Source organism: Ylistrum balloti, unplaced genomic scaffold (assembly GCF_031769215.1).
Source record: "Ylistrum balloti isolate Yb309-2 unplaced genomic scaffold, AGI_CSIRO_Ybal_v1 Utg370578, whole genome shotgun sequence".
NCBI classification, from domain to species: Eukaryota; Metazoa; Mollusca; class Bivalvia; order Pectinida; family Pectinidae; genus Ylistrum; species Ylistrum balloti.
Genome location: NW_026782360.1, coordinates 460493 through 532581, shown reverse-complemented (window position 1 = coordinate 532581; position 72089 = coordinate 460493). Strand labels below are relative to the sequence as shown.

The 72089-nt window shown below is 35.9% G+C and overlaps 3 protein-coding genes across 3 annotated transcripts; 2 read left to right on the top strand and 1 right to left on the bottom strand.

Moving 5' to 3' along the window:
• Positions 1 to 25129: 25129 nt before the first annotated feature.
• On the top strand, positions 25130 to 29782 carry LOC132556556 (uncharacterized). The gene is made up of 5 exons (XM_060220968.1): positions 25130 to 25373; positions 25851 to 26012; positions 27093 to 27168; positions 27790 to 27840; positions 29749 to 29782. Exons 1-5 carry the CDS (start codon positions 25130 to 25132, stop codon positions 29780 to 29782), a joined length of 567 nt encoding a protein of 188 aa, XP_060076951.1.
• Positions 29783 to 32551: 2769 nt separating this feature from the next.
• LOC132556555 (cytochrome P450 26B1-like) lies at positions 32552 to 35174 on the bottom strand. Its single transcript, XM_060220966.1, has 5 exons — positions 35143 to 35174; positions 34868 to 34952; positions 33845 to 34339; positions 33117 to 33506; positions 32552 to 32893 (listed from the first exon to the last, which is right to left on the bottom strand). The coding sequence occupies exons 1-5, from the start codon at positions 35172 to 35174 to the stop codon at positions 32552 to 32554; spliced, it is 1344 nt and encodes a 447-aa protein (XP_060076949.1).
• Positions 35175 to 44235: 9061 nt separating this feature from the next.
• LOC132556554 (uncharacterized) lies at positions 44236 to 59132 on the top strand. Its single transcript, XM_060220965.1, has 19 exons — positions 44236 to 44329; positions 44930 to 45143; positions 46222 to 46310; positions 46702 to 46808; positions 47179 to 47405; positions 48172 to 48346; positions 48998 to 49123; positions 49427 to 49562; positions 49846 to 49985; positions 50132 to 50248; positions 50440 to 50542; positions 50729 to 50874; positions 51667 to 51774; positions 54260 to 54376; positions 55950 to 56041; positions 56124 to 56265; positions 56373 to 56487; positions 56731 to 56837; positions 58860 to 59132. Exons 1-19 carry the CDS (start codon positions 44236 to 44238, stop codon positions 59130 to 59132), a joined length of 2628 nt encoding a protein of 875 aa, XP_060076948.1.
• Positions 59133 to 72089: the final 12957 nt, after the last annotated feature.

Sequence of the window (72089 nt, the reverse complement as noted above, 5' to 3'; positions counted from 1 at the left end):
TGCGTCGCTCCATGAATATTCCTTGAATTATACATTTTAACACACTGAACACAAGGGTGAGTAAAGCGGCCTTGACAGTCCCCTGAGATAAGCAACATTGAATATAAAGTTTATAGCGTAAACATAGCTTTCAAGTGTCGTGACAAAAAAAATATGTGAAATTGATGGTAGTGAGACTTTTAATTTAATTCTTTATTTATTTAAAGAGGATTGCAAACAGCCCTGGGGCTACTAGTTGCTCTCCTCGACATGAAACACATTACATAGTACAATACAAGAAAACATTTTCGAAACTGACAAAACTTACTTACATTTACTCACTCCTTTCATTCGTTAAATTGATACTCGCACACTCATCCACGCACACAGCACACACCTGCTCGCACACCAGACAGAGAGAGAGGGAGAGAGAGAGGGGGGAGAGAGAGAGAGGGGGGGGGAGAGAGGGGGGGAGAGGGAGAGAGAGAGAGAGATGATTAGAATCGGTTTTAATTGATTATGAAATCGAAAACTTGATCAAATATAACTTTGTTTGATTGACAGTCTAAAGTTTCACATCTATGTAGTAATATATTTACTAGAACATCAGGTATTAGCTCAACAACAAGAATCGGATTGAGATTTGGAGCAATTTCATAACATACCAGACGCAACATCTTAATACGGGATCCGTTATATATTGGGCAATATAAAAAGAAATGTTTCTCGTCTTCAGGAGAATGTATACACAAGTCACAAAATTTATTTACAGTTAAAGTATAAGAAAATCTATGTTTGTTAAGGGCACTAAGTCTCATTCGTATTCTACAATGATTCACTTTGCCCTTTCCATGTCCATATGTATACAGAGATTTAGACAGAGGAGTCGTACTATTACACAAAGATTTTGAGAAAGATGCTAATGTAGAACTACAGCGAAAATGTACAGGCAGATTATTCCAGTCTCTTATTGACTTGGGAAAGAAAGATTGGTGGAAGAAGGATTTCCTAGATGTTATGGGAAGAATAGTATCAGAATTTCGAAAGCCATAATTTTGAGTGCGATGGTTAAGTAGGGGACATACAGATTTAAGATATGAAGGACAAAGATCATGCTTAATTTTATACAACATTTTTAGTCTACAATTTCTTCTTCGGTCACTAAGAGATTCCCATCCTAATTCATTTAACAGTTTAGTATATTTAGTTACCTTGTAACCACCAGTGCATATCAAAGCTGCTCTTCTCTGTACGCTTTCAATGAGGTGGGATTCAAATTGACTACAATTATCAAATAATACATTACCATATTCTAAGATAGATCTAACCATTGATTTATAGAGAGTTTCAAGACAGGCTCGTGGGATTATATACGATAGTGACTGAAGTATGTTTAAAATTTTATTAGCTTTACCGACAATTTCTGACACATGAGAATGCCAGCTCAGATTCCCAGACAAGAAAAACACCGAGATGTTTATGTGTATTAACAAGTTTTATAACAACATTATCAAGAATTAAGTTAGGTATAACCAATGCTCGTTTTTTAGTAAAAAGAACAAGTTCGGTCTTCAAAGCATTAAAAGAAACTAGCCATCGTTTCGCCCACTGAGACAATATAGATAAATCATTGTTCAGTCTTTCTACAGAGGCCTGACCAGATATTGCCGAAGAAAGTGACGTATCGTCAGCGAATAAGTTGATATCCGACGAAATACCCTCGCTGATGTCGTTAACGTAAACTAAGAATAATAGAGGCCCTAATATAGATCCTTGAGGAACCCCAGAGTTAATCGAACGTTTTTCAGAAGCTTGGCCATTCAAGGCAACAAATTGATTTCGTTCAGATAAGTAACCTTTAAGCCAACAAAGTAGATTACCTTTGATTCCAACATTTTCTAGTTTATAAAGGAGACCGGCGTACCACACTTTATCAAAAGCCTTGGAAACGTCTAAAAAAAACTGTACATACATCTTTACCATCATCTATACATTGATATATATTATGAATTATTTTCAACAATTGATTTACAGTAGAATCATTTTCCTTAAACCCGGAATTCTCCTTCATAAGAATGTCATTTTCTGTAAGGAATTTATACATTCTCTTGTATACAATTTTTTCAAGACATTCAAAAACAGTAGAAAGGAGAGAAATGGGTTGATAGTTACTGACAATATCTTTATTACCTTTTTTGTGAATAGGACAAACTTGAGCTGTTTTCCACATAGATGGAAAAATGCCTGAGCTGAGAGAGAGATTAAAAATATGGGACCAAATGAAGCATAAAGATTGACAGCAGTTTTTAAGGATAAAATTAGATATACCGTCGGGACCTGATGCCTTGCTAGTGTTCAACGCCTTGAATATATTACGTACTTCTTCTGGATTTGTGTATATATCAGAAAGTGTAGGTCTACTATCATCCACGGTAATAGTAGGTAATTCTGGTTTCTCAACACACTCAAGGATAGTACACTGCTCAGAGAAAAAAATATTGAAATTGTTGGCCTTATCCAGGTCATCATGTATGAGATGGTTATTATCAACGAGTGGGGGAATAAGTTGTACATTGTTTTTGCCTAACAAAGATTTAGAAATAGCCCAAAATTGTTTTGGATTTGTATTTTTATGACTTAGTTTTCTAATTGTAGAATCTTGGTAGCGTTTTAAGGCATCACGCTTGACCCTATTTGCTTCTCGACGTGCTACTTGGAACCTTAAGTTATCAAAATCATTTTTGGTACGCTGAAATAGCTTGTAGTACCTGTCCCTTTTCCTAAAAGCTCTGCGTACTTCATTTGTAATCCACGGTTTGTCACGGGGACGAATAGTAACAATTTACAGGTATCTAAAATAAAAGTATTTACAGTAGTAATTATATCACTTAGAGAATCAAAAACGTTAACAAATATGTCAATATGAGCAGTTGAGAAAGTATTAATCAAACCTTCGATATCTGCTGTTTTATAATCCCATACAGTTCTCTTATATGACTTCTGTTTTGGTACGTGATACCTCAGATTACAGGTAATAGTACTATGGTCAAAATTACAGAGAGGGGTAGTTACCTGACTATCAACGACCCAATGGGCTTTGTCGATAAAAATAAAATCAAGGATGTGAGCTGAGTTATGAGTAATATGTGTCGGTTCATGAATCAATTGATGTAAATTATTTTGGGTAGCAGCATCAAGAGGCGACGTCCGAGTTCACTTAAGGAATGCTGATCATTCCACGAAGAACACCTGTCGTTTAAATCTCCGGTGATTATAATATCAAGTGGGATTTCAGACTGCATGGATTGGACTGTGTCCGTGAAATAGTTTAAAAACAAGGATCTAGTGTGCACATCCTGATTAGGAGGGCGATACAAGGTACTAAATAAAATACTTCCTAAATGGTGAGATAATTCTAAAACGATACTCTCCACAGTTGGGGATTCGAGATCAGCCCGACGTTTACACTTAATGGACTCACGTGTGTAAATAGCTACACCGCGAAAGCTGATAGTTTGGAAGTAACAATACAGAATCTTCTAATTGTGGACATATCCATGTTTCAGAAATAGCAATAATATCATACATTAGGTGATTACAAAGAATGCTTTCAATTTCATCTAATTTATAATAATGACTATTACTTTCATTCGAGGTGGCCTGAATACTTCGGGCGTTAATGTGACAGAACGATAGGTGGTCAAGTTTGTTAGGGCCGGGATTCGGGTGAACGTCACCATAAGTAAGAAGTGCGATAACAAAATTATAAAATACACACAGAAAAAGGCAAAGCGGGATTGAATGGGTACTTGTATGTACAACTTTTGGACGTGCATTACAAGCATATTGTTTACTTAACTTGTTTTTCCGGATATGAAAGCTCCAAGTGCCAATCGAGTATCGATATTGTTCAAGACTAATCATTCTGACAAGTATATAAGACAGAAAAGACAGAAAGAAAAGAGATAGATAGATAGAAAGATCTCTAGCAATAGAGACAATACAATATACAATGGCGGTACAGGAAAATTGATTTTCACCAGTAAAGTTATTGAAAGCAAACGGCAAAAAGATAAGCTATTATGAGAAAAACAAAATGCAGCAAAAATATAAACACCTATCACGCTCGTGTACATGTACACTCAGGAACTATGTGAAACGTATAACGAAAAAGAATGAAATTACTGAATATGCATGTATATATTAAATGGTTAGAGTCAAGTAAGAACAGTATGTTTTAGTTAACTCAGTGAGACCTAACCCGTGGGGACAGAACCATATGCGGTTCTGTGTCCAAGGGTAGGACGCCTCCATACCACAACCGACTAGCTCATACAAGGGACATAACTCCCGCAGCCAACCATGCCTCTTTGACAGAGTAGAGTAAGTACGAGTCAATAATCGTCAAGACTCAATACGGCTTTAAATTTTCGCAAAAGTATTAGCTTCATGCAGCATGATCAACTGCTAGAGTCAATGTCTCTCTATGAGGGGTTCTAAAATGACACATTGAAAGCGTAGTGTAGCACTAGGGATTAAGTAGAATAAAAAGCCATTGGAACAAAAATATAAAGTCAATCTGGATTACAGAAAAAGAAAAGACATATTAGCTGATTAATATTACTGTACAGGTAATCCACAATATAGCATTTAAACAGGACAAACTGTCCATTTGATCTATTATGAATGAGTGAATATGAAAACTTGTATGAGATCTCGTTTGACACTTTGACAATTAGACACTATGTATCCAAATTAAAAAAATTACGTTTATGGTAGCGGAAATTGTGCACCTATATAAGGTGATCTGCAACACATTCAATTATACTGTTTTATTAATTGACCATCTCCACACTGCACCCGCATCAATCCTACGGTCCGTACAATACAATGGCAAGCCAAGCCATACATTCATACAGTCGGCCAATATCACAAAAGGCCGAGCCCTCCCGTATGAGGCCGCGGCCCCACATGAAAAACGCGCCAACCGAATGCACCCGCGAACCAGATCGACAAACGTCCCCGCGACCCGGACCAACCCCCAACAGCAGACGACGAAAACCCAGTGCTGTGATGGACAGAATGACTGACAGACATGTAAAAACGGGCGATGACACGCAGGAGGCATGAGACCCACACAAATGCAATTATAGAGAAAGTGAATCAACAAAAGTCTCACTTAATCGGCCAACTTGTCATACGGGCCCAGTCATTGGGCCTTGGTCTGTAACATCTAGCCTCGGCCTTAGGCCTAGGCCAAACATGACAGACCTCGGCCCAACAGCTAGGCCAGCACGAAATCAGCCAATCAATAACACTATAGTATAAAACGCACCACAAATCATTATGATATGAAAATAATATGCTAAGCATTAAGGATTAGGGACATACACTGTACTGTAGAGTGAACAATTATTAAATTGTAACACAAGCCCATCTAAAGTAACAGCATAGATTTGTTAATTAAATACATACCCTAAGGTACAGATCGAGGATGGCCGCGGCCTGTCGTAGGGAGGAAGAGCTCAGTGATGATTTTCCAAATATTGTGAGTTCTAATGGACACTCTTACACGGTACTTGGTAATGCTGACGCACAAAGTTCAGGGAGTATACATATAGACTCAAATTCTGGATTGTTGGTATATAATACAAGAAAAGAAGACAACAACATGTATTCGATGGACAGTGTGAACTCTACTCAACAGGTAAATACCAACCCTGATAGTTCAGACCCTATGTATCACTCACCTATACCAAACCAGCAAACCATAGCTCGCCTGGATGATGAATTATTTAACCTTCCAAGAGACCAATATGTTGATCAACTCCTGACGATTGCGGGAGAAAATGCTAAAACAATAGCATGGTACAGACATATACTCCATCAACGAGCTGAACAAAGTGGGGCTAATTATCCAAAAGGTAAACTCGCTGAAAGAAAAACGACCAATGTGTCCTCAGATGCGTACAAATATGCAAGAGACTGTCACATCATAGTATCATGCATAGCTGGTGATGATGACGAAATACACAAAGTTTTCAGCAGATCATCTATGAAAAATTATTCCGATGAAAATACTCTCCCAAAAGAAGTATTGCGACAACAAGAAACGCAGAGAGAACAGGATTCGAACACAAGAGGTAACGCCAACATCCAAGATAAGGTAAATATTCACATGTTAATGGAACGGTTGGGTGAAGTGGAACTGAACCTCAAAGACAGAATTAAATCTGAAAACAAAATGATCAAAGAATTAGAAGAAATGAAAGCCGAAAACAGTCGGTTAGGCAATGTGATTGTTAGTATAAAAAATGACATTGCAAAGATATTTAAAGAACAAACTTTGCCTTCCCCAACGTTTGCAGAGATTGTAGCTAAAACTCCTCCATCTGTAAGCGCGAAATCGCCGGCAGCAAATTGTGTACAGCACGTGATCACTCAACCGGACACACCGGTACCGTTACTCGACCAGGTATCAGGTACTGGTACGAACAACTCACCTGCACGTGACCCATTCATACCAACACAGGTGTCCGGAACACCTGAGGCTCGAGTAAATAATAGCCCAGTCGTGATCGTGAACAGTCCTGTTAAACGTCAGGCACGGAATTCAAACTACATGCATAAACGCAAAAACCACGGCGGTCCTCCAACTGATGTGTTCGTTGGTGTTAAAAGGGAACGCACCGTTCGGTATTTCGTAACGGGAATTGGTAAAGAGTCCACAAAATCTGGAATACTAAATTATATTACAAAGAAAGGCGTCCGGGTGACGGACTTAGTTTTATTTGACAGTAAGGACAATACATATTCAGCCAAGGTGAATGTATATGAGCAAGACGCGCAACTATTGCTAGATGTCAAATTTTGGCCAACAAACGTCTTTTGTCAGCCATGGCTTACACGCAAGGAACGTTTGCAGCGTAATAGTCGACGACGGCCACAGCGATTTGATCGCGGTCCTTCAAAGTGGCACAGGAACAATAGGTTCTACCGCAAAAGGAATGACTTCGCGGACAGCGAGGAAGCACACACTTCGGGCTGGAATGAAAGTAGTTACAAGCGTGACTATTACACTAATACAAACGAAAACTATGACTATAGGGATAACGGAAACTATTCCGAGAATCTCGACACAGACTCTGGTAGATGGAGAGAGTATCCCGAGACTCTCGACAATGACTCCAGTAGTTGGAGAGAATACAGTTATTAGATTAAGTTATGGACTATTGTAACACAATCTGCTATATACTTGTAATGTCAGCTATAAACCTAACTCTACTTACCTGGAATATTAGAGGATTCGGAACGTCAGCAACATCTATCGGTAACTTAATCCGATCCGGTGAGTTCCGTAAAGACATCCTAGTATTTACAGAGACTAACATCGCCATTCACAATTTAGAACTATTCGAAAATTTACACAAAGACTACTTCTGCGTACCAGAATGTACCGAAATTAACAATGAAAAGTGTGAACATATTAGACAAAACGTGACAATGTTAATTAACAAATCTCTATATCACTCCGTGTCCACTCTTTGGGTAAGTGATAGAATCGTAACCATACAACTGGACACTGGTCAGTCTAGGGTTATAACAATAATAGGCGTGTATCTCCCAAGTAACAATAACATTGATGAGTACACAGTTCTTACACAACAAATAAGAGATTTGTGTGAATACCATTGTCTCACGGGAAATGTGATCATTGCTGGAGATTTTAATGCCAAATTAGGTCCACTTCCGGGAAATGCAACGGCGCGTATAAAATCTCTCTCTCTTCGACACTTGATGTGTGATCTTGAACTGACAGCAGCTAACACTAAACCTGTATGTAAAGGGTATCGGTACACATTTGTTCCCAGTAAATCCATGTTGGACTACATACTCGTAGATAATTCTTTAAACGATTGTATATCCACGTGTTCTATTATCACAAATTCGGAAGTGGACTTAGCTTCGGATCACCTTCCGGTTTTGTGTGAGATCAAAGTTCCAGTAAATCATGTCTACTCAACTCAAGATTATACTAATCTAGCCAGTGACTGTCGGGCTTGGCATAAAGCTTCAGTTGAAGACTTAATTAATTATCAACTAGACCTCAACGAAAGACTGAGAGTGTTAGATAATTTCCCACTATCCTCGCAGTACCAGGTCGACGCGTTTACGGAAATATTAACATTATCTATGATACTTGCAGCCAACAAAAATATCCCAGCTGTCAACAGAAATCCGTTACTTAAACCGTACTGGACCAGTGAAGTTAAAATGGCACATAAAAAGGCCTTACAGAAACGGAAGGAATGGATAAAATATGGTCGACCGCGGGGATTCGAATACTCATCGTATTCTCAGTATAAAAAGGCAAAGCAAAACTTCAGATCAATTCATCAAAAAGCATATAATAATTATATACAGAAATGTATACTAGAGATCGAAGAGGCAGCAGAGTGCGACTTAAGACTTTTCTGGAAAATTATTAGAAATCGGAAATGCCCAAAAACTGCACAAAGTAAAGAAATATCGTATAACGGGAAAACGTATGGAACTCCAAAGGATATATGTGAAGCCTTTGCATGCTACTTTGAAGGCATTTACAACGGAGTACGTATGGAAGCGGAAACGGAAGTACCTAAGCGACATTGTGTAAAATCAGAAAATCTTGAAGTACTCAATGCGAATTATACCTTCACAGAAGTAGAAAACGCGATTAGAGACACGAAACTGAGAAAAGCTCCGGGTCCAGATAATATCTGTTATGAGCACTTCCGGTATGGTGGACGGAACTTGATACTTTGTATATTAAAACTATTCAATTCAGTTCACAACTTAGGATTTATACCAAAATCCTGGAAACACGGAATCATTATTCCACTGTATAAAAATAACCACAAGACACGGTCTAATCCCGATAATTACCGGCCGATCTCTCTACTTCCGGTACTGTATAAATTGATGGAGAAGGTTGTTAGTAATCGGATACAGCAGTGGCTCCCATGTACAAGCATCCGGCTAAATAGACAACAGCAGGGATTCCAAAAACGACTTGGATGCGAAACTGTGTCTTTCAACATAAGAGAATGTGTTTATTGGAATATTGAAAATAACAGTAAAATTTATGCAGCCTTCCTGGATACCCAGAAGGCATTCGATACAGTCTGGCACGCTGGGCTGATGAGAAAAATATATGAATTTGGTATTAGAGGGAATATACTGACTTTTTTTGTCAATGCGTACAATAATATATCAAGCGCTATAATGACCCACGGGACTAGATCACGGACGCTACCTGTTCGTTCTGGTATTAGGCAAGGTGGGATCGCTTCCACGTTTTTATATCTCATATACATAAATGATTTGTTGAATGATTTGGAAAACTCTAATGAGGGAGCAAAGATTATGGACATAAAATGTGGAAACCCCGCGCTTGCAGATGACTTAGTTCTGCTTACCATTTCTCCGTCGTCCCTTCAAAATATGCTGGACATCTGTACCGGATATGCAAAGACCATGCACTTCCGGTACAATACAGAAAAGAGTACAATACTTGTATTTGGGAAAAGACGAAACGAAAACGTTAAAGCAACATGGACACTTATGGACAAGAGTTTGAAAACGTCAAAATCTTGTAAGCATGTTGGTATGATCTTATCAGAAGATTTGAAGTGTTCCGGAGCAATGCAGAACGCATGCATAAAGGGAAGAAATTCATTCAATCTGATCACCAAATTTGGATCGGATTGCAAAAGGACGAATCCATTAATAACTGTAAATTTGTACAAAAAGGTGGTTCTTCCAAGCGTATTGTACGGATCGGAGTTTTGGTGTAACCCGAACAAAAAGGACATACAACAAATCCGGGTATTTCAACATCAGATAGCTAAGAGAACACAGTGTCTTCCAAAACATACCCGATCAGACATAGCAGAGTCCTTGTTAGGTCTCAAAAGGATAGAAACTGCAATAGAACGGCGGAAACTGAATTTTCTGTGTTCTCTCATCAACTTACCATCATATACGCTAACTAAAGACATTTTAGTTCGTAGACTGTATCAGTATCGCGATAACAATGGGGAAAGACAGATGGGATTTATTCCAGACGTTAACAAACTCTTACTGAAATATAAATTGAACAGTAATTTAGATATCTATTTGGACACTGTTAAATTTCCGTCTAAAACAAGCTGGAAACAGAGCGTTAAAAATGTGACGTTGTATTTAGAAAACGAACTACTGGCAGACCGTATGCAGAAAGACAACGATTTCCTACGTTTCAAGGAAGTACATGGAAATTATGAACCATGGATAATGTGGACATTTCCGGTTAAATCTCAACGTGATAGTTCCGTGGTACGATATTCAAACAAAATCTTGGCGACTATTCCAAACTGGATAGAAGGTCGATGTCAACTATGTGGATCTTCATACATTGACATCATACTACATATTGTGACGACTTGTGACGTCACACAATTTCTAAGAATTGAGTATATGATATCGATCATAGAAAGATGTGGCAACGAGTTTGGTGATTATCTAAATAATTTACCACATGAAGAATTCTTAAGGCATCTTTTAGGTAAAGATTCCAAAGCTTTCAAACATTTAATAGACACAAGAACATTTTATCTGGAAAGCACAAAATATATAGCAAATGCCGCCACACTTTACTTTGACAAAACCAGAAATAATCTTATGGCCATCGCATAGAATTGTGTACATTAGATAATTGTGTGTTACATTTAAAAACAAAAGGACTGTTGATATTATCAGCTTTATTGTAACATGCATTATAACAACGGACAATTAGATATATAACTTTGTATAATATTGTATCTCTTATTAAGAGGAATAAAAGATTTGATTGATTGATGTATAAAACGCACCACAAATCATTATGATATGAAAATAATATGCTAAGCATTAAGGATTAGGGACATACACTGTACTGTAGAGTGAACAATTATTAAATTGTAACACAAGCCCATCTAAAGTAACAGCATAGATTTGTTAATTAAATACATACCCTAAGGTATCATCATCAGTACACCATTTGTATGCATAATGTAAAAAAAAAAGGGGGGGGGGGGGGCTATATAAGCAATACGTCTTGATTTTATATTTGCGTCTCAAGAACTTGGCATTTGGTTGATCGACCAATTCAAATTGTCAAGTATGCATGGACACACCTGTACAATACATTTACAGTAATATACTATATAGTACGTGGCAATAACTGCATGGGAAAAATATTTGATATATACAAATTATACAAAGTAAACATTTATACAGAACAATTGTTGGCTAAGACCTGCTTGTTTCTGTCTGCATTTTAAACGACACACTAAAAGCATCCCATCCGCGACGAAATCGCCACCCCGCGCAAACGCCGGCACTTCCCGCATCATCCAAACGACGACATCGTCACGATTATTACGTAACATTAGGACACCTATGTCACTAAGAGAATGTGGCAATGTGTCATCGCCGGAGCTGCTGACGGAAAGCATCGACAGCACACGGAAAAGCACCGACCCCGCAACGGATGTGACGTACAAAGAGTTAGGACATAATAATTCGTACAATTATTACGTCATGCAAGTTACTTATCATGGATTACAGATAAGGAACGATCGAAAATGACCATCGGCTATCAATAGATATTCGAGTGTAAAAGTAGACAAATTTAAGCAGGATTATACAGTGTACTTTAATGGAGGAATGGTTTTTGTAATGGGGGAGGCCGGATGGATAGAAAAGAAAACATTTAAGTTGACCGGAAGTTATCGGAGTTTAAGCCGATAATCATTTCCTTATAGACAAAGCTTCATACTAAGAATAGTTTGAACCAAAGTTTTTGTTCAGCACGTCGGATCCAGCCCGTCGATCTCCTCATGGGATGTTATAAGAATTTTGCGGCTCGTCTCGGTTTCTTTGGTGAAGATACGACCGTCCGACGTCCAGAAAGAATTAATGTACTTATCCCTTTTCAGCTGTAGTAAATGGGATACTAGACCTTGCCGATACTTCGTGAGGTCTTCCGTAACGAATGTTTTGTCAGGGTTTCGCGCTAATTTCGATTTCGACATGTATATTTTGTTTTTTATTTTCCAGTTTCTCAAACGACAGATGAGCTGGGCTTTGTCATTGTTAATTTTACCGATAATATGGGATCTGTCAATGTCATTTTCTGTTATCTGAACACCCAGTTTCTCACGCACCATTTTGACGATCACAGCATCAGTTTCCGGAATCTCGACAGGTTTGAGAGGAACATTGTGAAAACGGAGGGAATTGCGCCTCCCATATTGCTCAAGCTCTTCTAGACCACACTGATTTTCCGTAACTTGACTAGAGAGAAGGGCGTTTACTTCAGTAAGTTTTTTTATTTTCTTCCTCAAGGAACTCAATCCTTTCGGCCTGTGCAGTGAGCCGGTCTATCAGGGGACTTACAGCCTGCGTTACGGCGTTTTGGATTACAGAGTCAAGGCTTGGGGTAATTGCTTCAGTAACCAGAACACACAGTTGATTCATAAATTTATTGTCATTTAGTTTCGAGGTAATGATTTGGTTCAAGTTCACAGTTCTACCCTTAGATAGTTGAAGTGAAAGTCCAGTAGCCGTATCTCTCTGAGGAGTGGTGTACAGATCAGACTGGGAAAGATCAGGAAGCGAACCAACGGTACCATGCTTCATAGTCTTAGCAGCGGAGTCAACAGGACTCGAGGCTTGCTCCTTGCGTTTAACCGGACTAGTTGGCATACCGAGGATAGGGTTAACAATAGGCCAAAAATAGTCAGCACGGGCAAAGTTACGTGAACACCTGGACTCACCTGTGGACAGGTAAAAAACGTCTCTCCTTATATATATATAATATAGCGATAATGAGTTCGGTTACATTATGTTCCAAATATCGCAAAATAAAACAAGTTCACCACAAAGTTCACCGAGACACCAATAGAGCGTGACGTTATATAGATGTAGTACAATATTCAGCATCAATACTTATCTGGATATGGTGTAATATCTGTATTAGCTCACTGCCGATCGGTGACACGTCAGGTCAGGTTGACCGCCATATTTGTATTTGAGTGAGACTTAAGGGATATGTTATAAGCCCTCTGGGGTCTGAGCCAGTGTAAATACATGCTTATCATAAGAACTGTCATTCTATACTAATAATATTTAGAGAGTTATTTCTAGTGGGAAATAGACAATGTTATGCTCAAATTTGCAATTTTGCTGAGTAAAACTTCATCCCCCCTCCCCGGGGGGAATGTAAGACCTCGGTGTCATGAAATTCACAATTTTGGTAAAGCACCTAAAGACCAAGCACCAAAGAGCATTTAATTCTACCATATCTTTGTGTTGAGAGGAAGAATTTTAAAATTTGACACAATTTGACCATTTTTGACCCTATCTATCACATCCTGGGGGTCAGCCAGATTGAATTTGTGCATACCATCAAGCCGTCATCCTCTGCTCATAATCTAATCAAATCTGAAATATTTTTGATGGAAATTGAATGAATTATGCTCAAAAATGTACTTTCCTTTATAAACTATAGTAAACTTTACCCCGTCCCCACGTGGATATGGGAGATCCTAGGGCCATGAAATACACAATTTTGGTAAAGCACCTTAAGATGCTCCCATTCAAGAAGAGTATGTGATTCTATCATATCTGGTCCTGAGAAGAAGGTTTTTTTCAAATCTGAGTCAATTTGACCCATTTTGGTCCCGCCCCTTAGGCCCCTGGGGGTCTGTCGAGATCAAAATGGGCATACCATCAAGCACCCATCCTTCGCTCATTATTCTTACCAAGTTTGAAATATTTCCAATGGAAATTAAACAAATTATGCTCAAAAATCTGTTTCTCTATTTTTAAAATATAGTAAACTTTACCCCCATCTCGGGGGGCAAATGTGAGACTCTACAGCCGTGAAATTAACAATTTTGATGAAGCAATTTATGACGCTTCGCTTCCATCCATGAAGAGCATTTACTTCTAGAAAATCTGAATTTGTGTCGATTTCATCCCTTTTGGCCCGCCCCTCAGGCCCAGGTAACAGTACACAGTTTCTCGGTGTGGCCATGGGTGATTGTTTTGCTCATTAGATTACCCCATTATAAAGGTTTTAATTAAAAATGAAAAAAAAATCCTTGCTAAAATTGGTCCTGTCATGTTAAAGTGGACAATGTGGGGTTTCATTTTTTTCAGGATATTATTTTAGCTTTGTGTTGGAGATTACTATTTGGGCAGTCTCGAATCTGTGTCTACGCACCAAAAACTAGCTTTACAGGAAGTGAAATTTTCATAGTGTTCACATGTGGTCAGTGTTATGAAGAATTTCCGAGTTGGAATTTGCTGAAATGTAAGTACTTTGTTACCATGACAGTGTTGTTGATTGTAAGATAGGTGTTTAGAATTAAATTTCTCCTAGAAAGTTGTAGTGTTGGGTTGGAATTAGCAGTATTTTTGCATTTTTAGCATTTTTTCAGTAGGTAACCATGACAATCAAATGTCAGAAATCAGAGGACATTTTTTTTACACAAATTTCATCTCTCTACTGTTAATGTAATTGTTATATAGTCTATAAATATATATACATGTAATGATGTATTTTTCATAACCAATCTGCTATACCTGTATATCTCAAACATGACAAATAATTTCAGGAAAAATGCAAATTAACTGTTTACTGCTACCCCAGGAAAGGGGACCTATGATTCACTAATTTTCTTCATCTTTGGACAGGAAAGCTCCTACATAATTTCATCGAAATCGGCTCAGATGTTTTGAGAAGTCGAAAATGTAAGAGTTTACGGACAATCAACAAACAGAGCACGTAGCATGACGCCAGACAAAAGGCTATCGCAATAGGTCATCACCACTGATGAAACTCAAGTGACCTAAAAACCTATTCAATTGATGTTACCTCCAAGGCGTTACATGTTAAAATCAAAATAATGCCTACGATTGAAATTAAAGATTCTAAACAAGAGTCAGTGATTTTTCAAGGTAATATGATGAATTTCTTGTGTGAGCAACTCAAAATTATCCCAGAAAAACTTTAAAAAGAAATCCAAGGTAAAACCAAATGCAAAACTTGATGGTTTTTATAATTACTTTAGGAAATTGTGAAAGTGGTGATATTGATGGAGATTTTGTCTGTAACGATGAAGTTATATTCGATGAGCTTGATTATGATATCTCACTTTCTGAAATCGAATCGACAATAAAAAAAACTTGAAAGAGAGAAAAGTCACGATGTAACGTCGGTGAGCGAGGTTAGTCTCAACAAATGGAAAAGAATACGCAATAGCAAAGTTGTCCAACAAATGACAATTCAGTGACGAAAACAACATCTGATATTTAGTAATGAATATTTACACACATAGCATTCACTCAACTTTCCCACAAAATATAAGATCTATTTTTGGGGCCCATCCCAGTTACAGCATCGGCTGGGTCCAACACGTTGTACATCCCTGAATGTAACTGTCTGTAGTCAAGAATGTGATAATGTAGATTAAATAACATAACGCTTATAATTAGCTTAAACATGAAAAATAAATCACGTAATGACAAATATTACTTACCATTGACTGTATGGGTTCCCTGTTCCCGTAATAATACTTTATATGACAACAACGCGGCCTGTAGGTACACTAATATGGTTCCTGCTGGTGAGTGCTAACTTACCTATCGCGCCACAAAACGACACAATAAATACGACATATATATAACACAAAATGACAAATAATGACGCAATATTTTTGTAACATATTATTATTGACTTTGTTTGTAATCAGAAAAAAAAATATTTTGTTGTTTTGGTGATTACCAAAAACCGTTCGATAATATTGGCAGATGTAAAGTATGGTATAAAATAGCTAAGCTTGTTGTTCTTGTTAAAATTATGTCGGCGGTAAAATCATTATATTGTCATATCAAATCTTGTGCCATCGTTGGAGGGAAAATATCTTATTAAAAAAACAATACAGAAGTTTTAAAAGGGGAGATAATCTCGTCAATCTTGTTAAGCTTACTTGTTAACGATCGTGAATCTGATTTCTTACAGCACGGTATACAGCCGCTTAAATAACAACTTGTCACAAATTTTATAATTGTACACAGGTGACATGGTTTTATTTTCTGAAAATATACAGGGTCAATGCTGGACAAAATTTATAATTACACTGAAAAATGATCTCTGGCTGTTAATGTCACTGAAACCAAATACATGTTTTTTAAGTCAAGAAGATTACCACAGAACGAAAAATGGTGATTTAATTATCAATTGCTTGAAGATGTAAATAGTGTTTGCTACTTTGGCTTGTTGCTTCACTTAAATGGTAACTTTAACTCGTCGCAAAAACACAATTCCAATGTAGTAAACATTATTCGCACTGAAACAATCTTTCTTGTGTACCCATGTGTTTTAATTTCTCTACATTATTAAGTCTATATGACACATCTGTAGGAAGAGATTCTAGTTACAGTAGTGAAGTATGGGGATTCCTCCCTTCCCCCGACTTAAAGAAGATTCAACTAGATTTTCGAAAAAAATATTCTTGGAGTGAAACGGTCGACACCTAATGCTACGGTATACTTTGAACTTGGGAGAGGTTCCTTATCTCTTTTGCGCATAAACTAACCACTACCAATAATTGCATTTTAAAAGAATGTTACGAGAACATGTACAGCCAATGTTAGGCTAACCTAAATTGTAAAAACTGGGTTGCGAAAGTCGAACACGAGCTTGGCGCATTTGGTATGTCTCCTGTCATGTCACAAATGTATCTATTATTTAAACATTGTAAAACAATGTCTGATGGACATTTTCAAGCAAGAGTGTGATTTTTTTTTTATTTTATTCATTCTTTTTATTCATTTTTTGCTTCGTCTCCTACAAGTTTTATATACAGGCACGTTGTTGATAATTTAGCATTGCAGACTTATCTTTCAAAATCTATTTCTATAAATTATAAAAAGGCTATTGTGAAAGTACTTTTACCATCGCATTGTCTTCTTGTCGAATCAGGTAGACAAACGAACATTCCTCGCCAACTTCGTAATTACCCTGTATGTCATAATGATATTGAGGACGGGTAACCTCGTAATTACACTGTACGTCATAATGATATTGAGGACGAATAATCTCGTAATTTCCCTGTATGTCATAATGATATTGAGGACGGGTAACCTCGTAATTACACTGTACGTCATAATGATATTGAGGACGAATAATCTCGTAATTTCACTGTATGTCATAATGATATTGAGGACGAATAAACTCGTAATTTCCCTGTATGTCATAATGATATTGAGGACAGGAACCTCGTAATAGCCCTGAATGTCATAATGATATTACGGACGACTAACCTCGTAATTACCCTGTATGTCATAATGATATTGAGGACAGGTAACCTCGTAATTACCCTGTATGTCATAATGATATTGAGGACGAGTAACCTCGTAATTACCCTGTATGTCATAATGATATTGAGGACGGGTAACCTCGTAATAACCCTGTATGTCATAATGATATTGGGGACGAGTAACCTCGTAATACCCTCTATGTTATAATGATATTGAGGGCGAGTAATCTCGCAATAACCCTGTATGTTATAATGATATTGAGGACGGGTAACCTCGTAATAACCCTGTATGTCATAATGATATTGGGGACGAGTAACCTCGTAATACCCTCTATGTTATAATGATATTGAGGGCGAGTACCATTTAATTCTAACATGTCCTTTGTATAGTGATCAGAAATCTGAATATATCAAACCTTACTATCGATCGAATCCTTCAGTCTTTAAATAAGTTTGCATCATCTTCCAAGACAAAATATCGGTGTAATTTAGAAAAATGTATACATTATGTAATCAAATTAAGAGACAATTATGAAATGGTGTGGGGATTTGGGTGAAGGCACGACGCAACTCAGTATCTCCGATGCACAGGTTTATTCAATTCATATAAAACACCTCTGTCGAAGCGACAAGGGTTCCATGCCCTACTGACATAGGCAATTGTCACGCTATGGTACCTGATCTAATCAACCTGCGATGGAATATACTGGATGTGTCCAGGTGAGTAGTCTGGGTGGTAAAATGCCCCCGACTACATATACCAGGTGTGGTCACATGACCGGTAAAGGTTGATATAAAAGGTCACAGGACATAAACACAAGCACATGGCACTTCATAATTGACAACTCAAGTGTAGACAGTGACACGGGACTGGACTAATAAGACAATTAACGCAGAATAGACTAATTACATTAATCAAAGGCTTACTAAACACGACTTACAAAACAATCCTGGACGTGCTGTCTCTGCCACAATTATTCAGAAGAAAATTAACAGATGACACGAAAAAAAATGTTATTATCAAGTTCAATACAAATACGTATTAATGAACTGTATAAGTTAAATATGAATAAAGAATATATGAATATGTTTTTTTATGCTATAAAATCAAGTATAGAGAGAGACGGAATATTAACCAAGAATATTCTTAGCCGAGATGTCGTTTTAAGTAGGAGTTATCTCCCGTCTCCTTTAAGCTGTATTACTGATTCCGTGAGTACCGACCATGCTTTTATTCTATACGAAACTACGTGGAATCAAAAGTTATCATTATTATGACATTCTTAACGCCCCGTCAACACGTAAAAGGTCAAGGTCATTAGGGTCATCAACCGATAAGACACACAGCGATCCAAAAAGGAAATAGCACTATTATTATTATGACATACTTCACGGCCCGTCAACACACAAAAGGTCATTAGGGCCATCAACTAAAACCTACCTTTTGCGAGACACAGATTTAGAACAACTGAGTTAAAAATATTGACATTAACTGCTTATTACAGCTATTTTGTCTATCTAGGACTCATCACTGATACTAGCGCCTAATTAATGAAGCTATGAGGCGACAAAAGACAAATCCAAAGAATTCGAAATGTCAGTGTATCAGCTCCTAGTATATTTATCATGAAAACTTCATGCGTACATTTTATTTCACTTTTTGTCACTCTGTAACAATCTTAGCTTTGAGATATAATGATATAATTCTACATAAAATAAATGTCATTTTTAATTTTTTTTTATCTGTTCTACAATTTCTCCATATCGCACCGTCACCTTCGCAAGTAACTCACGTCTAAATGTCAGGGATATTATCGAACGTCTGACAAGGTGTATTACATCAAAACAAGAAAAACAACTATTGATGATCTGTTATTACGAAAACAATGTTGCTTGCTTAGAGTTTAAAATGCTGTATTCCGTTAAGCTTCACAGATTATGTGTATACATACAAATACGTACTAATGTCTCAACGTGGTTTACGGTACACTGATTAATAGATAATGGACAGGAAATTTCGTTAATGATGTCCTCAACTTGTCACGTGCCCACGAGGTACTTGACCCCACGTGACCGCTGACGGCTTGGGATGTTCCGTTCTGGCAGATCCCATAAATCCATGCCCGTTCACACTGCCCAGCATAACATATTGAACAGCTTTTAATGCGAACCTATTACACCACAGAGAAATATTGAACATTTATATGAAAACTTTGAGGATATTTCAACATCATAGAAAGAATTGAAATTATCAAGATGCCGACGTACCTATCGGGCAACTCTATGATTAATAGTTCTGGAAACACCAAATCAAATCCCGGAACCAAATTAAAAACCAAGGCATTGGCATCACCGGGAGAGCACATGTCTAATTTGGGTGCGGATCTTTCGGATTTTTTAAATCCGGGAATTCCGATCAACGATCACAACTACAACAGTCTTAGCTTTCACATGAAGATGTCGGATAGGAACCTCGCTGTGATCAGACGACGAGCTGTGAGATTGCGACAGAGGGAGAGAGAGATTCGCACACGCTTGGGTAAAACTCGTCGGAAAACTGTAGTTATCGATGACAGTACGACTTCTACAGAAACCATCAAATCGTGTCCGGAAGCAAGGTCGGCATCAAAATTTGAAACTGAAACCACTACACAACAAGCAGAAGTGTTACCTGATAATATTTCTCCTATGGAATGTGATGTGGCGCCTACGAGGAATGTTGTCGTATCAAATCAAAACACTGGAATGACGACATATCAACAGCGTATGAATAATCACACCAAATCGTCAGAGGACCGCGTCGTGTCCCACCGGGAAAACGGAAGTGACGCAGTATATATAAATCAAACTGATCACAAGGAGGTCCGTAATGGCATATCTTCAGAAGATGACAACGTGACAATCGATAGTATATGTCAGAGGGGAAAACAGCCTATACCGTTTAGAAGCCCAATTCATAAACCCAAAACCATCATTACAGGCCAGGAAAGTGCTGAGACGGGAGAAGCTTTGGGACGGATCACTGGCGAGCATGTGGATAGGGAAAATGTCATGGTCACACCCGCAAAGCTGAAGTCGTTTGTTGGAGAAAGGTATTCGCTTAATTATGCTGAAATATCGAAGTTTTCAGACTGTGCTTGTTTAAAAGAAAAGTTACTCAACCCTAGATCCAATCACCAGAACGTGAATCTAGTACGCAGTGACATTAATTTTTTCGAAATGGCATCACCCAAAAGTCTTGGTGTTAGTCCGATGAGAATGAAACGTCACCAGTCGACTAAAAGGACATCCCGGATGCTGTCTATACTGAGGTCACCTCTTTTTCGAGGTGTGAACTTATCAAAGATGAAAATAACAAGATCGGTCCTGGGAATGTGTTAACGACAGACCTATGAGACAGTTATTTCCACGTGTCTTTACATGTGTTACAGCCTATATTGGGACATTCTACCGTGCTAAATGACAGTGTTTATCATAGAAATATGTTATTTTGTAATCTGTGCTTATCTGCATTTTATGTGGAAAACGGGTATGTTAGCTTTCACAAGTGTGCTTATTACAGTTTAAATCACTTTTTATGTGTAAACTAAACGTCCATTAAAATGTTTTTACAGAGCTTGTAATTATTGGTCGGTTTAGTATTATTGCAGAAATGTAATTCTGATTCATTAAAGATGTCACATGGCATCTAATTAGCCAATGAAAATACATTGCGGCAGTACTACAACGATCTACTGATTTATCATTTTCAACTTTCATGAAAATTCATATTTCGCCGGCGGAGTTTCGGTTGTTTGGTATATGTTACCCTGGTTAGATAACATTTGATGTTATACGTACAGAATAGAGATAAATAATCCAGTCGGTTCACTGGTCACTCCTCATGGTTCACTGATCACTGCTCATCGTTCACTGATCACTGTTCAATAGAGGAATGACGTTGCAACTATTTCAGGTCATCGTCTTAGTCGATCTAAAAAAACATGGCAAGTGACGTCAGCTAAACATGCATTTGGAATCACCGTGTCATAATATACATGTGCAGTGTACATCCAGAAAGTACTGCGTTTATTGCGGGCGAAATTTCGGGGAAAGTTGGGAAATGTGCAAGAAATGACAAACCAAACGATTAATCAAATGACGGAATAACTGGTTAAATACTGAGACGGCAATTTAACATGCTTCAAAGACTATTAAATTAGACTATAGTTCAGTGGTATTATCGTGTAACTCATCGGCCGCAATATTTATCATCCCAGATAATACGTCAATTTTTGGCAAGTACTCGCCACAACTCATACGAATATTTAAATAAAGCAACACTCGCTACTATGATTGGTTTAATGAAGTTATTGAAATAAAAACAAACAATAAAAAACATGATGAAAACAAACAAAAAAGTTATTAATAATGGACACTGGTGTAGAAATTTTCAATATTTTATAATATTGTTAATAAATTCAAAATGGAAAACATAATTAGCTCACAACACTTTTGTTTCAATTTAATTGTTCATCTGTTTCGATTGGTCCAAATTTTGATGATAGGATTTCAGTCTTATATGATTACACTCTGTTAGTGTCAGCAGAGACGTATAATATTTCATACAAATACGTCCCTGGTTTTAGATGGAACATCTATGCGTTGTATCTCAAAATTCCATTTCCAGCCGAAAAAACTAATGTTTAAGTGCATATTGCTGCAAATACGTAACGTAACCAAGATCTATTTTTCTGATTTGGATTGATCTCATTAACATGTCCCATCTGCCTTCACTCTCAATAGAAAACTGATTTCATTCTATTGTATTTTCAGTAAGATTTAGATGAGATAATTACACGCCATATTTTTTTTAATGAAATTTTGTAATTAAATCGATTATAATCATATTAAGAAAGCGCTTGTATTATTTATATCTATATTACCGACAAAGTTTTGGGAAGAGTGTTAGGTGTTCAGTTATAATATGTGAAAAACTCATCATATACAATGGATAGCACCAGTTATTAGAACGGCCGAAACATGACACAGCCGGCAAGACGATTGTCACTTAATGGGACAGGCATTTCTTTGTTTACGAAAAAAGATGTAATATATTAAACTGTAAAAATCATACCAACAAAACAAAAACATTTAAACAAAGCATGCCAACGTTAGGAATTTTCAAATAAGTTTAACAGAAATCAGCGACACACAAATGTATAGAACTAAGTACTACGTATGTATTGTGTCCAATTCTTTTTAATTATCTACCAATAGAATGTGCTAGAAATGTGTTTATTGGAACGTTATATCACTTTCCATCTTAACTGTATTGGTTACGACTTAAACGATAAATTGGTCATTTATCATTACAGAGTGCTGACTTTCGCACGACGACAGATCGAGTAAGGTGATGTGTATAGCTGTTTTCACTTCAACATTTACAAAATAAACTTGAATTATTTTTTAAATCATCCATACAAATGTGAAAACTGAGTGTCTATCAACATTTTTTTCAGAAAACATTTCTTTAAAAAAAGGCCTTTGTCTTGCTTTACCGGTTGTAAGTGACAACGTCAATAGTCTTGTGGTCAGATCTCAAGCCCCTGAGGGCTAGAAGTCACGAGGGCATATATTAACGGTAATTTGCAGTGACATACTTCTCCAATTATAGACATGTTCTGTGTGATGACAGTTTTTGTTTACAAACAAAATAATTACTATCAAAGAATGTGTGCACAGGAAATACGATGTAGGACTGTGTTTTATGAAAACTCCTTTTCAGAAACATAAGAGACGACGGAAAAACACATTCTATTGACAAATACGTTTTCAATTTGGTACATTAGTACATTTTTCGGTATTCATACTGTCTTTTTGTCTTCAAACTTTGTATGTTATTGTTTGCATTAGTGAAAACGGCAAGACATAGTAAATATAACCAATCGATCAAAGGTCTTGATTTACAAGGGAGGTAATTCAGAGCTATACCATTTATCGATCTACAACAATAATTCCGGACTAGAATGAACTTTGCAATAACCCCAACATGACAAATAATCACAAATCCATATAGTGTATACAGAAATAGATCTAAATTCATATCCGACATGTAAGTCGTCCACTGAAAGGCCGAAATAGCGAATGTTAATTAATGATAATAATCAATAAATAAACCTGAGCGTTGAAATAAACATGTAGATATGACGTTACGGCTTGTCAGCAAATGAAACATTCTTACAGGTTATTGCACACTGATGTAGAATTTTTATCGAAGACTTACTTATGTGATATATTGTTCGTTTCGTATATATACACAACAAAGTGGAATTTCCCTTTTTCCACCTTATAAATTTTACCTCTTCTATGTCCTTCTATTCATTCTGAAAACTGGAGGAGAGATAACGATCACGACTGATATGAGGGATCAAAAGAGTCACAACCATGTGATATACTATTTCAAGTGTACATATCGTTATTTGTACACGAAATGCCCTGACAGAGCGTAGATGAATGAATCAGTGATATAGTATCTCAGGGTGTGATTCTGTAGCCTCCAACATATCTCCAAATAGCACCAGGAGGGCCGAGAACAATGACGTGGTATTTTGTGTTATTAGGAATTTCAATTTTTCGTGAGTATGAACGTTATTTTATGTTTCACACATATGTATATTTAGTTTTTCATACAATACAGTTCTTTTTGATATATTTGTTCATACTTGTATTTTTGCAATAGGTGTGTTAAATGAGTTAAGTGATTTGAAAACTGCACTGTCACTTACATGCTTACTTGATATTTTGTATGTAAGTGAATTTTTTATTAACATTAAATGATTTGAATAGTGAATATGAATTTTTGAAAATAGCATGTCATTGCAAATTTGCCTATCAAATTTCAAAAATGCCGATAGATCGTTACTTGGGTGTCATGAATGATACGATTTGGGAATCAGTTGTGTCAATATCCGGATCTTAATTAAAACAATGTAAATGACGATAAATAACAGTACTTGTATGGTTTATATTTGAGCGGAAAAAAGGTCTTAACGATTTTCACTTCAGCGTCCAGGGTCAGCTGAACTTTGGCGATACAGTGTAATTAACTGGTATAAAACTAGTTATCACGATCTTAGGCTAACAATGGAAGTATAGATGATAATTAGTGGTCACAAGGCTGCAAATTAGAATAAAATAACACAAATATTAACTAAGCGAGAGGTATGATCACTCGTGTAGAGACGCAGAGAAAAACAGTTTTTTTTACATATAGTGGAGGTATGCTGTTAATATGACAGTATGGAGTTGTTAAAAGATCTTCAAAATGCAAACATTGTATAAAAATTATAATTTGTAAGAAAAAGGGGAAAAGCCAGCAGTTATCAGAAGACACGGAAAATAGCGTTTATAAGAAATTGTGGAAAATATAACAAGTACATATATATGACAATAACGGAGGTGTAAGAGTATCAAAGACAACAGAAAGGATACCAGGGTAACGATTTTCAGATAAAGAAAATTTACGATGATCAGTGGACAATGAAAGTATCAAATAACCTGAGGACAAGAGACGTATATCATGATTATCAAAAATACAATGATATATAACATTTATCAGAGTACAGGGGAAATATAACGAATGTATATCGTTTTTACTTACACTCTCAAAAGCATCTGTTTTTTTCTTGTGCTCTAAATGTTGTCAATGACGTCATCTAATTGTAACTTTCGTGTACATATCTTTTTAATGAAACATTTGATGACATTCCTGCCCAATGATGAAACAGATAAGTATTTTATTTTCATCAGATATATTAGGTACTGGATTAGCACATTCTACCAATGCGAGTGGTATTAGACAGCCGGAATCTGCTGGCGTTGCAGCCCCTCCTCCACCCCATTCAGGTACAGCCAAGAAAGTGAAGCGAGCCCACGGATCAGTGACGGACATCCCGGAGGAACGCGAGATAGGGGAAGATGTGACGACTTTGATTGGTGGGATAACTCAGCCAACCCCTGCTGGTGGGTATATTTTCCACATTGTGGATGCATTTATTAAAAAAAGCTCGCTTTTTATTTCTTAACTATGGTGGCTGATTTCTGCCTTTTCGTTGTTTCGCCCCGACAGAACGATAATCGTTATGTCCCCCGCTAATTATCGTCTTTTCACAGCGACATAACGATAATTATCGTTTTGTCGGGGCGTAAGGACGATCATAAACGAAGCAAATGATTTCGCCCCGGTATCAAGTGACTTCAAAATGTTTCGTTATTTTGCATTGAGTATGGCGTCGTCTTTTCGTTCTGTGACTGCGAAATGACGATAATTAGCAGGTGCGAAAAGACGAAGATTATCGTTCTGTCGGAGGAGGGGACCAAATGAAACAACTTAATGGCAGAAATCAGCCAACATACTTAGCATGTGAGATACGTCAATGCATATCAAGATTCTGGCGAACCTGTCACTACAATATACAGATATGTACAATGTCATTTCAGAGGATCCTGTCGAACAGCATGACCTGAGTCCAGGAGCGGGAATACACACAACTCCGCCGATGAACGAACATACTTCCATATACCACACGGGCACGACTCTTCCGTACCATCACCATTCCTATTCTACAACAGAGGAAGTGGAGCCAGAAGACCGTCTACCAGGTGGGTGTGGGCGTTGTCTTGTTGGGTTAACATTATAATACCTCGAATCTTGAAACCAAGTTAGATGTGATTTGGAGTTAACCACTTCCTGATGTCTGTCACTATCAATTACAATCAGACGGTTATGTACTGAGTTATTCATGTTATATGCGATAACCTTTGTTACAGCACAATCTGAAAAGAAATACGCACTTTCATCTTTTGTTTTCAAATCGCATTTATTTTAGGACAAGTTCAACGCACATTAAGAAATCAAATCGCGTCAAAAACTGAGCCAAGTTAAAGTTTTTACATAACTGATCAAAAAAAATATCACATCAATTATAATTAATCATCCATTATCGACTTTGATCAAATCTCACAAACAACTGACAGCCGAGTTCTCCACCCTCAATATTTCAGGGGTAACAATTACTTTCGCTCGCTGTACCCATGTATCCATCCTCGATACTCCAGGGGTTATATTACTATCGATCTCTGTACCCATTGAACCACTCTCGAGACTCCAAGGGTTACAATCACTTTCGCTCTCTGCAAGCCTGGCTTATACCATGGTAAAATTGAATGGTACAGGTGAAGTGATTTAATTGGTTCAACGAGAAAAAAAACCCTGACCAATCACAGGCTGAAACGCTCCTTTTAGAGATTACGAATGAACGACATCCAACTTCAAAACCATCACAATACACCGTTTTGACCTCGGAATTAGTGTGATGTACATCAAAGGATCAAATCAGTCTTTTCGTCTTATCCAAAAGGTGTCGTACATAAAACCTTCAATTTTGCTATGACATGTTCCAGGAGAGCGAAAGTGGTCCAAATCCCTGTAGTATCGAGGATACGAGTATACATGACACACGTTCACGGGCTTTTCTGTCTGACGTTCAGCTGATCGAGCTAAACAGAAGTTTTCTGTAGCTGAGCGATATAGTTTGGCTAGTATTTACTCTCTTAACAAATTAACGATTATCACAAGACCAATTCGATGGAATGTACGTCGTACTTGGTACATCCATACAAGGTATTCGTTTTTAAGACACCTTATTTTTTCTCATCCATCGTTCTTCTTTTTTCATCCAGGAACAGGAAACTGCCCCGAGTTTGAAGACATCACGAAAGAACATCATGTAATTATTCGACATGAAAACTGCGAAATGTAAGCGATGCCTTTTTCAATATTTATGTTTAAGCATCCTGTAAGATCTCATCAATGTAATTACACGACTTATTTATAGATATACAAATATAACAACGACCAATATTGATATACATGACTCGTTACTTTGAACGTGGACCAAGTTCGGGGAAAAAAGGCACCAAGGTTTTCGATCAAGCTGAAAACGTGTCATGGTCGAGTGAATTCGGGTTACTCAGTGATGATGTTGGTATCCTCTTCACTTTTAAGTGTATCATACATGTATCTTACAGTATGGTTAACATAAACAAATGCTGAAGAAAATCACCTTAAAAGACAGGATTCACATTTGATATTTTAACAATATTGTTGACAATTTTTAGTTTCGGCGACTGAGATTTTCTCCCCTTTAATATGCCAACAGGATGTTATTTTTTCTCGAACGTAAATCTTCTAAAACATTCACGCCGTGAAAAGGCAGAATACAACCCTGCAGGTCTGCGTTTAAGGGAACAATGCTTTTTTTTTAGGTACGGAAATGTAAATGTCTTTTAGCGCCTATATTCGATTGTTGTCGATATATATCATTTATATTTAGAATGGCTGATTTGTTGTTTGAATAATGATGATGATGATTTTCAGATTTATATCACATGATGATTCCATACGGTGGTTTGGACAGCCGGGGTTTAGGTAAGAGAACATTTAACCAGACTATAAAAATGTTATCAAAGAAGTAGTACAAACAAAGACAATAACGACCGTTAATTGACATATTCCTACGTGGGCTGATTCCTCTGTATCTATATTCATTCAGTATTGAGGTCCAACAACAAGAATCAGCAACATCAATTCCCGAATGGTTCCGATATCAAACCAGTCCAATACTATTCCTTACATCCCAGTACTACTATTCCGACTGTGTTTGAATAACCCAGTTCAAAAATACCAATCCAGTTTAGCATCACTTATTTTATCATAACCTTGACGAGACCTCTAACACCTGGAAACAGCATAAATAAACGCGGGCGGGTTCCTTATTGTTCAGTTGTCTATAGAGGACAGGCACATGTAAGGACGGATTATCCATAGTGGACAGGTATGGCCAGACAGCAGACAGGTAAGTCCAGACAGCACGGATTATCCATAGCGGACAGGTAAGTCCAGACAGCACGGATTATCCATAGCGGACAGGCAAGTCCAGACAGCAGACAGGTAAGTCCAGACAGCACGGATTATCCATAGCGGACAGGTAAGTCCAGACAGCAGGCAGGTAAGTTCAGACAGCACGGATTATCCATAGCGGACAGGTAAGTCCAGACAGCACGGATTATCCATAGCGGATAGGTATGCCCAGACAGCACGGATTATCAATAGCAGGCAGATAAATGAAATGAACGGGAATATTTGTTTTGTAGCATTGACTTGTAATTATAAGTTGAGTTATATGTATATATTCAAGCTATAGATGTATTATTGAAATACCAGTCACTTATTTCTAAGTCAAACGCCTGTCGATAACAATGCTAGATAAACTCAATGGTAACCTGGTCTAACTCATACCCAACACATTGTAACAAGGCTCGATAAACTCCATGGTAATCTGGTCTAACTCATATTCAACACATTGTAACAAGGTTAGATAAACTCAACAGTTACCTGGTCTAACTCATATCCAACACATAGTAACAAGGCAAGATAAACTCAATGGTAACCTGGTCTAACTCATATCCAACACATTGTAACAAGGCTAGATAATTTCCATGGTAACCTGGTCTAACTCATATCCAACACATAGTAACAAGGCAAGATAAACTCAATGGTAACCTGGTCTAACTCATACCCAACACATAGTAACAAGGCTAGATAAACTCCATGGTAACCTGGTCTAACTCATACCCAACACATTGTAACAAGGTTAGATAAACTCAACAGTTACCTGGTCTAACTCATATCCAACACATTGTAACAAGGTTAAATAAACTCAATGGTAACCTGGTCTAACTCATGCCCAACACATAGTAACAAGGCTAGATAAACTCCATGGTAACCTGGTCGAACTCATACCCAACACATTGTAACAAGGCTAGATAAACTCAACAGTTACCTGGTCCAACTCATATCCAACACATAGTAACAAGGCAAGATAAACTCAATGGTAACCTGGTTTAACTCATATCCAACACATTGTAACAATGCTAGATAAACTCAATGGTAACCTGGTCTAACTCATATCCAACACATAGTAACAAGACTAGATATTCTCCATGGTAACCTGGTCTAACTCATATCCAACACATAGTAACAAGACTAGATACTCTCCATGGTAACCTGGTCTAACTCATATCCAACACATAGTAACAAGACTAGATAATCTCCATGGTAACTTGGTCTAACTCATATCCAACACACAGTAACAAGACTAGATAAACTCAATATACATTTTGTTATTGATAGTTGATGAGACTTAAACAAATTACAAATGATTATCGCCGTAAACTCTATTACACTACATACATATCCGACCAAGTGCCTGATACCACATAACTGTTTTATGCAGCAAGCGTTCTTTGTCACTGTCACGGTCTTTTTTCCTTCCAGTCCACCTTCAGTCTACGTCAGGAACTTTGTATGATGTTACCAGTTTCTACACCAACGCTGATGAAACACAGCCTATATACAATGTACTTTCAATAAATCACAACTTTTCTTTATTCTTCAGCAAAATAAAACATGGAAACTATTACATTTAAATATAGAAAATTAATTACTAATGAAGTCAATTTAACGAGTATTTACATGTTACTTGTTACATTAATAAAGTTCACCCAAACCGTATTTAAGTTTTTGTTCCTGAAATTATGTTGTTATTTGTAATTTCGCCCGGATACAGAAGTGTGAACTTGGTCGCTATTAGAACATCAATAGCTTAACGCTGGCAGACAAATTCCCTTTGTTTACTGTACTTAGTACATGTTGATGCAGATTGGAAATTTATGGTCGCCATAGTGATCTCATTGAGAAATATTCTTTTTCTTTATGTGACATGAAGCCGGACGTATTTGATGCTCGTTTGTTTATCTGTCGTTTCCGTTGTTTTATACCTTGTTCTCATTTGAGAACGTAACATTACTTACTTGGATTGACCAAGGTTTACATGGCGTGTGTCGTCGATGAAGCAGAAGACGCTTACTCTTCCGGAACATCTGGACTTCTTCACCTTGTACTTTTTCAGGAGTCTCCATGTAAATCTTTCTTTTGTTCAAAATTTGCCCTGGTTTTATTGAATTTGGGTTTGAATTATGATGATGTTGCCATGTTGGTATTTTCTTGATGTGTTTGCTATTGTTTTTATCATATTTTTATTTCTGCTTTGAAGTGATCATATATCTAGCAGATGTATCCAGTTGTAATACGTCACTTGTGTTTATACATCATAGAAAGAGACAATTTGACAATAATAGTTTTGGTATCAGTATTAGAATAATAGAGTGATCTTTACGTTATTGTTTTTATCCACTACTATGGAAGTTGTCATGCTGACCAACACGTGGGTCGCTCTGCTGGTAATTCTTGTTTTTAGATATGTTTGAATTGACTCGTGTCTATCCGTTCACTGTCCTCGCCTTACCTCCGTGATTCCATTCACAACTCTTAACGAGTTCACGCCCGAATTATTCGGGTAGATTTATTGTGACCTATAGATAAACCCATTTTGTGGTAATTACTCGGTATTTACAGAATGGAAAATACCAAACCGACCAACAGTCGTACAGACGAAAACAGGAACGACCCGTTTTATGTATGTCACATATGTAATATCGAATTGCTTTAATTATAAACAAAAAGAAAATGAATGAACAATTTAGTTAACTAAGAAATTTGAAATCAGCCTGGAACTGTAAACATAAAAGAATGAAAGATTACTCTGCTTAAAACTACATCTATAAATAAAGCCTTTGACTATGTAAGGAAAGTCTAATTAGTTACATCCGGGCTTGAAATCTTACGAACAAATCAATATCGCCAGCAAGAAATTTAGGTATCATAATTTTTCAAATATCGCTTGAATCTTTTGCATAATCATATTTAAGCGCTTTGAAGGCATGCTGCTCACAAAGCGGTACGTCCAATAACGAGAACCTGAATATGTAGCATGTTCACAGATAACGTTATATGTATTTATCAATCATTACTTTATATAAATGAGCCAAGACTGGGAAGTTGTTTGGGAACTGTATGCTATTTGTTTGAAGTAATAAGCGATCATTCAGGGGAAAAATAAAATGATCAACTTGTACATTTTCATCTCATTTCTAAACTCTGAATTACAAGTGTACAGTCATATGGTTCAGTATCAGTGTTAAATGGCAAATTAATATCAAACTATATCGTGAGAAGATCTTTGAATTATGGACACGAGTTACCTCTAACCTAGTACCAATTATTCTGATGTTCTATCGACTTTATAACACCGGTCTTAATTTGATGAATACCGACTTAAGGTTATTACTATTCAATGGCCAAGAATATGATACCAGTATTCAGAGTTAAACTCCAATCACAACGTCCGAAGTCCTACTATGACCTGCAGAGTGAGACGTGAGACATACATGTATGTAATGATTCAGAGAAAACAGATGAGTAACGGTTGTGTTTACCACTTTATTTATTCAAAATAACAAATACAAAAAATAAATATCACCGGTATGTATATAAAGTCCTGCTCTGTTTTGGGACTTCACAAACAATATATGTTTTCCGATTTGAATGATTTCATCGATTCAATATCGATATTTTTCTGATATTTGTAAAATATTTCAAATTCCTAATGAATTTCGTCAAGTTTGCATTTTGCTAAGCAATATGCAGAATGTACATGGAAATACAAAATAAAAAGCAGCATATGTATCAACAGATTAAATACATGACCATAATTATACAGAGAAAGCACACGAACGCCAATATCAAACATCAACCATTCATCACTCTTTTAAATTATCAAGTAATTAATAAGTTATGCATTCTTTCATTGACAAACACCGGTCACAAAAATATCTTGGGCTCATAAAATCTTTCTGTGATATACCGATAGTACTTAATGGTTCCAGCGAATAGACAATCAATCGCCTGCTCACATCACTGACGTTTCTAGGTCATGATCGCCTCACAGAGGACATTTTCGTATTTATAGCACCACCATCACCTTGCTGATGTCCATGGGGTGACATCATGGCGTCGCTTTCGTTTGCATGCTGAGAGCAGTACACAGGAATGTCATCGATTGTTCGAGATCGGATGTAAAATGTTACTAACTACATGGTCTACACTTAAGTGTAATGTTACATATAGTTATTAGGACAATTCACTGATATCACAACGTATGTTAACTGGCGCATACAAACTAACATGATTTACTTAACCTGTCGAAAAAGCATGCTTGTAATGTGTGTTTCGGTTTAGGAGCTGGAAAAAGAACTAGTTCCGGGTCTTTTGTGAGAAACTTCCAGACAAATCTATCACATAGTCGCCGTGTAAAATGTTTAAGTACTACAGTGGCATAGTTCTTTCCTGGGCAGATCCGTAGACCACCGCCAAATGTTAAGAACGACGCTCTCTCGTCTCCATCAAACGGTCTAATCCACCTATCGGGGTTGAACTCTCCTGGATCGACTTGTGTGACGTCATTCTCGTGCGTGTCTCGGAAGCCACAGATCACTGTCCAGTCTTTAGGAAAAGTGTATCCCTGAAATGAATAAATAAAATTTATCGTAAGTTCATCACATATAAACGAACGTATTCATGTATAAAATGTACATAGGTGATCATTTCACTATACACATAAATGCTATTTACATTATATAGATACATAGTGTGTGGATAGTAAAGATAGCACATGAACGATAAATAGAAATTTGTTTTTCTCATTTCATTTTTCGGAATATAATAATAATAGGAATCGGATATACCTCCATGACTATGGGCTTGATCACTTTCCGGTACGCTCCGCCGACAGGTGGCGTAGTTCTCAGAGCTTCCTTCACTACATAGTCCAAGTAACTTGGTCCTGAATGATTACACTTGTCTTGACTTTCAATATCATCTCGAACTTTCTGAAACACCGAGGGATTCTGTGTGAGGTGATAGACGATGGCGAACGCGCCACTACTGACTGTTTCACTGGCATTCCACATCAATTCTATAATGGCGTCAAGTAACTTATCAACATCGGGGTCTGCATGTTCGGCCAAGTCGGCACCATAAGCTTGTAGTACGGAGGGAAATTCACCAACGCTTCGTCCATTTTTATTCACAATGGCCGCAAATATTTTCTTAAGCTCTCTTTTAGCCTGCAACCCCTGTTAAACGTTAACATAAGTAAACTTAATCCAAGGGAATCAAAACTACGTTTACACATGACGATTTTTACCGCAGAATTCTTATATTTTACATTGCGTTACGGGAAATTTACATATTTTTATATGTTATATTACAGGCTGGACATGGTAATGTCGATTTATATATGTACTACTGTACCTGACGTGAACCTTATTAATACATGATGGCTGATACACGTAGCATGTGCTTTTCTCAGTGGTTCATATCTACTTTTCATTAAAGGATATGTATCAGCAATGGACACGAGCACTGCTCTGTAAACATACATTTATCAGATTTCTACTGGGAGTGTACATACCTTATATAAGCCGAACCCTGGTAAGTTGATTGGTATAGAGAACATGTTGTCAGTGAACTGTTGGTACAATTCTTTGATTCTGTGGTTCGTTTCCATTGGTATGTCAATATCAACGAGAAATTTTGCCGCCATTTCTGTGAACAGTGCTCTGATTCCTAAGTAAATGTCGACAGAGGGTTCCGAACACCATCGCAACATATGATCGTCTATAAGATTGACAAATCTCGTCCTGTGTTGTCTGAGAAACTCCGGGGACAAGTACTGCATTAGCTGAACCTTGCGGCTCTTGTGAAGAACGCCTTCAGACATACTCAATGCATTCGGTCCAAGGAGTGTCCGAATGGACGTCGGATAGCTAGATTTCACGTTTTTGTTCTCGCCTTGCAGTATCTCTCTGACGTTTTTATTACCAGTAACACGAATGACTGGACTTCCAAAAAGGTGAGTTTTGAATATTCTACCATACATTCTCCTTTTCTCCCGGAAAAAGTTTACCTAGAAAGAAAACACCGTAAAGTGAATAAAGAGGCGTGCTGTAAGAAAGATCGTGTACATCTTGCTGTGAACATTCAATATGGACTTTAACAAACTGACACCAAATCTTTAAAAAAAAACAGAAAATAAACACAGTTCCATTTATGTTGTCTATTTTACTGGACGCACGATTTTAGAACTGCTCATGATCTTAGAATTATTAGGAAGGTAAATTTCAACATGACAGTGTGAGTGTTCGAAATACGTCAAAGGACTGTACTGTAGACACGAATGTAAATAGCACTTTCCGATAAACATAGCCAAATATCGATATAATGTGCATTATACCATTGTTTCTAGTAGTCGCCCGTGATACTGTTTACAACTGCATGTGAAGTGTAATAGGAAGCTGTAATCACTATCCATTGCTACGAATAATTGACTAGTGATGAAAGATTTACAAGTTATTGGATAAAATGAGAAACTTGTAAGTGTTGCAATTGAACAACTACATATGACACTTTATCTAAGCCATGCTCGTTTACTTACCTTTTGTGCTGCAAGCTTGAATGTCTCTCCTACGATAGGCCATCCCAATGATCCCGGGGGTAGGGACGCGGATTTATCAACATCTCTAGACACCAAACACTTGACAAGAAGGAATATAATCAGAAAAATAAGAAATCCGGTTTCCAACATACTTATATATGTGGTTACAGAATAGAACTATGAATTTGTTAAACACAGAGTTCCAGTTTTTTTCTGTATGAGAATAGGTTTTGCACACCATAAAATTTCAAACTAGATAAAGTTTGGAAACTTACCTCTTTTTATAGGGAATTGTGTGAAGCGTCATGGCTGATATTTATACTTCGATTTACGTGTACTGGTGCGTCACCGGGGTCAGAGGTCAATCGATAGCAGTGGTTGAACTCTGGGATGGGAGTAAACGACCTCTAGGGCACATTCACAAAGTTCGTAAGTATAGTATAAAACCGTTGGACGTTACGTAACCTTTCCGTGTCACTATTCTTAACATTTTCACATTTTATATGTCTTATGGCTTTGATGAGCTTAGTCACTCAAGGTTTTCAAAGATTAATTTAAAAAAAAAATTAAAAAAACAAACAAAAAAACGGGCGCTCGCGCACACACCCTCATCCACATGCACACAAACATGCTATTGTCTCAAGATCGCTAAGTTCTTTGCTTGTTTTGAGAAAATCTAGAGAATTGATAATGTTCACCGAGAGTTGTCCCAGATTGAACAATCTGAAGTCTATGTTATGTAGGTAAAAAACATGGTAACAGCTTACGTACTTAAATACACGATAAAAAGTTATGAAAACTAGTTTCGATATACGCATCAGTTATGCTTGCTTTTCAGTCCTTTTGAATAGCGGTCCGGGTCCCTAAATGCCATTACACAACTATAACATCATCAATTGGCGAATTTCATCAATTTGCAGTGCTAACATACACCCCAATATATATTTACTCATTCGGTCATTCGGCTTTATATAAGAGTGCATGTTTTAAATCTTAATTACTATCAAATGTCAATTGATGGAAATTATTTTTGTCGGCAAAGTGTAAATTAACAAATAGCCATACCATTTTTTATATTAGTCTTCTTGCTCCAAAGAATATCATTTCAGCTATATTACATTGTTTACATTGTTTTGTGTTTTAGAATAACTATTGTAAACATCTACAAAGTTTAAGTGAAAAAAAGGCAAATAAATTGTTATTCGTTCGAATCATTGTTACAAAGAAGATAAGTTGGGTACTCTTGTTAATCAGCTATTTTTAATTATTTTTACCATTCTATGGCATGAAACCGAGTCGTCGTTTGTAACATGACATATGATTGTCTCATGAATCCAATAGAAATCGATAACAATTTTGATCTTAGACATAACATAATACCAGGGTGTACTCGGATGTTTTACATAACATAATACCAGGGTGTACTCAGATGTTTTACATGACATAATACCAGGGTGTACTCAGATGTTTTACATGACATAATACCAGGGTGTACTCAGATGTTTTACATGACATAATACCAGGGTGTACTCAGATGTTTTACACGACATAATACCAGGGTGTACTCAGATGTGTTACATGACATAATACCAGGGTGTACTCAGATGTTTTACATGACATAATACCAGGGTGTACTCAGATGTTTTACATGACATAATACTAGGGTGTACTCAGATGTTTTACACGACATAATACCAGGGTGTACTCAGATGTGTTACATGACATAATACCAGGGTGTACTCAGATGTGTTACATGACATAATACCAGGGTGTACTCAGATGTTTTACATGACATAATACCATCGTGTACTCAGATGTTTTACATGACATAATACCAGGGTGTACTCAGATGTTTTACATGACATAATACCAGGGTGTACTCAGATGTTTTACATGACATAATACCAGGGTGTACTCAGATGTTTTACATGACATAATACTAGTGTGTATTCAGATGTTTTACATAACATAATACCAGGGTGTACTCAGGTGTGTTACATAACATAATACCAGGGTGTACTCAGATGTGTTACATGACATAATACCAGGGTGTACTCAGATGTGTTACATAACATAATACCAAGGTGTACTCAGATGTTTTACATAACATAATACCAGGGTGTACTCAGGTGTGTTACATAACATAATACCAGGGTGTACTCAGATGTGTTACATGACATAATACCAGGGTGTACTCAGATGTTTTACATGACATAATACCATCGTGTACTCAGATGTTTTACATGACATAATACCAGGGTGTACTTAGATGTTTTACATTACATAATACCAGGGTGTACTCAGATGTGTTACATGACATAATACCAGGATGTACTCAGATGTTTTACATGACATAATACCAGGGTGTACTCAGATGTTTTACACGACATAATACCAGGGTGTACTCAGATGTTTTACATGACATAATACCAGGGTGTACTCAGATGTTTTACACGACATAATACCAGGGTATACTCAGATGTGTTACATAACATAATACCAGGGTGTACTCAGATGTGTTACATAACATAATACCAGGGTGTACTCAGATGTGTTACATGACATAATACCAGGGTGTACTCAGATGTTTTACACGACATAATACCAGGGTATACTCAGATGTATTACATAACATAATACCAGGGTGTACTCAGATGTTTTACATGACATAATACCAGGGTATACTCAGATGTGTTACATGACATAATACCAGGGTGTACTCAGATGTGTTACATGACATAATACCAGGGTGTACTCAGATGTTTTACATAACATAATACCAGGGTGAATTCAGATGTTTTACATAACATAATACCAGGGTGTACTCAGATGTTTTACATAACATAATACCAGGGTGTACTCAGATGTTTTACATAACATAATACTAGGGTGTACTCAGATGTTTTACATAACATAATACCAGGGTGTACTCAGATGTTTTACATAACATAATACCAGGGTGTACTCAGATGTTCAACATGGCATAATACCATGGTTTTACATGACAAAATACCATCGTGTACTCAGATGTTTTACATAACATAATACCAGGGTGTACTCAGATGTTTTACATAACATAATACCAGGGTGTACTCAGATGTTTTACATAACATAATACCAGGGTGTACTCAGATGTTTTACATAACATAATACCAGGGTGTACTCAGATGTTCAACATGGCATAATACAATGGTTTTACATGACAAAATACCATCGTGTACTCAGATGTTTTACTTAACATAATACCAGGGTGTACTCAGATGTTTTACATAACATAATACCAGGGTGTACTCATATGTTTTACATAACATAATACCAGGGTGTACTCAGATGTTTTACATAACATAATACCAGGGTGTACTCAGATGTTCAACATGGCATAATACCATGGTTTTACATGACAAAATACCATCGTGTACTCAGATGTTTACAATACATAATACCAGGGTGTACTCAGATGTTTTGCGTGACATAATACCGTCGTGTACTCAGATGAGTTACATGACATAACAACAGGATGAACTCAGATGTTTTACAAATCATAATAACAGGATGAACTCAGATGAGTTACAAATCATAATAACAGGATGAACTCAGATGTTTTACAAATCATAATACCAGGGTGTACTCAGATGTTTTACGTGAGAAAATACCATCGTGTACTCAGATGCTTTACAAGACATAATACCAGGTTGTACTGAGATGTTTTACATGACAAAATACCATCGTGTACTCAGATGTTTTACGTGACATAATAACAGGGTGTACTCAGATGTTTTGCGTGACATAATACCATCGTGTACTCAGATGTTTTACGTGACATAATACCAGGGTGTACTCAGATGTTTTGCGTGACATAATACCATCGTGTACTCAGATGAGTTACATAACATAATAACAGGATGAACACAGATGTTTTACAAATCATAGTACCAGGTTGTACCACGGACTTATATACACATAAGTCCGTGGTTGTACTCTGATGTTTTGCGTGACATAATACCAGGGTGTACTCAGATGTTTTACGTGACATAATAACAGGATGTACCAGAATTATCAAATCCAAAAACCTGATAAATTACATTGAATTATTGATGATTAAAATTTACCAGATGTTAAATTGTTAAAACACTGTTAATACTAGATATTTACAGGTGTGTATGATATCTGTGACACAAATCAAAAGATCACTATGAGTAGTAGTTGATGGGGTGATTACTTGGATGACTTAAAATCTACAAAGGGAGGAAGTAGTAATGTTTGTCTATTATATATACAAGCCATTGGCCCTGTAAACAACACCTTTGGGACATTGACAGGAGGCTACGGTTCACAGAGATTCTATCCAGCGACGCAATCGTTGCCGTTTACTGGGTCGAGAGGTCGGGCAGAAGGCAATCCAAGGGGGTGATGTACTGACGGTCGAGTTTAGTGGCGGGGCACGACCTTCAGCTAACACATGAAATCATCGTTATATACATCAGTTAAACTACTAATTCGTAGTGTTGTATATCAGCATAATCAACAACACGCACAAGGTATAATATATAGTACTTAATAGAAAACACAAAAAATAAATTATTTGAAAATTATTGAATGAACAAAAGGGGGAAAAAGAACAATTTTGTTCCTCAGAATCGTTTTTCCATAATTAACTAAAATGTATTACAGATATTAATGCGATGACTAAGTTCAAAACATAATAGATATGTACAAAAATAGTGCATTCAAACAATTTTAGTCATGTGTTCATATACTAATTAACAAATTTCTAATTATACAAGTTTCACCACTAAAACTTATAGAAAATGGTTACACTCTGAGGGTTACCAACGCTCGGGTCATATAGCGTACAAAGCGTGTTAAGTGGAAATATCCTTGTGTGTTAAACAATCTATATTAAAACTATCATAAATCAGGTATTACTGGTGAACGATGATACAAAATGTAAGTCTGTATCGATGATACTTCGTGGTAAACTGGTGGTTATATTGATATGTATTGGGCTAAAAACAGATTCGATAAAAAGTAATAAAAATAATTCTTCTTTTTGATCGAATTGTAAAGCTAAGCATGTGTTATTGTGGGAAAACATATTGTCGCCCGTGTATTATTCTCAATGGTTACGTGGTCGTCTGGGTAGCAAAATAACAACAAGAAAATACCAACATGTCAACATAATGATAATCCAATCTCAAATTCAATAATATTGGGGGGAAATATATTTATTTTTTGTTTAATGGAACTTTATGGCACTTTATGCTTTTTTGAACATTTTCGATAACAGGTCCCTCTCTCTTACTTCTGACAGATCCCTCTCTCTTACTTCTGACAGGTCCCTCTCTCTCACTTCTGACAGGTCCCTCTCTCTCACTTCTGACAGGTCCCTCTCTCTCACTTCAGACAGGTCCCTCTCTCTTACTTCTGACATATCCAACTCTCTTAATTCAAGGACGCAATTTTTAAGATAATTTCAATACGCCCTGACAAATTATCAGTATTTAACTGTGGTAGTTACATGTTCTCACCGAGCTTATTACATATCAACAAATTGGAATGAAACTTCAATTTTTAACGCCATATTTATTGAAATGATGTAACTCTCCTTTTCTCTTAGTCGTTCTTTTACCTGTATCCTGTGTATGGTGTCCCCCTAACAAACATCGCTATACGACCATACAGTTACAAACTGCTAAAATCCTGAAATAAATCGAACGCAGTCATAATTTAGTATCTAGCAGACTATAGATTAACATCAGTTAATTATAATTCATGTTCAGTATCTGTCTATGACGGCTTCAGTGCAATGTCTGAAAGCGATGATACGTTATCTATAGTCTACCATATGAGGGCGTGTTGATGAAACGGATCTAGATTTTCAGTGTAACTAATGTGATAGGAAACAAAATAAAAACACACACAGTATGATAGAACAACAGGACCATAAGGACTCCATATTTAAAAATTTACAACAACCTGATGATATAGACCCAGAAATATTATATTGATTTACATGTCTAAAAGCTTATATTCTAATTCAGACATTTTTGAAATTAAAATATTTTAGACATTTTGTGCTATGTTAAGAAGATATTTGAAGACATTTGTTGACTATAATGTGTTGGTCTAAATGTTCAGTTTCAAGATAAGACTACCTCATGAATATATCCAAAGTAATTACCAATACATCTCTTAAGTACCTTTGATTTCGGTCAAAATGGTGTTGCATTTACTAGCAAAAATAGTAATGACCTCGCCCGCGGTCAATAATTTTCTACCAGGTTGATATAACACCATGTTCACCGAAATCAAAAGTTCACAATTGATAAATATTCTTGATGCATGTACATGTAAGTTAACTCATTTGGATATGTACATGTCTTTACCAGTGGAAACCGTTCTCATAATTCTAACACGATACCATTCACCAGCTAGATAACGTGTTTTAGCAGCATTTGTCGTTACTTGTTTTGTAATTAATTGGAACAAATATCAGTGTTTTGTTTTTCAGTATTGAATGCTTGTATGGACGTTACTTATTGTATGTGTATGTGTATCTATAAAACAGGCGTTCAACAGCCGTGATTTAACTCGTTGTGTCTTTACACCGGTGATCCTCTAAATTCCCACTGTGCTTATACCTAACATTGCGTATGAATGAAGTCAGTTTAGCCCTTGAACTATTCCTGAACCTTATAAACGATCTCCTCCGACCTCCCTGATACCCTTACCCTCTACCAAATGAACAGAAGGTTCCTCACCTTTCCACAGGGCTTTAATTAGTTTCGATATACAAACACCACACATATGATTTTTGGGAGATTTTTGTGTTTTTCTTTTTTCCGTCCATGACGATTTAAATAATCTTACACTATTTGTTCACTACGTCAGAAGTAGAATTAATGTTATTCCACATTGCTACTGTTTAAAGCTTAACTCGCGTGTTTAACCCTTTCATTACAGTACATTTTTTAACATTGTGTATCGACAATGTACAAAAGTCCCCTTTAAAACAAAACGTCACCAGGTCATTCCCACTAGATAAACATAAAAGCCATACACATAACAAACAACTATCATGACAGTAGACGATATTTAAATTCGTCAAAGTTACAGACAGATAATATTATGATTTATCATATCCGAATCTACTAAATAAGTCAATACAACTGGCAGTACATATACAGGTATATGTTCTGTGTACGCACGTGTACGTAGATAGAGGTAAAATACAAAATCACTAAACATTCGAACACAAGAAATATAGTACTGATCTAAATGTCCTTCAGTGTAAATACAGAGTTCAATATTTCTCTCATTTAATTGGTCAAGATACATCTTGTCACGTGAACACTCAATTCGTATAACAGAAAAACTAGTCAAATGGTTTATAAACCAAAATATTTAAAAATGAATTGGATTCGTTAACTTCTTCAAATGAATAGATAAATGAACAAATAAATAACTGAATGAATAGATAGCTAAATAAATAAATCCATTTTTTTTTCTTTTGAAAGGAAGGAGAAATTTCGTGTTGACAAAGGTAATTCATTACATGTAACAGAACAGATATATCATTGTGACAAACAAACATCGATATCTGTTTACATGTTATACATTTTTGTCTCATATATGTTTTATAAACCGTACAGCGGAAGACCTTTTTTAAATAAATAGTAACATATCGGAAATGGCAGCAGAACACAAGATACCAAAATGTTGACAAAAACGTTAATTTAAACTCGAGAGCGGTGAAACGAGGGCAAAACATGAACAAAAGAAATATTTACATGGAAAGCATTGGATAGGTACGAAAGGTCAAGCGTCTCCTGCTTCGTCGACGACAACGCTTATGTAAATATTGGAAATCCAAGTCGGTAATTTACACACTCAAATGGGAACCGAATTTATAACAAACCCACAAGACATACTAACGAGTATCAAACATATTTTACTTCATATCAGCCAAATAAAAAGAATATACTCCAATGAGATCATCACGGGTATCGGTCATAAAACTTTTCGATCTTCCTCCGTCAGTATGCATATTGTCTTTGCCGCAATAAAATTCTTACAATTAGACACAGGGGCCCCAGAAGGAAAGAACAAACTCACGTTTACATTATTATCACCACCTTACCCGATTTCACGAGTTAACCTGGTAATTTAATGGTGTAATTTTATTTTTTTTTTTAATATCTTGGTGACAGATAGACACGTCATGATTACTTTGTATCTTTCGGTTACATCGCAGTTGAGTCATCCAGCCAAGATTCTCAGCATCTACCTACATCTACATGCTGTATCATCACTACTTCTGATACAACTGACAATATTCGAACGATCGTCAATTAAATCCAGTAGATCAGAAAGTGGTACGTAAACAACACGCTTCCATATACCCATTGAATACCGCAGGTGTTCGAAACCCGTTGGATTATATAGGAATATATATAGAGAGAGATATGTAAAGATATAGATGAGAAAGTGCACCGTAACCCCATAATTCAATAGACTTCATTATTTCCGAAACGGGATGATCTCAACGTAACGGTAAATGCATATGCGTATGTACCTGTGTCACGTGTAAATCAAAACTGGTGTCGAAAGAAATTTCAAAATATGGCTGGGGAGGTTATAAACTTTTAGTGAATTACATGTTTCATAAAGTTAACGTTACGGTATTAAAATGGATTTTAGTTTTCTCCTTTTATGGGTATGGATATACTTGTGTGGTCTGAAATTGGTTTACGGTGAATATTTATAAATGTCTTTAACTAGAACGTCTATAAACAAATACACGGTCTAAACTCAAGAACCAAACAAATCGGTGTAGCCATCGGAAGGTAAAGTCAATATATGAAGTTACCAGTCTAAATATATAATTGAAAGCACGCCGACTATCAATCTGAGTCATTTCTCTGCTTGTTTTGCTTGAATAACTGTGTGTCCATTTGAAGGGCTGGATTTACTTTGATTAAATAAAAAACATCTACTTGAATTTAGCGCGCAGAAGTTTGTCTAGGTATGACTGCTGTACGACACGGGACTCTCATAATGCATTTTAGGTGTAGGCCTCGTTAATTGAACGATCACACGATGACCTTTTGTATTGAACGAATATGTGTGTACTGTATGTCTGTTTATGATAATATTTACCTGAATAAGCTATCGTGCTAAATGTTTTTTAGGTTTAATGTCTTTGATGAAACTGGTCGCATCTTATTTATTTCATCAAAGGCTCATTTAATTTGAAATTGTTCTGCGTGCATGTTTCATAAACCACAAACATAATTAAATGGAATCTCATTTAAGATCCTGCTTATGTACAAATGTGTGTATATCAATATTTTGCTTAGGATCGTGACATGGAGAAGAATGAGGATGACGATCAGGACACAGACAAAGATATAAGTATCGGTAACAGCACTCTAGATCTAACAGAGCCTCTCACAACAGTTAGTAAGTATAGGAGTTGTTCATGAAATCTAATGAATTGTGATAAATCTACATTGTTTTATGCAACTGCACTTGCATCTTGTACTTTTATCCTTACCATACGGATGGGATGTGAAAAAAAACATATTTCCTATATGCAGTCACCATTACCTCGTTAAATATCTAAATTCGTATTTCATGATGAGAGATTTGAAGGGCTTGACTTATATACGTCCCTGCTTAAACATATTATTATGTTTGTGTTTGATTTCACATGATTTCATCTTATTTTCTAATTCAGGATTTTCTCTTAAAATTGTAAAAATCAACATTTAGTACATGTTGGTATTTTCTTGTTTTGATTACTGTGTTGTCAAGACTAATGTGAATATTCAGAAAAAGAGTTCTTTTTTTCCTTCTAATGTTAATTGCAAAATCTTGATCAGAATCTAATTCAGTTGAACAAAGTTTACCTGATGGATTTATATCGTTATTTGCAGTTGAAAGTCAATGAAGATTACAAGTATGGTCGTAGAATTGGCTCAGTATTACATTGATCTATGTTCGACTCCTGGGACTTGGTCACTGTCATTTCATCTTTGAAATATTTGATTATTTTTCCAGATGAGAATACCATGACTTGTGCCGTACACAACCCCAACATTTTGATAGGGATTAACTTGATAAATGGGGATGACCAAGAAAAGCGACCCACCCATCTTGGTGTGATCTTTGCTGAAAGGTCTATCCTGAACAGCTGTCTGGACCATCTGAGACCAATGTTAAGTGACCATCTTGATTTTCTGCCAAGTTGTTACACATTTTGTACCAAGCAAGGGTAAGAATTAGTTATATTTCCTTGTAAACACATCTACAGGACATATAGAATCACACTTAAAAATATGTTTATACAGGATTTACTGTGTTCCGTACCTGTGTTCGTTTGCTAGTTTTTTACATAATAGGCCAGTTATCCAGTGAAGAACTTGTTCATATAATGTTTTTGCAGATGTATTACCGGATAATGTAATGTACACACAGTACCCAGGAGCATTTTTCAATGGCTACACAGTCAGAAAGTGATTGTCATGTGATAATATGAGCAATGACATTATGTCATATATTGAAAATGGTGCAAGCTAATGGCTGCTTCTATTTGATATTGTTCCCCATTATTGTATTTTGTCTTTAAAACCTGTTAATATATATTTTTGGGTTATTTGATGAATAGGAATTTAAATTAGTTTTCATTTCATAATAGTTTTGATCTTGATTTTAGCAGTGTTATTAAGAATATACAGAGTGCCTACAACTGTTTATTTCAAAGAATATTAGTATGTACACAATAATTACAACTCTGGTTTATACACGGTAATTACAACTGTACATTATACAGAATAATTACAACTGCAGTTTATATCAAATAATTACAACTGTAGATTATATACAGCATAATTACAATTGTGGTATATACAGCATAGTCACACTTGTGGTTTGAATAGTATAATTACAACTGTAGATTATTCAGAATACATGTAATTACAACTGTGGTTTATACCGAATAATTGCAACTTACAGGAAACAGTTATACAGAGTTAATACAGATGTAGTCACAGACCCTGAGTGTTATTTTTCAGTACTGTGGGGTGCTTTTGTAACTCTATTTCTTTAAGATGTTGATCCTGGCACATGTGTGTTAGTAAGGAATATTCATAATGTTAAAAACAAAGTTGTATTTGATTATACATGTATCAGTCATATCATAGGTATCAAAAGTGAATGTTAAATGAAGCGATGCATGTGAAAGCATGACAAAGATAATTCATTGATTATTTCTGCATCAAATTTGATTTAGAAATATATCATGCTGATGTATGATAGTGGGAGTCTAAATTTTGATGTTTTACTTTTGATAGATGGACTATAGGCAAGACTTTAGAGAACTCTATAATGATAGGAAGTGTCATATCAGAGGAAGGAACTGTTTGTATACAGCCTAGCCATGGTAATAATCTGCCTACTTACCTGTATTCATCTTTATGCTGAAATTGATATAAGTTATATTTAGAGTTTACAAAATACCTTTTTTTTTTACTTTGTTTTTTCTACATAATTTCTGTCATACTGATAAGATAAAGATATGGACTGTTGAATCCAGTCAATAGTCTTCAATATTTCTTATGTTGTATTATTTACAAAACATTGATTTGACTGATAATGTTATCCTTAGTTCTTAGTTGCTTGTCTCAAAAATTAGGAAATGTTAGATAAAGTAATTGAATATACAAAGAATTATTATAACTGAAAGCCCATTGTTAAGGAATATTAGCACAAATTTGTCAGGTTTGTTTTCAAATTATGGTTTTACAGAATTCTGTTAATGTTTAAATTTGTAGACAAACCAAAAGTTGGAATTAAATCTAAAAATGGCGAAGCCCTTGGGTTTGTATTTGTGGAGTACACCTGTACTCTGGCATCAATTAGAGACATCATTAAAAAGCAGGTAGGTCATTACATGTAGTAGTAATATAATGTAACTAAGGAGATAAATCACAAACAGGTCAGATAACATAATCAAATTGTGTTGTGTTTGTTTAAAAATATTTATTTGATTTCAGTGGTGAATGAACAACTGAAATGTTTCTTGAATCTTAAACATGGCCTTTTTTCATGTCAAGTGGCCATGTTATTTATCACAAGTCTGTGTGTAATTAGCGATATAAAAGTAATGAAGAGTGTTTGGATAGTGACATTTATGCAATGTGATATATGTAAATACTGAGGCAGCATTGCCTTTTAACTTATTTACTTATTTATTACTCATATAACGTAACACCAAGCACATGTATTAGACTGTATTACTTTGATTGTAGCTGTTTTCCCGAGGTACTGGAGAGGACATTGGAAGTGGAGATGGGTTTGTTTTCCTTGATCCTAATGGCTGGCCTGTGTCTGATGGTCAGGAGTCAACACTGACAGTATTTGATGTTTTGCTAGGTAACTGTGTTCAAGTGCTCATCAACATGACTTCCAATCTAGATCTGATGATGTCAGAATCTCCAGAGTACAAACCACCATGTAAACGACCAAGATTACAAGGGTGAGGATTGTAGAGAAAGTTTGGTTCTTGGACAGCAAACTTAACACAAATTTATGAGATCTAAGTATCACTCTAGTTGTCCAGATGGAAGAAAGATAAGGTTTGGAATATGATGTTACAGAAATTCTGTTGTATTAGGTTTATGAAAGAAGGGGTATTGATGCAAGATAAAACTGAAATACATGTGCTAGGAGAAAATGTTGCTGGGTAGGTCCCTCCACACCAAATCTGACCAGGGTATGACATACTGGACAGTATCAGTGTCATCCAAAATGCATTTGGTTAACCCATGTTGAATGATTACTATGATATTTAGACTTATGATGTAAGGGGATGAACTAAAAAATGAGTTATGGAGAATGCAGATGAAATTACTAAGATTAATTTAGTGCAGAGGGTAACTTAAATATGTAGGCAAAGATTGTGTTTTGATATTTAAAACTAGATTATTTGAGTAAGATATTGTGATGTTACTGTCTAGATTACAAGGTAAGTAGACTTTATTCCCAAAAAGCAAACCAGCAAAAGAACATGTCATGATTTAATGTCTACTTCAGATCATTGGCATGAAGATATCATTGTCTGATTTTGATTTGTTGAAACCAGTCCAACTGAAAAACTCTCTGAAAAGGAACTGTCATATGAGATATGTTCATACACATATTATAACAATGAAATGTTGAAACTAAAAAAGGAGATATTGACATTTGAAGATGTATATTGTGCTCTATTACCTGGTATACTGAGATAATCCTATTTGTTATAGATCCTCTCCGTTATCTTTCCGCTCTGTCAAGGACATCTCACGATGTTTGGAGTCACCAGAGCCTTGGACACCAAGCTCCAAACAAATCCTGATCAGCTATGTTAGGGCTGAGGCAGCTCAGCATGCTGTGGAGCTAAAGAACCAGTTATCTGCCCTTGGCTGTAGTGTATATTTGGTAAGGTTGAATCTCATTTTTGAAATGATTTGCACTGTTTTTTGATGATAAAAGAGTATACTTTTCATCAAAGGTTAGCATGACAGACATTTAAAAACATTTTTTTTCACTGTATTTAGAATTATTATCAATCTACATGATAATTTAGGTAAATTAGATAATATATCTGATGGTATTTGATGTATTTAAAAAATGCATGATCAGGTATCCAATGATATTTAGGATGTTTTGTTATATCAGGAATCCAAGGGATTCAAGATTTGTTATATAAAGTTTTCAAGGAATTTGAAATGTGTTATGTCAAGTATAGCTGAAATCCAAGGGATTCATATGTATAACGTTCTTAAGGAGTTTATGATATATCAGGTATTCATATTGTTAGTATTTTTTGAAATGTTGTTGTGTAAAAAATATTCAATGTACTGTGCACAAAATGTATACAATATACATATCTTGCAAGGATCAGACTGCTTGCCTCATAGGCAGTGATGACAGTTTTTCTTTTCTTTTTTGTTTTTTGTTTTTCACAAATTGCTATATGTGGTACATCAAAGCAATCCGATATTAAGTTTTTATTGGAACCTCATTAGTGGTGGTTCTGCTATCAGTCAACTTTTAAACTTTTGACATTTTTTATTTTACCTTTTATAGGATGTTGATGAAATAAAATCTGGTGTTGATTGGCAAGACTCCCTGAACTATGCTGTCAGTAATTGTGAAATATTTGTGCCCTTGGTGACACCTGTCTACGGAGAAACACAATGGACTAACAGAGAGGTACAGTCTTCTATAGGAACAAGTCATTTTAATTATACAATGTGAAATCACCACACCAGCAGATGCTCATTTTGAGGAATAAAAGTAACATTTTTTAAAGTACGATGTAGGTAAATGGAATCCTCATTCAAATGTGCATACATTTATACATGAAATTCACAGAAATATACTGATGTAATAATTTTGAATTATCCAAAATTTAAGAAGAAAAAGACTCTGAAGAACAAAATATTGATACATGTACAACAATTCTATTTCATGTTTTATTTAACTGTAGTAAGTCTTTGATTAAAATCATGTCAGGTGAAGCTTGCTGATGTCTTAGGGAAGTTTATATTACCTGTAAACTTTCTGAAAGAATGGCCCCCTCGCTGTCTTGCTATCCAGTTTGCTACAACACAGTATATCGCTTGGAAAAGTCCCATGCAGATAGAAACAGGTGAGGAAGCATGTTATTCTGATTGGTGTCGTAGGAAAACAAAGTCCCATTGACTGAATTGACTGAATTGGTTGATTTCAAATGATCAGCTTTGAATGAATACGTGGCCATCTTTGTTTTGAGAGTTGTTTCAAGGTGAAGTGTGCATTTGTGTTAATTGTTGGATAGATAATTCTCTAATTCAGTCTGTAAATTTTCCATTGTGCTTGTATGTAAATGTTGTAAAATTAAGAAACAGGTAACATTTCTATTAAACAGAATGTTTATATATTCTCTTCTACAGAGATGGCTGAAGGCCTTGGAGAGTCTGTTCATGATTTCCGGAGGTGGGACAAAAAGTATGTTTTGTCAGTGGCATCAAAAGTGGCTGATAGAGTCAACCAAGGCTGGCAGTCATCCAGAGTTCCCTCCCTTGTGAAGAGGGTCAGTCCTGTTACTTTTTCTGTGTTCATTTCTGTAGGAATGGATTTTTTTTTCAATTTCCTTGAACGGATCTGACTTAAAGAAAAATATGTCCTTGATTGATAGATTTGATTATTTATTGTTTCATTTATCATATACAATTTCAGAAAACAATTGTGAAAAGCTGTGCCATGGTGAGCTGTTCAAACTCACAAGCCATAACAACCAATCGGGATGGTCTCCCCTTGATAGTCATTTGTCTCCATCCTCAACAGCAAGAAAAGGTGAGTCCAGTATACAAGCACTAGTGTTATTTTCAGCAGCAATGATAAAATCTTTTATGACACATAATTATATTTAACTTAGTAGTAGTTTATGTTAAAAAACCATTATATGTATGTATATCTTAAACTATTTTTTATATATACCTGTCATTAATGAAATGATGATGGTTTGGTTCTACTGTTGACTATAGGGAAGCAAGTTGAAGGATTGGTTACTGGATGAGGGATTTGAAGTCTGGCTCTCAACGCAACTAGATATAACATACCCTGACTCTTTACCATCAAGTCCTCCAGGTAAATCTTGTAAAGTTCCAGCATAAAACGTACTATGATTTTCATTTTAAAAATAAGAGTTTAGCTCAATTCCATCAAACATCTGAGGTTAAGGTGGGGTAAAGATATTTTATAAGTAAGAGGGAATCTGTAGTGGAGCAATATTCCTTTGAGATAATGTGGTTTTATTCCTCTTTGTGTATCTAGGGAGACTGTCTCAGTCCAGCCAGGTTAGTTTGTGTGAGGAAGAACAAAACAACAATGCTGTGTTCCAGGAGAAAGCTGACGATGCTGGTGTCATACTAGCTATCCTGTCAGAACAGTTTGGGGCATCACGGACATGTCAACAGCAGGTTAGTGATTACCTCCCCTGTTGTAGGCTTCCTCTGAGTTACTGGCTTTAGATACAATGCTTGGCTTATAAAATGCATAATCCTTAAGTGTATTAGATATGGATCCAATGTTTACTGCCTTCAGTATTGACCCATTTGCCTGAGACAGAGATGACCAATATATGAGCTGGCAAGGTAAACGTACATGTGTATGAGGTAAAAAAATAATCAGGTGTATAAGAGGTAAATTTAGATGTATACGAGATGAGTTTAATAGATGTTCAGTTTTTTTTGTTTGTTAAGAGATTTCTATAATGTAACAGCTAAAGTATACTTTGTGCCCACAGATAATGGAGTCACTCAAGGACTTTATCATAGCTCAAACACACTTAATATCACCCCCATGTAACATAACTCCCCATGGGGTCACATTGCAATGACATCAGGCTTACCAGTTTATTCAGCCCATACAAAGCTGAATATATTGGGCCAAGCTAGAGCAGTAGGTACTTATTTTGTACACTTTAGTTTGTTTTGTTAGGAAGCAGAACCTATAGCCTCTCTTGTTTCTACAGATTCTCAGCACTATGGCTGAAAGAAGCAAGGATTTTTAAGTTAGACAACAGGAAATAAAAACTTGTTGTGAAGTTGATCTAGAAGAGAGACAGATATCCCTGATGTCACATATGATCATACAGTGAGGATAACACGTACATTTCCTACACCCCATCTTCAGGGCAGTATAAGTGTTTCTATACCTTAACTAAGAAAGTTTCTCATTACCTGTAACATTGATGAATTTTGGTTTTCTAGGTGTATTATTGTGAACACAGGAAACGTCTGATTGCTCTGACGACAGTAGATAAACACACAGAGTTCCCACTGTGGGTGAACATGCTGATGGGAAAGGAACCATGGCTGGTATGTATCAGTGGAGACAGACAGTAGAGTAGTATGTGCCATACCTCCTGGATATTGGCAAAACCAAAATTTTGTTTCAAGGTGTAATGGCAATATTTTGTAAGTGTCTCTGCTCCCAGTGATTTTGAAACATATTGTGTAAGTACCTCTTCTTCTTGTTCAGGTTCAAGTTATAATTAATAAACGTTTGATCATACAGTGCAACTTCCCCAAACCAATCTTTTTCAAAAACAATTACCTCATGAAACTGAACAAAATGACCATGTACAGAATAAAGCCCTATTTATTATAGTAATAAAAACTTTCCCCAATACATATCCAAATACTGAACCTATATTGTGTCCGAAAATGATTGAAATTTACTAAAAATTAGTTCTGAAAAGTGTCCTTACCTGAAATATCGAGAACCAAATTCCTACCAGCGGCTAGTAAAATCACCACCTGCAGGGCTCTCGATATGCTAGATTTGGGGCCAATATTCGGGCCCATTCCCAATGTAAAATAGTATCCTTTTTTTCCCCAATTTAGACCTCAAACTTTCCCAATTCTAAGGAAAACGTCACTATCTTGCCCAATTCTAAGGGCCCCGGGTCCCAGTCCCAAAATGGGGTGTGAAAGCCCTGACCTGAGGCATAAGTTATAAGCTTTGCACCCTGGCACATATGCCTGTCACAGGTAGGCATTGTATGCAATACCTACCCTGATCAGAAGGATTAATATAGCCATGATGTAAAGTTATCTGCATTGACAAGTGGAAATCATATTGAACCAGTCCTTCACTTCACTGAATGTTAAATGTTCACAAATTCGAAAATAACCTGTTTTGTCAAAAATAGTCCTGTAATGTTGATACAATATGCAGTGTGTGGTCTCTTTCGCATTTCACAAGAAAAATGTCAGGTACAGCTGAGTGTAGACTGAGGAATATTTGGCAGATTGAGGGGCTAAGCTGTAGTGTCTGAAACTAACTTACTGAATATCATTAGTTTTTCAGATTTTCAGTTTAAAGCAGGGTCAGTGCACTCATGTATTTCTGAAAAGCTTTTTGCTATTAAGTATGAGTTAAATGGATGGTATCTTATTTTCAGTTTGCTGTTTTATGCTTGACAGGAAATTCCAAACCTGTGAACTTTACATATATCAGTTCCAACATCCAGTACATGTGCATTCTTGTATCATGGAATAGTCCCAGATCAACTGAGCCCTTTTGACAAGTTACACAAAAGCAACCTTTGTGGAAAGCTTAATACATATATGCTTGTCATATAAAACCATATTTTTACTGTGAAAATAAAATTGTTTATGATATTTCTTGATACTAAAAAGTCTCTTTTCTTGAAATACTACTTCGTTTGGAATCTATTATATTTGTTATTTATAATATTGAAATTGATTTGGACTTTGAAATCAAAGTGAAAATATTGATAAACATGTTGTGCATGCAAACGCCGCCCCCCCCCCCCCCCCCCCCCCCCCCCCCCCCCCTTGATTAAAGTTAAAATCTCTTAAGATAATCACCAATCACTGTTATTGGTCTCAGGAAATTCAGTGTGCTGTTTTGTTGTGCACATTCACAATAAGAAACAACATCCAATGAAAAAATGTTGTTACAGATGTTTATGTACAATGTAGATGGGAAAAAAGGAGACTTCAAAATTATTTTGTCTCCAGCAATTTCGAGACAACAAGTTTCAACTGTATTTGTAAATAAGTCAAACTATTTTCAACTATTAAAACTTTAAACTTTACTTATTTTACAATAATTGCAAAACAAGTTATTTCAACTAATACTAATCTTGTTGGCCCGGATGTAAGCACGCGAGGGGTCTTATTGTGGGAGGAAACCGGAGTACCCGGGGAAAACCCACATGGTTGGACAGGTGACCCTAACCTTTTCACGTCCGTTCCAGGAGTCAAACCCCGAACGGCTAGGTGAAAGGCGAGTGCGTTACCTCTGCGCCAACTGACCACCCTCTATTTTTGTGGTGAATACCTTTTACACATCACTAAAGGAAAATGATAGTTTTCAGTAATTTGATATGATACCGTCACATAGTACCCATTAGATGTAATTGAGATGCAGTGATTGACTTAAGTTCTTGTTGTTAAAAATGTAATATTTCATTCAATGTGAAATCATAATCATTGTAAAGAACATGATGAACTGAATGTTATACCTGTGTCTATTATATAGAGATTTGTAAAACTCATCAAGAATATGTCTGAAATTGGTGCATTTGTTCTTTTTCAAAATCCCATACAAAATGTATACTCAGTATTACATGATAAAATGTTTATTATGCTACATGTATTAGTATAGAATTATAAAGACTAGGAACCTGGGGTTCAGTATTTGTTGTTGTCGTTTATACTTGTGATGTAGACGACCAAATTGGTGCTTTGCTTAATATGGTTAAATGATTTAGTTTATAACATGTTTCAATTTATACAGTGTTTACTGGCAGTTTCTCTTATCATTCTATAGAATATTCAGCACGACAACTTCCACATGGATATACTGAAGAGAATCAAGAGTTGTCTGGACCCTAATGGAAACCAAGATAAGACTAACAGGAATCAAGACACTAAGATGTCACAAAGGGTATGATTTATTACGTGTTTAAACCACTTACAAGGAACACAAGGATATAACTTGCTTGCAGTGTTTTGGGAAAAGTTTGAATGAAAAATGATTTAATGACTGTTATCCTCTGTAAACAAGTTGGCATCATGTCTTGTACAAGTTCACATCTCAACCTTTTGTGGTTAAGATTAATTGTCACTAGCAGAAGGTATTTGGCATCCTTCCTCTGCCCACTTGATGAATGATCAAATTGTCCTGAAACTTTATACACTTACTTATAGCCATCATTTCGCATCTCAACTTCCTAGGTTCAAAACTAATGTTACTAGAAATAGATATTTGCCTTCCTTGATCTACTGGCTTCATATTGTCTCCCCATCAAATGAAGGGAGACCTATTGTCTTTGTCTCAGGTCTTCTGAATCTAGTTCTTTTACTAATTCTTATCCAGGTCTTAACTTCCAAACAATTGAAAATTTCGTACTGAAAATTGCTGTACATTTTTATCATCCACCGAGGAAATGCAGTGCTTTTGAAGTGCCAAGCTTTGTGATTGGATCTTTGGGACCTTGACCTCAAGGTCAAAGGTCGAATAAGTGTGAATTTGATCTGTAATTAGATAAAGAAAAACAGTAAATTTTCTGTTCTTTCTCACCCAATCATCTACAAAAGCAGTGAGAAACTTTATACACTTATTGACAGCCGTTATCTCCTGTTGGGGATGGTGTCTCAATCTTCTTGGGTATGACTGAGGTCACTGTTTATTGTTAATTCAAATAGATATTTGACATCTTCACTGTACCAGCTACATTGATTACCTGATTGAAACATCATACACTTACTTAGACGTGAAGCCATTATCTTTTGTAAGAATTGGCGTCTCATGCTTCTAGAATCAAAATTTAGGTTACTGCTACTTAAAGTAGATATGCAACATTCTTACTCTAGAAACTTTATTTAGAAATTATCTGATTATCACAGCCATCATCTATTGCTCATGTTTGCATGTCAACCTTTGGAGGCTCACAGATTTGCGCAATGTTTGATAAAAATATAGAATGTGATTTTAACTTATTCCTTTCTACTTATTTATTTGCTAAAAATGCCATGCATGCTATTGGCCTTCACTTATAAATTCAGACCAGTAGAGTTCCCAACCAATGTTATTTCATCATTCTGTGATAAGCTTAACCCCAGACTTTCAGTAAGTTATATATCACCCCTAGGGTTAATGTAGGATAAATGTTATTGAACAATATATCTATTCATTCAGAGTTGGGTATGAGGGTTCTATCAAAGGGTGTCTATCAAAATGTTTTACATTATTTATAGCTAGTTCCTGGGACAAGGGCATTTGTATTGTCTATGATGCCTTGTTATCTTAGGTAAACCATGATACTAAGTATGTTGAATGAAATGCTATATTCTATTTTCAAAGTGTTAATTCTTCAATGCTGAAACTCTCGAAAGAAAAATTCACAAGAATCAGTAAAATTGATATTACTAGCTTGTTACACTTTAGTAGTCAAAACAAGAAAAATACTTAAGATTGTAATATGTATTTTGTTTCATTTTCTTGGTTTTTAAAACAGGTACACTCCTTAGAAGCAAGTATCCACAGCCGGTTCTGTGTGTGCTTGATGTCAGGAGATATATCAGATTCTGGAACAGCTCAGGTGTATAGGTAGGTTTTCTGTTATCAAGATTTGATTTTAACAGATATTTTTCTGTGATTCTCAGAGTAAACCTTTATTTCTTCTTTAAAGGTCGGTGTTATCACAGCTGGCATGTTTGGATGATGTTACTATAGTAACCTGCAGTAACTCTAATGCTGTCAATGGTTACCGAACCAGAGTTGGTGAACTTCACAAAGAATACAATGTTCTCACGGTTTCTCCTAAGAAACAGGTATGTATAGATAACTGAGCTCAGTATAGATGTTCTTTTTACAAGATTTTATTCAGAAAAAAGTTCAATTTCAGACACAACACATAATTATGGAATTTTTTTCACAGGAAAACCTCAAGCATGTGAATAAAGAGAAGGAGACAACCATTTATTGTGGAGCAACAGAGCAGGAACGAGACTCTGCGGTGGCTGGGCTGTGTGACGTGTGTGTACTAGTTTATGGTAGGCATTTCTGATATAAACATATAGAATGGGTTCTTTATAAACAGAACTCTCTAGAAATCAAATAGTTTTGCCTATTTGGTTAGAGATCTGGATTACAGTGTTTTCTAGGAAAAGGAAGGTTTATCTTGAACTTGTTATTTTGCCAGACGTGACAATTTATATTGATTGTTATTAAATAGCCTGAATGGTTGTTGTAGAATTGTATCTGCCATTTGATTTGATGTCCTGTATTTGTTCAAGGTGATATGTCCATGGAACAGTTGATCCGAGAGTTCTTATGGAATGACCGAACAGTGGTCCCTGTCCTCTGTCCAGAACTGTCTAGTTCACTCACCAGGATATACCAGGTTAGAAAGTCTGCTTCTCCTTGACTGTATAATCCATTATATTGAAGAGGTGTGGTTCTGTATAATATACATTATAATTAACTTGGCATCATCATTTCACTTCATATCTGTATAACATTTACAATCATTTATCTCATTGATTTTATTTCTTTATAAAGGTTCAGTATAAGTCATGATAAATCACCATTACTATTAAACCCTGTTAAAAAAAGTACGACTTTATCTGGAATAAAACCAAAGTCAGATATACGTGTGTTTGGACACAACTGGCAACATTCTGAAGATTTGTTGGTACTCTTAATGAGTCCTGAAAAGTTAACAAGAGGTTGTTGAGTACTGTGTGGTAAACAAGAGGTTGTTGAGTACTGTGTGGTAAACAAGAGGTTGTTTAGCACTGTGTGGTAAACAAGAGGTTGTCTAGTACTGTGTGGTAAACAAGAGGTCGAGTACTGTGTGGTAAACAAGAGATTATCGAGTACTGTGTGATAAACAAGAGGTTGTCGAGTACTGTGTGGTAAACAAGAGGTTGTCGAGTACTGTGTGGTAAACAAGAGGTTGTCGAGTACTGTGTGGTAAACAGGTTGTTGAGTACTGTGTGGTAAACAAGAGGTTGTTTAGTACTGTGTGGTAAACATGAGGTTGTCGAGTACTGTGTGGTAAACAAGAGGTTGTCGAGTACTCTGTGGTAAACAAGAGGTTGTTTAGTACTGTGTGGTAAACAAGAGGTTGTCGAGTACTGTATGGTAAACAAGAGGTTGTCGAGTACTGTGTGGTAAACAGATTGTCAAGTACTCTGTGGTAAACAAGAGGTTGTTGAGTACTGTGTGGTAAACAAGAGGTTGTTTAGTACTGTGTGGTAAACAAGAGGTTGTCGAATACTGTGTGGTAAACAGGTTGTCGAGTACTGTGTGGTAAACAAGAGGTTGTTTAGTACTGTGTGGTAAACAAGAGGTTGTCGAGTACTGTGTGGTATAAAAGAGGTTGTTGAGTACTGTGTGGTAAACAAGATGTTGTTGAATGCTGTGGGGTACATTGTGGGGTAGTTTTTTAGGAGGGCTGTTCTAATGCTATCCTTAAGCATATTCACTCTTCGTTCAACAACAAAAATTTCCACATATTATTGTAGACGTAGTCCAATCAACAGAACATAGTAGAGCTTTCATACCATCACTTGGCTAAAAATCTCATCTAAAACCTGACCTCAAACCAGGTTCAAAACCTCATCTAAAACCTGATTCCAAACCTGGTTCAAAACACATCCAAAACCTGGCCCCCAAACTTGGCATAAAACCTTATCCAAAACCTGGCCCCCAAACTTGGCATAAAACCTTATCCAAAACCTGGCCACAAGCTTGGCTTAAAACCTCATCCAAAACCTTGCCCCAATCTTGACTTAAAACCTCATCCAAAACCTGGCCCCAAACTTGACTCAAAACCTCATCTAAAACCTGGCCAAAAACTTGACTTAAAACCTCATCCAAACCTGGCCCCAATTTTGGCTTAAAACCTCATCTAAAACCTGGCCCCAAACCTGGTTTAAAACCTCATGCGAAACCTGGCCCCAATCCTGGCTTAAAACCTTGTCCTAAACCTGGCCCCAGACCTGGCTTAAAACTCCATTACATCTAAAACCTGGCCCCAAACCTGGCCCCAAACCTGGCTCAGAAACCTCATCCAAAACCTGGCCCCAAACCTGGTTCAAAATCTCATCTAAAACCTGGCCCCAAACCTGGCTTAAAACCTTATCCAAAACCTGGCCCCCAAACCTGGTTCAAAACCTCATCTTAAACCTGGCCCCAAACTTGACTAAAAAGTTCCCCCTATTACTTTCTAATTAATGTGATAGCAACATGGGTACTGCACTGTTCTTGTAGTATAATCATGTTAAATAGTATAATGCCTGAGAATGTGATATTTTGTAGACCCAACAAATGTTATTAGTTTGAAAGCAAACATAACATCATGATTAGGTATCACAAATTTTGTTTTAAACCTAGTATATAATTTGTGTTCCATTACCAGGTACCTCCAGGGTTAAACCCTAAAGACTGGGCAGTTTTAAGTGACCAGTCTGTTACAGCTGACAGAATTGGACCAGTGATCAAGACTATCACAGAAACATTGCTGACTCTGAATTCTAATCCATACCAAATCAGTACCCTGAGGAAATCCAGTCCATTTAAATCTCCAAAAGGAAAAGTGATATCACCAAAATGTCTCAAAGCCTTTTACCCACAAGGTCAAAAGGTCGGTCAGAAAGTCACTCTTTCCAGCCAACCAACTGTGATTTTATAACAAACCTTTTAAGGAAAACTGAACAAAAAGTATAATTTCTGAAGAAGAAATTAAATTTGGTAGCAATACATATGCATGCCAATAGGTTAAGGATAATTTTTTATTCAAATTGCACTTTGTCCATGGTTGGGGATCTTTCTATCTGTCTGTCCTTACAATTATGTTATCACTATTTCTATAGAAGCACTATTTGGATCATTTACAAATTTCATCCATATAGGTAAGTCGCCCTGGATCACTGCAGACCTGTGCTTGTTATTTCCATACCATTTCCTTAATACTACCTTAAAATTTGTGTCAACTGCTTGCTCAAAAAGAAAAAAAAATGCACATTTAGTTAAAAATTTTATGGATCATAGCTTTCACAAAATTATTAAATTTGTAAAATCCTTTTATAAGGAATGTGTCTTTCAGTATTTAGATTATATCTGATATCAAGTTTTTAAAATGTCATATTTTATTGTAATTAAAAGGTTTCAACAAAGTGTGCATTTATATGTAAAATTTATGGAACAATAACTCAATTCCACTACCCTGTCAGCTGCGTGTCACATCCCTTAGGGTTATTTTTGATGCGACACTGTAGGCAGGGCACAATAAGGGAATATATCAATTTACTTAAAATCTTTTTTTAATAAGAATGACATGATTTTGTCTAAATTTGGTCTGAAGTATCCTGATATAAACAGTGGGTCTGACCCCCCTGGGGGACAAGGTGGCAGGGCCATATATGGGAATAGAAATAAATCTCTCAAATACTTTCCCTTTAGTTTGGATAAAGCAATTTCAGCAAGCCAAACCATGTGAATGCCACAGGCCCTATGACCTCTTGTTAAATGTTTTTTTTTTTTTTTTTTTAAATTGATATGTTTTGCGTCCAAGTGGGATTCTTTACATTTAATGCTGTCTGGAAGCAGCTCTCACGGTGTCACTTGTATTTTAAAGAGCCCTATAAAATACATGTTACTCCATCATCATGAAGACTTAGAACTTAATAAAAAGCAGATTAAACGATCAGTGTCTTCAGAATTTGTCACAATTAATAATGATTTCCCAATTTAAAGTTTAAAAAGGCTGTCAGTTTGAAAAATTGAAGCCAACAAGGCTGTCAGTTTTAAAACCAACTCCCACTTGTATGGAAGTAGAAGATATCCATATTGTATTGTCAGTGAAAATTAAAAAGATTCTTATTAACTTCAAGAAAGGAAATCAATTTTTGTAACAAAATTATGTTCGTTGTATTCTTGTGCGATATGATTTATATATTTTTTCTCAAATCAATTTATTTATTCACATAGTTATTTATTTTTCCCATGTTCAAGATCACATGTGTCAGATTTGTTTAAGCCTTAAAACAGTTCTTCTGTATAAGAAAAAGGTCTAACATCATAGTATTTAGCTGGAAAGTTCCCAGGATGAAGCCTTAAAAAGTTTGTGACAAGAAATGACTTGACTCACATTTAAGGTCACAGAGGTCAATTTTTTTAAAACCTTCAGACACCTAACTTCTGATTTAGTAAAAGGTCAGGAATCACAATATTTGGTTGAAAGGCACTAGAGCTGAATGCCAACAATATTTAGGGAAAGAAAAAAAATACTTTGGGGACTAACATTCGAGATCACAGGGATCCAATTTGTTAATACCTTCAAACAATTTCTTTCTAATTAAGCAAAGGACCTAGAATCATAATATTTGGCTGGTTGCAATATATGTTCTTAGGATGAAGCTCAACAAAGTTCAACAGAGTGAAATTTGTTAAACAATCCAAACAACTTCTTCTAATGAACCAAGATGCCCAGAATCTTGTTATTTGGTTTTTAGCTTCCTTATGGGAAGCCAATCAAAGTTTTGGAAAAGAAATAACCCTTAACAATATTCAAGGTCACAGACAATTTGTTGGAACCTTCCAAGGGCTTCTTCTTATAAACCAAATCTGTGAATGTCTATGACGTTAAATGTTAATGTATTTGTGAAAAGGTTTCAATGCCAGGTAAGCAATGCAGACCCATTGGACCTCATGTTTTCCTTGTAGGATTGTTATTGCTATTTGTTAGAAAATATTGGATGAAACATTCAAAACTTTCTTGCAGTTGTTGAATGGTATTACTGTTTATTTCAATCATTGTAAACATGAAGCACTAATGATGAAGAGCAGAAAGTAAAACATCAAACTGACATACAGATGTAATACAGGTGTAAGGTTGAACATTCCTGGATCTCTTGTTCATCACTTTTATGTGTTTAATGATCATGTCCAGAAATGGAGACAATAAAAAACATATTCTCATTCCTCATCATTTATTGTTTATATACATTGTACATCAGTAGAATATGCACATGGAGTAACTTTCCTTCAGACTCGCCAAGTCCCCACATTATCTAGTAAATGTCCTTAAAACAAGTCTGGTTTTACCACTCCATTGTGTGCCTTACACTTTCTTAAGTCTCTCATAAAGTTTTCTTGTATCAAAAGATGGTTAAAGGGAAGTGCTTGTGTATAACGCATATTGATTGGATGATACAACATCTATTTATTGCTATTTGTTACATATAATTGTAAATTTATAACCAGTTGCCTGGTTACGTTATAAATTGTACAACCATTACATGTATTTACTTGTTTATCACACTCTCTGGTAACGCTTCACAGAGGTGTAGTGTCATCGTGTAATTAATATCCCTTGCAGTCCCTTGTCTCTTCATGAAGTTTACAACCAGTATATGTACTTTACCATATTGAACCATTAATTCTTTTGAGAGTTATGGCCCTTAGTTGATAATGAATCTTGATGATTTAAACAAATGGGTTTGTGCCATCAATATTACTGATCCCTTGTATAATAAAAGCCTGTTCGATACACCATGTAGCAACAAAATTGGTGGTGTTAAAAATGTTCTGCCTACCCAACTATCACTGAAAGATTTACAACACTTAGTTCTAACCATATAAACAAATCATAGTTTTGTTACATTGTGTTAAAACCTGCCATGTTTTAATTCATTCAAATAGAGGCCTAGGTCAGAATATTCATACGTACTTGACATTCTTCTGAAATTATCAGATATATAGGATATAGACATCAAATGAATTATAGGACAATAACACCTCCTCCTCTACATTTTGACATTTTTTACCAAAACATTTGAATTTCTCTTAGACACCTGGTAGGTTTTCTGAATTAAGGCATTAGGATTTACTTTAGGTAAGTCCTAGAAGGACAAAATGGCTACGTAATGGGGTTTATTGGCCTCTATTGTACTAATTCTCAATTTGTATTGACAGGCTCTCTTCATGGGTACATCATTTGTATAATCTGTGAGAATTACCTGCAAACAAAGAGTAAGATTTCTGTACAATATTGAAATGGGATGGTTATTGGGAACAATAAGTATGATACGGAGGTTATGAGAATACTTTACAACAGTTCAAGATGTTATCCAAACTTTTTACTGATATAAATACTGACAATTTTAACAAGTTGGTTGTATATTGTTCACTCTATTCTTGTACTGACAGGTGCTCCAGTATATTATTTTGTTGAAGTTTCTTGTTTTCTTATCTAAAACTTATATTTTCTTTCAATATACCTTGTTTGGAGTTTATCAATGTGTTTCTACATTGTCTGTAGTGTGATTCTGAAAGCCATAAGGATGTTATCTCTTTTTTTTATGTCTTACTCTACTTTTGATATATCATTTGTTAAATGTTATTTTATCTATCTGGCTGGAGAGAAGTATTTTCACTTTCAGTGATTGTTTGATTGTTAAGTTTTTTGGATCATGTATTGTTCTGATCAATTTGCTATTCTTTGTCAAAATGACTTTTTAAACTGTTATAAAAAATGCTGTATCGTAAAGCTTCATATCATCTACTAAATGCATTATGTGTAGAACTTTTTTTATTAACTTTCATGACACTATATGTATATAATCTATATTTTCTCATACTTTATATATACAAGTGGGCTTGTTAATTAAAGTGCAATCTTAAATGTTTGCTTTATGGACACTTTGTGATCATGTACTGTAAAGGGAGACTACTCTGTCAGTCCCACCTTTACTTTCTGAAAAAATTTATCTCCCTGTAATATATATGGATCATTGTAAAACTTCCCACAAGTGTTGGAGTTGACCATTCCTTGAAATCATATGATAAAACACTACATCCAAAATTGACATTACTATTTTAGAAATAGATGTACATGTAAATACTTTGTTGCTATATCCACAGACTTAGATATACCCGGTATATTGCTTATGTACAACAGTACTTATTTATCCTATCATATACCTCCTAATTGTGATATATATGTAGCAACTTGTCAATTTTTGTCAAATCTTTTTTAATCAATGACTTACATTAAACTTCTCTACATTAAATTTCATTTTCAAAATACCTTAATGTTTTTTTTATATCTTATAATTATTAATAATTTTGTATATATGGGTTGTCTCATTAGGAAATGATTTCTGTTGCATCCTACCTATTTTCATTAAGGATGAGATATCCCAGTGTCTGAAGAGGGTTCTGTTTTAAAAGTACATCAGCTAGACACTTATACAGAATTAACATATATAAGGTAAAATATCTGTTGACAAGGGCATGTCACATCTTTGGGTAGGGGATGGAAAATGGCATGTTTGGTATTTTTGGGTAGGGGATGGAAAATTGCGTTGTTTTGTATTATTTTGTTACATTAAAACTGTGTTTATTTATTACAGACTACATATATACATCATTTTATTTATATGTAATGGTATAGGGTTTTATTTTTGCTATTTTTATAACCTGTGAAGTATTGCCCTGTCACAAAGGGGCATACTACAATAAGAATATGTATGAAGTTGGTTTGTGTGTTAGTTTGTTGGGTTTATCACCTCGGTAAACATTTCAACCCAACTTCTCCTAAACAACTAAATGTCTAGGGATACCATGAGCTGCCTTGCCTTAACTTGCTTTTCTTCTCACCCACTTAATTTGTATGATGTACTTTTCAAAGTTACCAATCCATTTTCAAATATACATAATTGTGTTCAACCAATTATGATATTATGACTGTTTTTGTTGATTTAGATAAGAAGGGAAAATTCCACGTTTTCCTTTTAAGCCAGTTTCATGCCAATAATTTCTTACATCAAGTTTTATACCATCATATAAGCTATCAATGTAGCTTATTTTCTGCAATGAATTTGATACTGTCTTCAATCTACAGTTATCAGGGCTAATCTCTATGTAAAAAAATTTCCTACATCAAGTTAATAACATCATATTGACTGTTCTATGGCTTCATGATGTAGCAAATTTCCTACCCTGGATTTGATACTCTCTTCAATCTATGCAGTATTCTAGGCTTCTCAATGTACAAGATTCCCTACATGAGGAAGCCTTGAATAGTCTATGTTACCAAGAATAGTCTATTTGACCTTGAATATTTTATGTGACCTAGTCTATGTGACCTTGAATAGTCCATGTGACCTTGAATGGTCACCTTGAATGGTCTATGTGTTGGTATTTAACCTGTTGTTGGAAATTTCTTACTTTTAGAAGCCAAGAAGTGGTGATATGATAATTCTAAACCTAATGTTGGAAATTTCATTGAAGTGGTACAAAGTTGAAATGAAAACTTTTTCCTCAAAAACATACACAAAATTACATAGAGTTAGCTTAAAATGGAAGATGGAATTCTCCTTTCTTATATGGAATTGTGTTATATATAATTGTACAAAGATATTTTCAATAAGAATTATGCTAGCCATATCACTTACTACACTTCTGTGCTCCGTTTAAATACTCTAAATATGCCTCTAAATTATCTACTAAGATGTCAACATAGCTATTCTAATATCAATAGAATGTTTGATGTTTTGATTAAAAGCTTATACAAACACAGATGTATGATTTCTATTAAGGAGACAAAACTTTTAAAATTCCCAACAAGTGTACAGGTGTCAGCAGGAGCACACCTGTAGATATCTTTATAATAAGGTGTTGAGAAGTGTTCATAACATAAAGCTGATGAGATTTTAGATCAGGAAAGCAGAACTGTGTTACTGGTATTAAATCACACACTGAAATTAGATTGACTTTTGTGAACCTTCAGTCTCAAGGTTACTGTATTGTGATGATTAGGGAAGTGAATTGTGTCAAGTTGTCAACACGGACTACAAGATAATTTCTTACTATGACACTTCAAGTCGTAAAAAATGTGTTTTGTAAGACAGGATAACTTTTTGCTAAAAGTCATTAACATCCCAGTTATTTACAGGTTTACATTATTCTCAAAAAAGACCACAATCAGAATATCATGCTGTGTTTGTTGTCAGCTGACACCTGACATATATCCCAGGAGATTGACACTGTTGTCAGAAGCTATTTGGTTTATTGACTCAATTCAGCTGTTTCTGCACAGTCCCAGTAAACAGGATATTTATAGACTGTATCAGAAGTTAAGTGAAACAAAATTTCAGTATTTATATGAAATAATAATTATCTCTTTTTTTTATCACTGTACGATCCATGCGAAAAGTAATATCCGATTCGATAGTTTTTTTTCACACATTGTTAAATTAAGAAATAAGGTATAAAAAGGCACATATATTTACTTGCTTGTGTATAACCAATTTTTTTTCCAACACAAGAACTTTTTATCTAGTATCTTAATGCCTGTTTGAGTCATGATATGGTTTTGCTCATCATGAATTTTATTGCCTTCTGTCCTGTCCCTTTCTGACAAAACAAAATTCTACATCCATATTATATTAAGGTGGTAATTACAAAGGTTGAAGGGTCAGAGGTCACATTTGATTATTTCTGCAATAAAAAGGTTTTGCACAATATATTTGATATATTGACACTATAGTATCACAACACCATGTTTTACATTTGATCAAACAGTTTTGGTCATTTGCATAGGTTAATGAGTCAAAGGTCATATTTGACACTTCTGCTATTAAATGCATAGATTCCAGTTTTTCATACCAACATTTCTTTCCTTGCATAGTTACTGCCCCTTTTTTAAGCCCATCACTTTATGATCCAGTATGGCTTTCTTGATATATTGATTTGACAATTTTGAGAACATTTATTGTGATTTTTTTTCATGACATATACTGAAATTTTTTTTCAGTCATATAGACAACTTTGAAATATAGTATGTTTTATCATCAAATTGTATAGCCATGCATTCTGTTGTCTTTGTGGTGTCAGATTTTGAGAACTTACTGCCCTTGGTTCTATTAGCTTTTTGATCTTGAGATTCCCTGAATCAGTTTACTTGTGTTTGGAATATGTAAGTTTGATTATAATGATATGAAATTATGGTTTCGTATTGGTAAGAGTAACATTTTATTGATTTCAGCACAATAATGTGTTTTTTCCTTGGAATATAAAGGGCACCATGTGATGTTCTTGTTTTACTATCATTAACATCTCTACATTAACTAAAATTTTCTTTTGAAGCATGTGTGAAATACATGTACCTCCAGAAGTGAAATCCAAGTTAACTGTTTAAAAGGTGATATTGAAGTCTATCCCTTTAAGGCCATTACAACCTTATTTTATAATGGAATATTACTTTTCTATATTACGCCTATTCTTGTACAGATACCTATTAAATTGATGTATTTTTAATAAATCAAAGCTTGGTTGTAATATGTTTCATTTTGTAAGGTCATCTGTCCAGAAGGGTAAGGATGACCTATAGCCACCTGTTTTATTTTTCGTCGCGGTGCACAAACTTCGGTGTTCTTCTAGCATGCTGCAATGAAGGGCTAGATGGTTTGTTCATGTTATTGACTTCGACCGACTTTAAAGGTCACAGGGGTGAAATATGTTGAAATATCTAAATGAATTATTCTCAAGAACCAGAAGTCCTAGTTAGCTTATATAAGGCCATTAGTATGCTGGGATGAAGGGCTCCCAAGTTTGTTAATATGAATGACCTTGACCCACTTTTAAGGTCACATGTGTCAAATATGTTATAATATTTAAACGACTTCTCAATAACCAAAAGGCCCAAGGTGCTGATATTGATTCACTTACATGCTAGGATGCAAGACTACCAAGTTTTGTTCATATCAACGACCTTGACCCACTTTCTAGGTCACAAGGGATCAAATATTTTAACGACGTTTCAATAACCAGAAGGTCCATGGTGCTGATATTGGGTCTGTAGCATGCTGGGATTAAGGCCACCAAATTTGTGCTTATAGTTCAAGGTCACAAGTGTGAAATATTTTTTAAAATCTCTTCATTAACGAGAATGCCCAAGGTGTTGATATTAGCCCAGTAACATCCTGGAATGAAGGACTACCAAGTAATTAATAATGAATGGCCATTTCCAAGGTCACAAGTGACAAGTGTGTAAAAATCTTTAAACAACTTCTTAGTATTGTGTTGGTGTTATCGATCGTTTCTCTTTTAAAAGACCACAGGGGTCAAATGTGTTAAAATCCTCCAACGACTGCTTCTCAATAATCACAAGGTCCAGGCTGTTATTGGTTCTTTTACAAAAATGGATGAAGGGCTACTGATTTGTTCAAATAATTGACATTGATCTAAGTTCAAGGTCAGTTGGGTTGAGTGAATTGAGATCTTAAAATTTCTTTCTCAGCAAGCAATATGTTCGGAGTAATGACATTTGTGTAGTAACATGTTTAAAGAATATGATTTCAAATTTGCAAAAAATGTTTGTATGAACCAGCAATGCCTTCTTTGTAAGCTGTAGAGTAGTTGAGAAATCTATTTTAGTCCAAATTTGCCTGTTTCATATATATACATATAGACAAATGACTGTTAAAGCCCGTGGGCTCTTGTTTCAGCTAAGATTCAAATAAGATGACATACTAAGAAAAGGACATTATTTCAATATAGATGTCCACAAGACTGACATTTTACACTAGGAGACCGGCATTTCTGTAAAATTCTTACATTCATTTATTTCTGTGTTCTCTACCTCAGATCAGCAAGTATAACAACGGTTTGATTTTATATTGTGTAATGCACTGTCGATAAACGAATGTAGCTAAGGGCGCGTATTGAGGATTTTCGAGAGGCTGTGAGATAATCATGTTCGTGTAACCCTCCTTTTGAAAGTGTGGAACTGATGCCGACGATATTGTGCTATCACACTGAAGGATACTGATGAAGACACTTGTCAGCAGGACACATTTATACTGACAACGATAACGGGTGTCTAGGGAAATGGAAACATAGTAAGAAGACAGAAAGTGATTAGACAGCGAAACTGGGAATGTTTTTACTCCGGAAAACAAGCAGTGTTAGTCCTTATGTGTCCCCAAAGTAAAACACCAAAAATAAAACAGATGATGTACGAGTTCCCTTTGTGTATATGGACCTTTCTACAGCGACAATTAGTGTAGCCTCATTAAGGAACATGTTCTGATGATCGGGTCAGGCTAGCCCAGCAGGAGCTCTGTAGAGAGTGTCACGTACGGGTGGTCACGTCATACTGATAACGGATTGACCTCTTCCGTCAACTCATCTCATCGAAGCTGCAGCTGAAATAGATGGTAATCAGTATTAATTGTGTATAGTACCGATTACGAAAATAACAGCTAATATTGTTCCGTGGACCCCTCCGCGGCTCCGCCCCGACCCGCCCCCTGCCCCCGCTCGAATGGTATTTTGACTTCGTCTTTTTGTATTGTGAAAAATTTCCAGTTCAGTTTGGAACATATATAATACAGCAATTCGGTATGGCTGCTGCCGGCAAGCTTGATAATCATTGATTGTACCTTTTATTAACTAAGGCCAGGTTTCAGATCCATTAATCTCATTGATCAATTTGACGGAATTAACTTAAAGAGATTATTACTAAGGACCTCAGGAAATATTTTCTGAGAAAATGGAAAACGTTTAAGTGGTATAACACATACTGCTTCTTGCATGTTCTATGTGTATAAGAATTTTTTAAAAGAACGTCAGAAGTCAATTAGGTGTTCGAATTCTAGCAGATTCACGGTATAAAAGTAAATCCCTGTTATGTGGCTACTGGAAAATACTAGTTTAGAACTTATTGATAAAAGATTCCAGAGAGGTGACGCCCACCATTGCACGATTTTTATTAGTGTTGGATCTTTGTATAATTAACTCTTCTTTTATTTGTTCTTAAAACTGCACGGGGTCATCGGTGAAGAAAATGTTAATTTTCCGATATAACAAAGTACAAATTTAAAGTTTGTCTCTACCCCTTATTGAATATACTTGCTTACATTGTAAAACCTTCCGTAATCACCACTCGAAGTATACACCCTCTTACTGGAGTGAAGGTTACGAGTGACGAAGTAGTCGACGAGTATATCAACATGGGGGTGACTTTGTTCTCTTCATCCAAAATACTCACAATTATTCACCTACTTTATTTGGGGCGAAAATTTGTAATTTTACAATACCTGTTTTTCCTGTGTGATAAAAATGTGAGTTTTTTCGCTCCATGACTTTTACGTCGGTGTTTACCGTCGGGACGTATGCCACCAAATATACAGACAGCACCGTTTTTTATTTGAACGAAATACTGGTCTTAATTAATCAAAATATGTGTTTATGTTTGGAGAAAGCTGCATGACAAATGGCGACCTTTAATTGTTAACAAATGACTGACTCAAGTAAAGGTGACTTGTGATGGCGTTAGAATATTGGTATGCATTGAAGGAATTTTGAATTCGACAGACTCGGCAGACCTTCGTTTGGAAACAAGAAAACGTAATTTCACAACAGACCTGGTGTGCTCAAAATCCAGACCTTAATATGAACAAAATTTGTGGAGAACAGTTAAGATTAAACTGCACCGAGAGTGTGGCACCATTCTTAACAGAGCAGAACTTTTGAGTGCCGTCCAGAGAATCTGGACTGGCCTTTCCCGTACTTATATAAACAACTTACATATGTCTTTGTTCTATGAAGAAATCGACAAGTGATCATTTACAAGGGTTTATATGTACATGTACGATGCTTTATTATCCCAACAGTACATTTTACTTACACACAATTGATGACGTTGATTATGACGTTAGTCATTTTTGTAGCAATACTTATAGCACGTCATGACCATAGAGATGATTTTTGTCGTGGCGCTTTTGTGTTTACAAGATATCTCACTGAACAGATATGATTTATATTCTACCGTAACATCTTACCACCAAAGTCTCCCGATTAAACTTTGGTTTAAGGTCAAAGGTCAAAGGTCACCTTTGACCATTTTAGTACACGGATAGGGACTTTAACTCACTACACGAGATCGGACCGAGGTATGCTGTATACCTTACAAATAATCAACAAATTCAATGAAGGTTAAAGTGAGTCATTCAGTGAGAAAAGTGTGGCAATGAACCTTATATTATGTGTACCCTTTCAGAGACGAAGGTAAGTGTGATTACTGCATGGCATGGCAGACAGGCCGCGGAGTTCTGCCTCCATCTTGTATGTGTTCCAAAGGAAAGTAAGTATGATTATCTGAAAATGTATGTAAAATACATTGACAAAGCTTATAGTAAGTTATAGTCCGTAATTGCAAGGTATTTCCCTGAAAACAACTACGCACCTGTCCATAGAACTATCTGGAAAATAATCATGTTTACTGCACAAGTTTGGTCAGAGCAATCATCAAATCTAAATGTAAGAGAACTGGAGACCGCGAGACACATTAATATACAAAGTGTGATGATCTCATCGCCGAGATCGAACAGATTAGACTAAACACAACCCTGATCTGTATCTCACAGCTGAGCATGTCGATTCCAGAATGGATTAAAGAAATTATCAGAATGACAGAAAATTTGACCAAATACTTGGTAAAGTCAATTTGAAATATTCAAAGCGAGTGTAAAAGGACCTACGAAAGACTAGGACAATTCGAGCGCCCGATCATCTCGATTATTCGGGTGTTGTTACTTTGAGGATATTGTTGACTGCTGATTTTTTGTGAATTTTACAGTAGATTGATATCCGTATAATACTTAAGGTAAGCCAATGAATGACATGTAACGTCACTACAACAAGTGATTTCAATTACGCAATGGGGTATACGCCCAATGATACACCAGATTTGCATCATCACCAGTAATTTCATTTGACAGTGGTTTCCGTAATGAGATAGATTCGCTATGACCCGGAAATTGTCAATGTGACGAAATGAAATGGATTTCTTGCATTAAAATTCCTTTGGCTACTATATGACGAGCTCAATTGGCACTAAAAAAACAGCTTAAGTGCAGATAGGGCAGGTATTGCTGTAAAGAACAGTAAACAGACTTGTATAGACAGTGGCGTAGAAGCCCAGACAATACCATTGATTAGACTACAGTCTATAGGCTGTTACTTAGTCAGATAACACGGATCATTTCCGTTACACCCCGGCAATGGTGACTGCCTTAGCTAGCTGAAGGTTGTCGACAAACCAGACGCTACAGTATTCTATCACTGCCAATAATACTTGTTAATCAATAATCAATACACTAACGACTTCTCGCTACACTGTCCTTTGATTTCTGATATCTGAAATCACGTCTATCATCCATCAGGTCTCTGTGTATAACGAGATGTGAGTCAATCACCTTTAGATCAGTTATATCCATCAGTTCTAGCTTCAGTACTGCGTGAGAATGTCGAGGTGTTAATGTCTTGTTTCAATGTTTATTTTCATTTGTTTCTGTAATTGTAGTTTCAATATTTTACCTGTGTAATTTTACACTATGAGCAAAAAAGAACACCGAAGTTAATTTCAAAGCTGACGGACTAGGAAAACACGACTTAAGATTCACATGAAAATTAGTCTCTTATGAATGATATTTTGCTCCCTCGGTGACGTTCACCATGTCGAGTTGGTTGCTTTTTTAAAACTGTTTTATAATGGAAAGAAGAACCTTGTGATCGCCTTGTTGCTTTTCTCCGTAACCGGAATACAGCCACCGACTCTAAGTTAATCGAGTAAATTTAA

Bases quoted from the DNA above. Each gene is read 5' to 3' on its own strand.
- LOC132556556 (XM_060220968.1), top strand. From the start codon at position 25,130: ATGAAACAGATAAGTATTTTATTTTCATCAGATATATTAGGTACTGGA. The intron at 25,374-25,850 runs GTGGGTATATTT...ATGTCATTTCAG, and splicing joins AACTCAGCCAACCCCTGCTG to AGGATCCTGTCGAACAGCAT. The intron at 27,841-29,748 runs GTAAGAGAACAT...TTTTCCTTCCAG, and splicing joins TTTGGACAGCCGGGGTTTAG to TCCACCTTCAGTCTACGTCA.
- LOC132556555 (XM_060220966.1), bottom strand. From the start codon at position 35,174: ATGACGCTTCACACAATTCCCTATAAAAAGAG. The intron at 34,953-35,142 runs GTAAGTTTCCAA...TTTGGTGTCTAG, and splicing joins ACAATTCCCTATAAAAAGAG to AGATGTTGATAAATCCGCGT. The intron at 32,894-33,116 runs GTATATCCGATT...TATTCATTTCAG, and splicing joins TCAAGCCCATAGTCATGGAG to GGATACACTTTTCCTAAAGA.
- LOC132556554 (XM_060220965.1), top strand. From the start codon at position 44,236: ATGGAGAAGAATGAGGATGACGATCAGGACACAGACAAAGATATAAGT. The intron at 46,809-47,178 runs GTAGGTCATTAC...CTTTGATTGTAG, and splicing joins GAGACATCATTAAAAAGCAG to CTGTTTTCCCGAGGTACTGG. The intron at 50,543-50,728 runs GTAAATCTTGTA...TTGTGTATCTAG, and splicing joins TTTACCATCAAGTCCTCCAG to GGAGACTGTCTCAGTCCAGC.